The sequence below is a fragment of the Dermacentor silvarum genome, chromosome 5 (genome assembly GCF_013339745.2).
Source record: "Dermacentor silvarum isolate Dsil-2018 chromosome 5, BIME_Dsil_1.4, whole genome shotgun sequence".
In the NCBI taxonomy this organism is placed as follows: Eukaryota; Metazoa; Arthropoda; class Arachnida; order Ixodida; family Ixodidae; genus Dermacentor; species Dermacentor silvarum.
In genome coordinates this window covers 148,747,767-148,819,855 of record NC_051158.1, presented here as the reverse complement: position 1 = coordinate 148,819,855, position 72,089 = coordinate 148,747,767, and the positions used below count along the sequence as shown (strand labels likewise).

General features: G+C 49.5%; 1 long non-coding RNA gene across 2 annotated transcripts; it reads left to right on the top strand.

The window, feature by feature from the left end:
• The first annotated feature begins 53,212 nt into the window (after window positions 1–53,212).
• On the top strand, window positions 53,213–65,182 carry LOC125946061 (uncharacterized). 2 transcript variants are annotated; one of them, XR_007467369.1, is made up of 4 exons: window positions 53,213–53,638; window positions 54,774–54,875; window positions 57,850–57,985; window positions 64,428–65,182. It is a non-coding gene; the product is annotated as an uncharacterized LOC125946061 (long non-coding RNA). The 2 variants fall into 2 exon arrangements; XR_007467368.1 differs by having other exon boundaries at window positions 53,218–53,638; window positions 57,850–57,972.
• Window positions 65,183–72,089: the final 6,907 nt, after the last annotated feature.

Genomic DNA, 72,089 nt, shown 5'->3' with positions numbered 1-72,089 from the left:
TCGTACTGGGAATGTCTGGGAAGCACGTTGTGTTTGTTACGTTGTTGTGTTTGTACATTATTACGGAAAATTATGAACGAACAATAAGTCATAAGGCAAGATTGTATGAAACAATTCCCGGCAGAAGTTCTTAAGATCATCCTTAAAAGTTGGTTCTATTTTTCTCTCCCGAGAATGGCTTCTGATGCCGTGGCTGGTTTCTTAGTTATGAGTAAAAACGATAGACAGCTAATCCGTTCAGTCCATCGTACTGTGAGTATCTAGGAAGGACGTTGTGTTTGCTTGGTTGTTGTGTTGGTACATTATTACCAATAAATATAAAACAGACGTAAAACCAAACTCGTTTGCTACCTCATGAGAACTGCCGAAACATGCGTGTTCTGAATAAAACAGACGTAAAGAACCTCTTGCAGTAAAAAGTAACCGAGAGTCGTCCACATCTTCATCGCTCACGTTTACAGAAAGCTGCAAGACCTTCTATTCCCTGATTCCATCAATTAAAAGCCAATACTTGTTGATCTATACTCTTGCTTTCTGTTTCATATTGCAATCAAATTTTAGTAAGATGACACATAGTTGGGTGTTGTTTTACCGGAGGAGGTGCCTGGTTGAAATAACATGTGTCTTATATATTTTCCGTAAAAATCTCGAAACTCAGTTCGTAATTTGAGGAATTGACGTAGTAACACACCACAGAAAGTTTGCATTTAGCAGTGGGACTTAGCAGATTCTGCGTAATTCCACAAGTACGCTGTAATTATGACACTACTAGCAACGCCGAGTGTGACAATGAACTGCCACGCCATTCATGCAACACGCTGAATACGATGCCTGGCTCTTCAATGTAATATGAATTAACCACTGCTTTCCCGCCAATGTTTTCGGTTCATTCTCTAAAGACATTTCCTGATGAAAACTTCAGATGAGCACTCACCTTCTTCGATTTCTTCATAATTCACTTTTACATAGTTGTCTCTGTCATAGCGCTGATGTTCATAAAAAAGTCCCGCAATGGCATGCAGAAGTTTTCTGAGTATTTCAATAAGAGTGTCGTTTCGTTGTAAAAAGATCTCCCGCTGGGGTTTTCTGTAGCACCGACCGGCGAAATACCTCAAAAAAGAAATATGAGAGCAAGTGCTGAACACAGTAGTTATTTTTCATCTAGGCTGGTATATGTGGCACAATAAAATATTTTCCCAAAGCTTTTTGCTGCGGCACAGTAGGTGTTCAATGACAACAGTTAGCTCGTGCGAAGAAGCCACACATGTACACGCTACGGGTATATTACTAGGGTCGTATCACGGCACCGTTATCAACATATTAGATAGTATACCAACATATTCTCTAGACAAAGTTGCAGGGTTACAAAGAAGTTCTTGCGCATCATAGACGGCGTGACCATACCACTCTTATTGTTCTGTCTTGTTTCGTTAAGGTGCGACGCAGAGTACAATGGAGTAGGTCTTGCCAAAAAAAATATTTAGCTTTTGCTCACTCAAGGTGCTGCCTTACCCAGAGGTCACGTCAAAATATTGCATGCGCATACAGAAGTACTGCTCACAAACTCCAGCAAGGAACGACGACACATTGTTAAAGGAGAAGCAGTCTCTGCGCGTATTACCGAAGGTTTATCGCCAATTTTTCACAGAAAGCTTCGCCATTAACGTGCCTTACAACAGAAAACGTCTCCTTCGTATCGGGCGAAGAACAACAAGCAGCATTGAATGATCTCCGGCAGTGCCTGCGAAGGACAACTGTGCACGCTCGCTTTTACGAGGACGCTCCTGTCATGATTCATGCAAGCGCTAGCAACTTAGATCTAGGTGATGTGATCGTGCAATGGAAGGACTCAGCCGAGAGAGTCATTGCATAACCAAGCAAGACACTCTCACGTGCTCCGTCGACGCTGATGCTTGTGACTACGGCTCATTTCTTTTGGTGGTCAGTAACAGGCAGCTGGTAGCTGCTGTTGCAGATCGAGAGTGGTCATGCATACGACAAGCGAAGCGAAGCGTTGGTTGAGGACTACAGCTGCAACAACAAAGACAGCTAAACGTGGCTCTTTCTTTCAGCCACTTTTTTGGCGTCGTAACACGGCTGCAGAGCTAGTTCACGAGCTTTGGACGTCGTCAAAGCCACAATCTGTGCTTCAGAAAATGCGCAGCCTTTTTCATTCACTGGTGTCGATCAGCTGTTGGGGAAAATGTAAGTATAGCCTTCCGTCAGTCCCTTGGAAACTGCTGCCACTGTCTGGATAGTACTGCAAGCTACCTCAATCTCGCTTTATTGGTGTTGATGGCTGCTGTTTTTATTGTACCTGATGGCTGGCGTTATCCTCGCGCATTCGGGAACGTAGTCTGAACTGATTACATACTTGAGGTAGAAGATGTCAATATTGCTCGCGGAGTGCCTGAGTATTCTATACTCTTTGATATTTACCATAAATGTGTCATGTACGGCTTCAGGAGATCGATGTTACGCGGAAGATTGCTATGCAAAGGAACACTGGCCATTGCGTGCTTTCGCGAGAAAAAAAAAACGATCCCCCCCCTTACTGTCATAGTATGTGCTCTGCACTCTCTAAGCGAGCTCTCCAGAGTGATTTCCGGGCTCACATCTGCAACTTTCAAGTGCTTTCGTTGTGCCTTCATGACGCGCACAGCCGCCACTAGTGCCTTAGCGTCCAGTTATTGTGTTCGGGTGCCCTCGATGGTAATATTGCCGTGGGGAATGTTTTCTATAGTACCGTAAACTACTGTTTAGTGGCCATGGTTTGCAACATAATTATTGGCAACTGTCCGGTACTTTTTACATACACGCCTTCCTGCCTGTACTTCAAGGCGCACGTCATACGGCCGCGTGTCCGGAAATTGCTCTCAGAAGAATATACATCCAAGTTGACTGACGTCATCAGCCCTTGCTCCTTTCGCCCTCTAAGAAAAATTGTCCTCCAGGCTACGCTACAAACCAAACAGAGGTTCCTTTACTCTTCTTTTTTTTCTGCCTCGCCAGCGCTCAATCGCACCACAGTCTATTTGCCTTCTCTCGGTTGCAACACAAGTAACCGTTGCGGCCCTGTGTCCTAGTGAAATGACTGCTCCTGAAAAATTCGTTGAAAATTATTCATGTAGAGACGGATCTCATTTCCCTTTTTTTATGGCTGAAGCGAATTCGTCATTTTTAACCTTTCAAATTGTCGTGGGGACGCATCCGCTCTCAGCCATAGTCTCGCTTGCTCTAGATTTTTTTTCGCGACTGGAATTTCGCCCTGCCTTTGTTACATCTCTTCAGCAGTTTATTTTTCTTGTTTATCCTTTTCTTGAGCCCTTTCTTTCCTCTCAGGACACGTATGCATCCGTGAGCTCCTCCTTCTCGAAAGCCACTTCACCAATCGCGGATTGAGTGTTGGGATTCCTCCTCCTTTGGTTACTATCCATACCAAGCTCGGCTGCAAGCTGCAGCAGGTGCTCTCTGTTTAACACTGTGATAGCCGGGCTTTAGCGAAAGCAGACTATAACTTTGCCGGCATTGAACGCACCCCCGGTGGCGGTAAATAAAGATAATTGCCCCATAGAACCATGTCCATAGTGTACGGCGAAAGGTAGTCGCTCCAACACTAAGACAACAACGAGCTTGCGAACATCGTGTCCATCGGAGACATGTTCTCAGCTCCGCTAGTCCCAGATCATGAACACTGCCTGCTGTTGCACTTCGTCCACGTTTCCACGACATGCTTTCATGTTTACTGCGACGGCTGTGCCCCCTTGAGTCGCGCAAAGGAGATCGGTTGATCCGGGATTAGGAATTTCGTCTGCCACGTTTCACAAGACTTTTCAATCCTCCGCTGCCAAACAGCATATTGGGGAAATGACCGGGCAGCGGACATGAATGCACCTCCTTTTAGGAAGTATATATAGCGTATAACAATAAAATTTTCCCAGCAGGTATTCAAGGCGCATGCTACTTTCTTCTTGAACATAACAGGATTTCCACTATGCTGAAATAGCGGGAATGGAACAAGTGCACACACAGAAACAAGCACTAAAGAACAAGCACTGACTGCCAAAGAAATTTTTCGTTTAAGAAAATGTGTTATGTTGAAATATAGTAAAGTGTTTATTTCCCAGTGTCTTCTTGAAACAGTCCCACTATTTCAGCATAGCTCTAAAGGTAGCCCAACTGTTTCTCATCAGGATGTTATCAAAAGCATTAGTTCCTTTCAATGCTTTATAGTAAATCGAGGCAAAGTAGACCAAGCAGTTTCACGCGAAAGGCGAAGCATCGATTGCGATAGCAGAATAGTGGGCAGCTACATGAATTAAGGGCAGTGGTTTTTTACAGCCGTTTAATTTTGTGAACATAGGCATACCAACTTAACTAACAAGCATGGTGTCACGCGCGCCCAAACAAACATGAACGCATCTCACTCAGTGACCGCGGAAACAAGCTGTCAAAACGCCGGAGTGAGTAAGCGCAGCAGTAGCAGCAATCGAATTGGCCTTCGTGCTCCCGCTAGCACCAACGCAACTAAGCCGCGAAAATAGAGCGCAGAGAGGACTGTAACCGCTGCAGATGGCTTTCAAGATACAGAGTCCCGGCGGGAGCGCGCGGCATAGAACCCCCCCCCCCCCCCCTCCCGGCCCGTTTCCCGGAGCTTGCAAACCTTGCGGCCCAAGCGGGCGCGCGCGGCCTCACAGGCCGCTCGGAATAGATCGCACCCACCCTCCTTACCCTCCCTCGGATCGTTGCGCGCGACTGCAAGACGTAGCGCTTCCTCCTCTCTTCACTCTCTTGTGTGCGCGAGATTGAGCCGCCATCGCCGACTCACTCTCGAACACTTTCACTCGCACATACTAGAGTGTGCTAGATTGGGGGAGTGGGTCCAATGAAGGCTCTGCGCTGAGGCAGTTTTTATGGAAAATGCAGGTGGCGCCACCGTCACTTTCTTCCGAATGAGCGGCCACGCTCGCCAGCCCGACGCTTGTCGCGTCGGAGACCCTACCGCACCTGCATGGAGCTTTGACAGGCGGATACTCGGTGGCGGTAACACTGAGATTATTCCCCACCGATCTACTGTAAATAAAATGAAAAAAAAAATTACACCATCTCACCGTAGGGAAACCCTGAGTAGTATGCGAAGCAGCCATTGGGTCGACTCAAGGTAGTTTTATCAGCTGTATAAACTTGGATATGGAGCAACGCGCAGAACTGTTGTCGACGCCGTCGGCGTTTTGCCCGCGCTCGCACCGAACGCACGTGGCGTTGGTGATTGTTGCCGGTGCCTCTGGGGCGCCTACCGTCGCGCCTCTAACCTAAGCTGCTTGGCATTATCGCGCGCGGAGCCGCAGGTGTTGCCATTCGTTCCGCAATCCGGAGAGGAGAGGAGCGTCGGAGAGGAGGAATGCCGAGAGGAGAAGAATGAGACAAGGAGAGGAGAGGAGGAGGGAGGAGAGGAGATAAGACAAGGAGAGGGGGGGAGGACGATGTGCATGCGCAGTAGGGGTGTGAACCCAGCACGGCGGAGGGAGTGAGGGAGAGAGGTAGTGACATAGCCCCGACCATAAGCTCCTTCGCATCTAAAAAGAGCGGCAGAAAGAACGCAAACGACGCAACAACGACGGTGCGTTGAGCAGACGACAGCTACTCAGCCCGCGAGCTCGCCTCAGCCGATGAGCGCTGCCGAAACCACCGGAGCCAACTTTTATTGGCCGGAGATTCAGAAGAAGGCACCGGCAGCGCCGCCACGTTTTCCGTGGTTTTCGCTTCACCCTCGTCGCTTGCTAAGGCGTCCGCTGGACCCACTCCCCCATTCTAGTACACTCTACACATACGTAGAGCACAGGGCGCACGGCGACAATTTTATCTCCGTCGGACTTTACACGGAACCTCACCGCGACGGCAGGAATGAACCTGGAGTGTCTATATAAGTGATATTGTAATAATATGATTAAATTTTAACCTTTCAGAAGCCCCCGAAAACGTGCTCTAGAATAACAAAATGCGAAGAAACCCCTGCAATGGGCTCCTGTTCGCAGTCTTCCTTTATTGCGATAGCAATAAAATGGACACTTCAACGGGATTTCTGCCATCGGCGTCGCCGTCACCGTGAGGTTCCGTATAGATTCCAAGTGCGATAAAATCGTCACCGCGCGCCGTATGCGCGAGTAAAAGCGCGCGGGGGACGCGCGCTATCACAGAGAGCCAACGCACGGCGGAAAGCAAACGCGATTGTCGCGCGAAAGGCTGGGGGGAGGAGGCGGGGCGACGCTGTGCTACGGCACCAAATGGTTATCTTGAAACCCAGCGCAAGGGGAACTGGCAACGCAATCTCCCACGCGAAAGCAAAAAAAAAGCGGGGAGGCAGCGCGGGAGGGAGGGGAGGAGTAGCTTCTAATCTGCCAACAAATACGCTTGCACTGGCTGTGGTGGCCGTCGCCCGCACCGTCTCTTATCTCCACACGGCTCTGACCTTTGTATGCGCTGTGCATTCGCCGCTCAGTTTCCGTTGAAGCGATAGACCGCGCGCTTCTTCGCCCGCTGGCTGCAGCGGCTGCGCTTGCTGCCAGCGTCTTGACAGTCGATGTCTGCGGTCATTCAGTGTGATCTATTCATGTTTGCTTGTGCGCGATGACACTACGCTTGTAAATTCAGTTAGAAAGCGAATGTGTCCAAGTTTATGCGGCCGATAAAACTACTCTACTATCCCTACTCCGAATAGCTCTCTACCAATTTGCTATCGCAATTGATGCTTCGCCTTTCAAACTGCGGCATTTTTTTTTCTTCTGTGTCTGACTTACAATCCGTAGAATTCTTCAGCAACATTGGGTATAATTTTCACGCATAAGCAGTCCATGGAATGAACTATTGTTGCGTTGATATATCGAATACATGTGCCACTGGTAAGCACGTCCATAGCCTTGTAAAACAAATAACGAAGAGGGTGGCTTTCGTCTGAAAGAAAAGAAAAACAAACTACAAATTATTTTCTGGGTCAGTGTGGTATTAAATGTATTTTAAGATAAAACATCATAACACCAAGAAAGTCATTTTGGATAAGACAGCGATTTCATTACACACCTGTTCTGTAGTTCGCGAGGGGTTTTGAGACTATGCTCTTGTTTCAGTTAGTACGGTAACGAGACGCATAATTTTATTGTGCCCTTCGGAAGTCCTTTTGTATATTTACTAACCGCGCATTATGTTGGCACATGAAACTTAAAAAGCGCGTCTAATGCACAACTCCGAACGCAACTGCACCACAACAGTTGACTTGCAACATATTTTCATGATGCTTGATTGTCACAACATTGCTTATTTTATGGGACAATGCTCTATATCTAAGAAAGGTGTAGCGCAAAAAGAAATATGTTGCGTGGCCTTATAATTGTAAATTTAGGGTGGCATAGAAAAATAGGTATAACGTGAGATTGTAGTAAAGACTTCGACGAAAGTTTATCCAGTCAGGTAACATGAGGATGAAACTGTGGTCACTGACGAGGTCAAGATGAAAATAACACACAGACGTTTCAGGACACAGAGACGTACGGTTCGCGACGCGTCCCAGTGCTATTTTGACCTCGACTTAATCAGTCACCACAGTTGCTTCATCCGCATGACATTACACGTTCCTTAATATGACAAAAAAGACTGTTTGCCTAGCACTGAGCTTTGCTGCATTTAATAAGCGGTTCTTTTTATATAGGTTTCTTTCTCTCTGAACGTGGTGCCTTCTGTTGCTTAGGTGTTGCGCCATATTAAAATGGCCTGACGAATAGCCCAGTTTCAAGCATTTGACGTCACACCTCCTGTGAGTCCTCCGCTCCCAATCTCAAAGAGGAAGCCCACCGCGTCGTGCGATGTCTCATTTACGCGCTCGAGCAGAAGCTTGCCCCAAAGGAACGGGAGAGAAGTCCTGGAAGGATAGGGACAGAATGTTCAAATTGTGTGACATCACCCGCTTCTACCAAAAGTCGAGGTGCATATTCCCACCTCGTAGCTCCAAATTCGACAGATCTCAGGCGGATGACTGGAGGCGACTTCAAACTAGAAACTTCCCCAACCCGGTGTACCTACATCGCATCTACCCCGAACTATACCGAGATGATTTGCGCAAATTATGCAGGTCAGAACACGCCACCCTAGAACACATTCTATGGGATTGCGCACATGTACAAGATAAAAATGCAGTCTCCCCAAAGAGCTCGGGGCGCAGTGGAAAGCCGTACTCTTCAGCTCAGATCTTCAAGATCAACTATGCGCCATCCAGCGAGCTCGAGAGGCGGCCGGGTGACAGAGTCTCTCTACCACCCCTGGCGCGGCCTAGGCCCAGGCCTCAATCCGCTGGTCTCAATAAATTTGTTTCACTGACTCACTGACTCACTCGTTTGTGATGCACGCTTGTTTGTTTATTACAGGTCACAACGTTGATGTCATTATTCTTAATGACGTGACCTCACATTCACGCTTCTTATAACCAGTAAAAAAGCTTTCACCCAAACAAGGCTACATTCTTATCCTTTCTAAATTTCTTAAAAGCTCTCTAGGAAAAGTTAGGAACGGGTCTTCTCGATGCCTGGCTACAAGCGTATTTGTGCTGGCCCCCTTTCAAATGTGAAACATTTCTTAGCGAACAATTGCCACTTTGATAGTATCTATCTATCTAGCCGCCTACGTCTTGGTGCTCTCATGGTCATATCGTAAATTTCGTGTTTACCAATATTGGCATACTATGACAAGAGTGTATACCCAACGTAAACGATAGGTCATGAAATGAATATCATGACATGTGTATTATGTAGGTCATGAAACAGCGGTCTAAGTCTTGGTGCTCTCATGGTCGTTGATTTAACTTGGTAGGTATCAAAATTTGCAAAGTAAGACAACAGTGTATGAAAAACATGTATGATAGGGCATGACATGAATGTCGGTACATGCGTGTCATGTATGTCATGAAACAGCCGCCTAAAATGACAATGACCCAGCGAAAAAACATTCACACTCAAAAACCACTCAAATGGGTTTTGACGTGGGTCCTAAGTAAAGGAAACACTAAAGGATAATGGTAGAAGTTGTATTCATGAGCATGACTCAGCAAAAATGACAATTACTCTGCAACAAAAGATTAACACTCGGAAACCACTGAAATTGGCTATGACGTGTTTACTAAGTTAAGGAAACATTAACGGATGGTGGTAGAATTCATAGTCATGAGCATAACTCAGCAAAAATGACAATGACTCTGCAACAAAAGATTAACACTCAGAAACCACTGAAATTGCTTATGACGTGGGTACTAAGTGAAGGAAACACTAACGGATGGTGGTAGAATTCATAGTCATGGGCATAATTCAGCAAAAATGACAATGACTCTGCAACAAAAGATTAACACTCAGAAACAACTGAGATTGGTTATGACGTATGTACTAAGTGGAAGAAACACCAACGGATGGTGGTAGAATTCATAGTCAAGAGCATAACTAAGCAAAAATGACAATGACTCTGCAACAAAATATTAACACTCAGAAACCACTGAAATTGGTTATGACGTGGGTACTAAGTGAAGGAAACACAAATGGATGGTGGTAGAATTCATAGTCATAAGCATAACTCAGCAAAAATGACAATGACTATGTAACAAAAGATGAACACTCAGAAACCACTGGAATTGGTTATGACGTGGGTACTAAGTGAAGGAAACACTAACAGATCGTGGTAGAATTCATATTCATGAGCATGACTCAGCTAAAATGACAGTGACTCAGCAAAAAAAGATTAACACTCAGAAACCACTGAAATTGGTTATGACGTTGGTATTAAGTGAAGGAAACACTAACAGATGGTGGCAGAATTCATAGTCATGAGCATGACTCAGTAAATATGACAATGACTCAGCAAAAAAAGATTTACACTCAAAAACCTCTGAAATTGGTTATGACGTGGGTACTAAGTGAAGGAAACAGTAACGGATGGTGGTAGAATTCATAGTCATGAGCATGACTCAGCAAAAATGACAATGACTCAGCAAAAAAAGATTAACACTCAAAAACCTCTGAAATGTGTTCAGACGTGGGTACTAAGTGAAGGAAACAGTAAAGGATGGTGGTATAAGCCGTAGCCATGACCATGTGTGATGGAATAGATGTAACGATAGATGTAACGATAGAGCTTTGTCCTTGCCGTCGACGCCAGAAATTGTGATGGAATAGTTTGGCAAGTATTTCTGTGTGCAGTCAGGCAGTAATGAACGTCAGAGACGCAGGAATCGATGTAAACGAACATTTATCTAACATGACAGGACTGAGACAAGACTAGCACTAAACACAGAATACAGAGCAAAGATTCATGAAACACACACTGCACTAAGTCCTACACGCAGCGTTCAAGGAAAGAGCACGTACGTCTCACGGGTTCAGTCCTGATGATCTCGTCGATCGGCGGTAGGTCGTCTGAGCGGTCGCGGCGATTCCCGTTGGAGATGAAACAACCCACGATGACCCTCGTGGGAGGCGAGCCAAGGCAGGATGACGGCACTGGCCATCAGATGAGTCAGGCGACGGCCCACGGCTGCATTACCGTGGCCAGAGCACTCGAACGGGTGACAGGCGGGTGGCTTCCACCGCCTCAACTTCGCGTGCCAGCTCGAGCAAGAGGCGGCCTCAAAGCAAAGGCCTCGGTTAGGCCTCGAGCAAAGACCTCTGTTAGGTCTCGAGCAAAGGCCTCGGTTAGGCCTCGCCCCGGACACAGCCTAAAACTGCTCCAATAGGCGGCAACGAGACCTTCTCCAAACGGCGTCACACCAGGCGCCACTCCGCATCTGCACCGACAGGCAGGCGCGTTGTCCTCAGGACCGCCTCAGTTACCGTGGCAGGAGCTCCCGGAACAGCGCACTGGTCCTGCGTCTTCGAAGTCACGAGCCCCCTCTGCCCGTTCGACACCCGCCTCTCTTCTTCTTCCCTTTTCTCTTGTTTTCTTGACGCTGTTTAGCGCGCAAGCTGCCCCTGGCTCACCTTCTTCTGTTTCTTCTTTCTTCACGCACAATCTAGAGAGCTCTCACAAACAGTCCACGCACATAAATAACACTAATATTGTCCCTGCACTACAATTATCCGCCACTTAAGAAAGTTGTTTGGGGTACAACTTGTCCACAGTGCACACAATTAGATAACATACACAAGCATGATTTGCATGCTGCTGTACACATCTGTCCGAAAGGAACTTGCCGTCAAAACAAGGACAAATTAGTTAAGCAAAACAGCCCGGAGGTTGTCACACACGGCTAAGATAGTCAGCACCTATGTTGTCTGCCCCTTTGATATAGCCAACCGCGAAACCATATTCAGTAAGGACCTTTGATACTCTTCCAAAAGTTTATTAACCTGGTCTATCTGCTGAACGCTCAAGTCTTTCACTACGGCAACATTTTTATGCGTCTCTCTCTGGTGTAGAGCCACAGAAGATATTTATTGTTCTTCTGAAATACCCAACTCGACGGCAACTGCGGCGTACTGCTGGTTGGGTGGTTCCGTTTTCCTTTCCTCATATCTTTTAAGGAGGTTGATGTGAAATAGGCTCACTCGCGAACCGAGGTCGATAAGGTAGTCATAATCGTTGCGTCTTTCGACCACCGTGAAGGAACCCTTCCATGTCAAGTTTAGCTTGTTATTCTCTGATGGAAGGAGCAGTAACACTTTATCACTTGCAAAGAGCTGTTTGACTCATGACTTTCGTTCATAGTACTTCTTTTGGGAAGCTTTTGCCTTCTGGAGCTTTCATGAGCTATCTTTCAGGTCTCCTGTAATCTCTCCTGGAGCTTTACGACAGCTCTACGACATCCGTACGTCGTCTTGGTCTCGGCGTCGAGATTATCGCCTGCCCATAATTCCTTAAGGATGGACATCGGTCCCCGCACAAATCTTCCTTACAGGAGGTCAAATGGCGAAAACCCCAGGCTTGCTTGTGACACCTCTCGGTAGGCGCACAGCAATGGGGCCAAGTATCTATCTCACTTTTTAGGGCATTCTTGACACATGCGTCGGATCATTTGCTTAAGTGTCTAATTAAACTTTTCTACGAGACCATTTGCCATGGGATGGTACGGCGTTGTGGGCAGTTGTCTAAATGACAGTAGTCGTCTCAGTTACTACATTAGGCTGGAGGTTAAAGACTTGCCACGGTCACTCACTATCTCACGTGCAACACCAACACGGGAGAACATTTCTAGTAGGCCTTCTGCTACCCGCTTTGTTTCAATACTTGGTAATGCTACCGCATCGTGGTAGCATGAGGCAAAGTCAATCATGGTCACTACATATTTATTCCCTTTATCGGACGTTGGTGACAAAGGACCAATAATGTCGACTGCGATTCGTTGGAATGGCGTCCCGATGATGGGCGTATTTCCCAACGGCACGCGACCTACAAGGTGCTTAGGCACAGTTCTTTGGCATATGGCACACGATTTGACGAAACGTGTAACATCCGCCTGTACTCCCGGCCAATAAAATTTCTCAAGGACACGGTCACTATCCTCTTTTGTCCCTGATGGCCTGCAAGCAACCCTTCATGCGCCATCTTCATTACTGTATCCCGGAGCTTTTCCGGAAGCACAAGTTGTTCCAAGTCCCGTCGTTCTGCAGTCTGCATGGTAGCGGCGGAAAAGGATGCCTCGAGCCAACACAAACTCGGTTACAGCTTGCTTCTTGGACGTGCTTCTTTTGTCCAATGCTGCGAAACAAGCTTCTAGCATGATATCCGTGCTTTGTAACTTCCGTATTTCCTCCGGGCTGATGTTTAACGGGTTGACGTGTGGTGCGGGTAGTAGTTGCTGTTCTTTCTTTGTCCCTGCAGCAGCCGTCATTCCGTCTTCGCGTGAATCTTTCGCACTGCGGATTGACAATTCTGAACATGCTTGCTTGCACTTAGCATCGGCAATCGGGTAGACGCCTTCAACTTGCCTAGTACAACGTCGTACAAAGGATTCTCCATGCAAACTGCACGAACGTGTCCCTTGAAAATCGGCGAGTCAATATACACCTCCGCCTCTGGCAAATTCTTTGCGGACCGGTCTAATAGCCGTATTATGCGGGTACTACCCGTCAGTTTGGAGTTCAGAACCAGGGACTGTTTCACTACGACTGTATCACAGCCGGTATCTCGCAGGATGGTCACCCTTTTCCCTTCAAGCTGACCCATTACCGTCGGCATTGGTTTCGACACACCTGCACACGTTGTACCACTCTGAGCAACGTAAAGTACGTTGTGATCGTCTTCCGCACTTAGTTGGGCACGTTCCTGTTGTTTTTTCTCGTCACTTTCGACTCGCTCCGGTCTTAAGACAGAACATGACGCTTCACCAGGCCTGTTAGAGCTAGCAGGGTATGCATCTGCCCTATGACCTGCCTTCTTACATATCCAGCATGGTGATGCCTTTGGAGCTCTGGATCTTTTCCAGCAGTCGGAAGCTCGGTGACCCTGTTTGTTACAAAGAAAGCAGAGCGGTTTTCTTTTTGCTTTCGTTTGTAGCCACTGCTTTATTGTGAGCTAGAAGCTTCCCCTCACCTTCTTTTCTTCCTTGCCTCTAGTACGATTTCTAATACCTTGCGCTTCCAGGTACTGGTCGGCTGTCTTTGCGAGTGTGTCAAGGTCACGGCACCCTCTTTCCTTGAGAAAGATGACCAACTTTGCCTCCCAGCGTCGTAAAAAACTGTTCCGACACGATGCTGTCTCTCAGCGCTTCATACGTCTTCGGTGTCTGGGCTGTTAGAGCTAGCAGCTTAAGCATCTGCCCTATGACCTGCCTTCTTACATATCCAGCATGGTGATGCCTTTGGAGCTCTGGATCTTGTCCAGCAGTCCGAAGCTCGGTGACCCTGTCTGTTACAAAGAAAGCAGAGCGGTTTTCTTTTTGCTTTCATTTGTAGCCACTGCTTTATTGTGGGCTAGAACCTCCTGCCAGTCGTCAAAGTAGCCGAGAAGACGTCCTTCAAACTGTCTTGCCGTCTCTGCTTTTTCAGGCTTCGCGTCTCGAAACTTCACGCGATACCCTTCTTCCGTGTAGCGGAACCGTTGCAGAAGAGTCTGTTTTAACTTCACATAATCCGTGGCGTCTTCCGCGGACATCCGACCTGCTGCCGTTAGCGCTTCACCGGTCAGACACGACAACGCCCTCTTCTCTCGTGGCCAACCTTGACTAGCAGCCACTCTCTCTCAAACCTTTGAATGTAGGCGTCTAGTTCATCCCTACCCTCGTTGTAGGGCGGGAACATCTTATGAGGACTGCGAAAACCATGGCCACCACCAGTTTCATCGCTTACGACACTCGCCTGTGACACTCGCCTATTATCGGCCGTCGCTCCTCGAGGAGCACTCGTTCAGCCTCCATGAGGCTAACTCTTGTACATGTTGTTCCTGGGACGTTATCTTTGTTTCTTCTCGTTCCTTTGCTCACTGATCTCACATGTCCTTCTGTTCTGAGCTCACCCATGCCTTCAAAGCCTGTCCACTCAGCCCCATCTCGTTACCTAACTCAACTAGCATTCTCTTTTCGTCCATTATCGCCTACCACACACAAACTGCGTGCGGCTCTAAGATGTAACGGTAGAGCTTTTTCCTGTCGCGGACGCCAGAAATTGTGATGGAATAGTTCGGCACGTATGTCTGTGTGCAGTCAGGCGGTAATGAACGCCAGGGAAGCACGAACGGATGTAAACGAACATTTATCTAACATGATAGGACTGAGACAAGACAAGCACTAAACACAGAATACAGAGCAAAGGTTCATAAAACACACACCTCTATACTAAGTCCTACTCGCAGCGTTCAAGGAAAGAGCAAGTACGTCTGACGGGTTCAGTCCTGATGATGTCGTCGATCGGCGGTAGGTCGTCTGAGCGATCGCGACGATTCTCGTTGGAGATGAACCAACGCACGATGACCGTCGTGGGAGGCGAGCCAAGGCAGGATGACGGCACTGGTAATCAGATGAGTCAGTCAGTTATGCAGCCCACGGCTGCATAATCGTGGCCAAAGCACTCAAACGGGTGCCGGGCAGGTGGCTTCCACCGCCGCAACTTCACGTGCCACCTCGAGCAAGAGGCGGCCTCGAGCAAAGGCCTCGGTTAGGCCTCGCCCCGGACACAGCCTGAAGCTGCTCTAACAGGCGGCAATGAGCAGGCAACAGCCAGGCCTGCTCCAAACGGCGTCACACCAGGTGCCACTCCGCGTCTGCAACGACAGGCAGGCGCATTGTCCTCAGGGCCGCCTCAGTTACCGTGTCAGGCGCTCCCGCAACAGCGCACTGGTCCTGCGCCTTCCAAGTCACGAGCCCCCTTTGCCCGTTCGGCACCCGCCTCACTTCTTTTTTCTCTTGTTTCCTTTTCTTGACGCTGTCAAGCGCGAAAGCTGCCCCTGGCTTGCTTTCTTCTGTTTCTTCTTTCTTTATGCACAATCTAGAGAGTTCTCACAAACAGTCCACGCACTACACCATGACATAGCGAAAATGACAATGACTCAGCGAAAAAAGATTAACACGCAAAAACCAATGGAATGCCATTGGTTCGGATGTGATACTAGGTGAAGGAAAAGGAGAATGTCAATGGTTGAAGTGATAGTCATGAGCATGGCTAAGGCTTTAGCCTTAAGGTCTCCTAGTCGTTGCTGAAGGGACATGTCATGTCATGACATGCGTGTCATGTAGGTCATGAAAAAGGCGCCTACGTCTTGAGGCTCTCATGGTCGTTTCGTTAACTTGGTAGGCTCCCCGCACACTGCTTCGTATAACATGGATTCCCACAGGTCGTGGGATCTGCCAGCTTTTTTTTATATTACAACAGGGCTCTCCGTTTGTTATTTTTACCTTCCCCAATACATCCTTACCTAGCATAGGTCAGCGTATGGAGGTTGCATGCTTGTTCTCTCCCTAAGTATTTTGGCTATACCATGGATACCAACAGAGAGGAAGCGCGCTGGGGGGAGGGTGACCAATGAGAGGCCGCGCTGGGCCCGAGAAGGATAGCCGATGCGTAGGGGAAATACACTTCATTTTACATAATAATGACAACATGAGCGCACTCTGCGCGGCACAGTGCTTCCGCGCTTCAAGTAAAGAGGACTGCGCAACAAAACGCGCCAGCGCCGCGTATTCTTATCAACGTATTATTGCAATTTAGCGATACCGTCGCTGTACCGCTGTCTATCTGCATACTTGCCGTGAGCCGCTTGCCACGCCGTTCTCGGGCGGGTCAAGGGCGTGCCTCCTCTTTCGGGCATTATCTTTTTATCATCCGTCGAAAGCGAACAGGGCACATCCGGTGAATTCTTGCACCTACACTTTCCCTCAATCGAATACTTTGAAATACAACAAATAAAATACCGAACATTTTATTTCTTAATGTTTCGGCTTTTTGTTTTGAATGCTATAAATGTGTGATGGCAAATGGACATCGAGTGAATTATTAAATTTTGCACTTTTTTGCCGTGAGTGGCGACAGTGAGGCGAAAGCTTGCAAGCGAATACATTCTTGAGGTTCGGACGCACGAGGGAGTTAATACGGTGAGCAGTAGCCAGAGGTGCTGCAGTACTATGTTCGATAAAGTCAGTCATGACAATGATCTGTCCATTCCCTGCGGCATGGCTCTTCGCCACAGGGGCTTCACTGAGGCGGCTATTAAGACCGCTGCTTTACCAACTGAAACGACACTCTAGCCATGGATACGGGAGCAACGGCTGTCACTGCAAACTGACTGCGCAGTATTCTAGGGTACGTAGTGATGGAGCACAGTGAAAATGCACCAGTTTATCTGCGTGCGCGAAACCTCCGCGATGCATTGGGAAGAAGAGCGTGCTGCCCAGCGATGCAATTCGTCGCTTGTCACCGCTTGTCCAGTGAAGGTGCCTCTGTGCGCATGTACGCTAAATTTGAGTGTGTTGTTCACTCCAATGTGATTGCCAATTGCCTCTGCTGCTGAGCTAACAGCGATCGCAGATGGATATCGTAATGACAGCGCTGCAATCACATTTTGGTGGGTGAGTGCTCTTGTTTGCAGTTAAGAAATTAGACTTCGAACGCAGGAAGGTGTTGCAATTGTTTAGCGTGCCGTGCCTGTGATGAAAAAATGCCATCGCACTGGGTGTGTTTGCGTTGACCGCTGACCGTGTTTGCGACACTGCGCCTCCGACACATCACCGATGACAAAGTAGCCATCTCAAGCGACAGCTGCGATACGTTGTCGTTGGAAAACACTACGCACTGCTCAGGATCATCGTCTGCCACGGCGCATCGATGCCTAGCGAGCAGCTACAGTGACGTGCCGATAATTATTTTCTGTGCGCTACGTCGCCAAAAATTAGGCAATAAACCGTGCTGTGGGGCCATGACAGCCCAAGAAGATTATGCATAAGCCAGTGAAAGTCGACGCTTTTTTTTAGAGTGGTGCTCAGTACATCAACGATGACAGTGCGCTGTCCGTGTTTTATTTCAGCGGTCAACATTGTTGATGCCTCTCAGTTCCGCACCACGTCGCTGTTGCCGAAAATAAGTTGGGCGTGGCCCAACCGTGGTGGGCGCGCACAAGAGTTACATGCATAGCGCGGGGCGTGACCTATGGTTTTCATTGACAGGTGAACTCGTGCCAAACTCGTACATCGCTAAGCCCCCCTCGAGTTGAACTCGTGAACATGGCGGCGGCAGCGGCAGCATGTGTCATCGCATCCAGCGGCAGTAATGTTCAATATGACCGTTTGGACCCGTTCACCTACATGACGACGTGGAGTTTCAGCGTCATTTTTGCCTTTCCAAAACGTCAGTGCGCTGGCTGTGTGACGAGTTAGGCGGATGCCCTCGTCTGCGGAGACCGCGTGGTGGGCAAATTATGATTTCAGAGCACGGAGTGGTGTGACTAGGCTGCGGAGGAAAAGTTCGTGCGATCGCTTAGGCTCTCCCTGGCTTCAAACGCTGTTCGTCCACCACGCCCCAGCGCCAGGCCAGGTACGGCAGCATCACCGGAGTACGGAAGCACCTGAAAGCACCTGGGGTTCAAACCGGACCACCCAACCTGCGAAGGCAAAGTGGTCACATTGAACAGGAAGACTCAGAATGGAAGCCGGGCTGCCTTCCGGTGCAACAGGTGCCGGATGCAGTTGTCGCAAATATACGGTACCACTGCACTGCATGGGCGGAGAGCCGAAGGAAGTTACTTCGCCAACACGGACCGCCTCAGCCGTCCGAACGTCCACCTCTCGAGACGGCAAGTAATTTGGCTCACGTACTGCGTGAGCAAAAGCGTATACGTGTGACTGTTGAAGGAGATGACCGGCGCCTTGTTTCCTCTATCGGAGCACGCCATCACCGACTGGACGAACTACGCCCGTGGGGTCGTGAGGGGCGAGCTGCTGGCGCGAGCTCCACTCGATGGCCCCGGGAAGATAGCGCAAATTAACGAGTGCCTTCTTCGCGGCGACCAAATGTACAATCGAGGCCGCCTAACGACGGGCGACAACGTTCCACCGAGCGGTGTTAAAGATGGTGGCCCATGGGTCTTCGGCATGGTCTGCGCGACCAGAGGGGTGCTGCGACTTTTCAATGTCGGCTTACGAAAGGCGGTGACGCTACGTGCCATTATTGCAGCCAATGTTCAACTGGGGACCGTTATTCATACTGATGAATTGGCCGCATACAACTGTGTCCCAGATTTAGTGGATGCTAATGGGGCTATGCCTCAATCTGCATTGGTAGGCAGTCAACCACCACGTGAACTTTGTGGACCCAATCACGGGCGTTCACACGCAAAAAATAGAAAGTTATTGTCAAAAAGTGAAGCGCCACCTCATCAGCGGTGAGTACAGAGTAACTGCACCGATGCCGGAGTCTCACCTGGGATAGATGTGGTGGCAGTAAACGACCACGTGCGCTGCAAAGACCCTTTCTTGTGTTTGTTGAAAGCCACGAATCGCACCGGCTACTCAGTATAAAGACTACTTCCTGCGGTTGTTGGAAGCCACCGCTCGGCGCTAGCCATTATGAAGGTGCATCACAAAGTAAAAAAAAATGAAATGCAGTTTTCTGAACCTTTGCTTTCAGCCATTGCGTCGTGCGACGTGCAGGAATGCTCCACGTCACTCACTTTAGATGAAAAGCGCAGGAAGCTTCAGGCGCCCAGGCGCTGCTTCCGCTGCGCCAAGCGCAACTTATCGCAACATAGAGGGCAACTTATTGAAGATTTCGTTTTAACAAATAAAATTTGTCGTTTGAACTCAGGTGCGCCAACATATTTTTCAACGAACTCCAGAAACTTTAGTTGCCTTGATTTAGCCTTGTGCTCACCACCTCTTGTTACTGATTTTAAATGGGAAATACTAGACACCTCATATGGCAGTGATCATTTACCTTCCATAATGAAATTCTCACCAACACTGCCCATTATACTTCATAAATCGCGCCGTTGGAAATTATAACTGGCAGACTGGTTTGTTTTCAAAGAAAGAGCCAGGCTGGAGGAGCTTACTACGACAGACCTAAGCACTGATAAAATTAATGAAAAATTTACTGAATGTATAATTGCCGCAGCTGAAAAGGCTATTCCTCAATCTTCTGTCATTGTTAGAAAAAAGCTGAATCCTTGGTGGACACATGAATGCACAGAAGCAAAAAAAAAAGCAAAATAAGCCCTGGGGAATCTTGCGTACATACCCAACGCATAGCAACTTCCTCAATTTCAAACAAGCCAAAGCGAAAGCTTCTTATATTCGAAGACAAGCTGAGAAATTGTCTTCGCAGAAATACATATCTGCAATTATTGGCACCATCACATCCAAAAGGATGTGGGAACAGGTCAGGAAGTTTAGAGGGGACTACTCATCATGCACGATACCCTTACTTACACAATCAGGCACTCAGACAACACAGCAAGAACAAGCGAATATACTTGGGGAGCACTTCTATAATGTCTCTAGCTTGGCAAATTATTCCAACAGGTTCTTAAAATACAAACTGTCACCAGAAAAAAAAGAAATTGCCAACTGCTTGTGCGTCAAAGAAAGAATACAATGCTCCATTCACTTTACAGGAACCTAACAGGGTACTCTGTGTTGGTAAAAAAAAACGCAGTAGGTCCTGACCGCATCTATTATTTCATGCTTGCACACCTGTCTAAAGCTTCGGTAGATGCTCTCCTAAAGTTTTTAATAAAGTATTTGCATGTGAAATTAGGCCAAAATATTTTGGATAAACGCAGTAGTTGTGCCTTTTTTTAAAGCAGGTGAACCCCCACATCCCCAAGCTAGTTTCGACTCATTGCCTTCACAAGCTCTTTAGGTAAATTGTACGAAAGTGTCGCAAACGCGAGATTGACATTCATTCTTGAAACGCAGAGCCTAGTTGATTTTCATCAATGTGGGTATAAAAAAGGCTGTTCAACGACTGACTACCTCGTCCGACTTGAACATGAAAAACGTGAAGCATTCTCACAGAAACAATACTGCCTGAGAGTTCTCCTCGACCTAGAAAAAGCGTATGACACTACTTGGACATTTGGAATCTGACGTGACCTCGCTGTTTTAGGAATTCATGGCAAAGTGCTGAACTCTCTCACTGATTTCATGTCCAACAGAACATTCCAAATCTGTCTAGGTACTGTGCTCTCGGGCAAATTTGTCCAGGAAAACGGCGTGCCATAAGGCTGTATACTTAGCACAACGCTCTTTATAGTAAAAAGGAACTTCATTAACAAAGTCATTCCTCCATCTGTTATGCACTCCATATACGTCGACGATGTGCAAATAGCGTGCCGCGCCTCAAATCTACCAACATGCGAAAGGCATCTACAGATCACAATAAGCTAATACAACGGGCTGACACAAATGGCTACCGCTTCTCTCCTCAAAAAACTGTTACAGTGATATTCTCGCAAAAACGAGGATCGCACTCAGACCCCGCTCTAAAGTTGAATGACTTGACGCTGCCGGTAAAACAAGAATTTAAATTCTTGGGAGTAATGTTTCATAAAAAACTAAACTTCGTGACTCATGTAAAGAAAACAAAAGTTAAGGCAAATAAAGCGTTAAATATTCTAAATGTCTCGTCCTATACACACTGTGGTTCCGAGCGAACGTGCCTCTTACGTATTTACCTGTCTGTTGTGCGTAGCCTTCTGGATTACGGCTGCGGAGTTAATGGCTCAGCTAGGCAGTCTTACATTCGACGACTTGATCCAGTACATAACCTTGGTCTGCGACTGGCAAGAAGTCCATAAAGAACATCACCTATCCATAGTTTATACGTTGACTGCAATGAGCTCCCATTACAGCAGCCTAGAGCGTTGCTTATATTCTCTTACATACTCATAATACAGTCATCACCACAACACATATGCTACAACATCGTCACACAGTGTAATTCACGGTTACATTATAAAAATAAACCGAACATGATTAGGCCGCTTATCCTGCGATATGAAGAATATTGTCAAGATTATCACATTCCTCATGATATCCTCCAGGTTTCGAAAAAGCCACAACGATTGCCCCCATGGCACAACTTCACGCAGTTATGTGACTGGACATTAACACACCTAAAGAAAAGAGAGAGACACCACACGAACACATTCTACAAGAATTCTGCGCTCTTCAGGATAAATATCAAGATTACATGGACTTTTACACTGATGGCTCCAAAACAAATAAACATGTGGGTGTGGGGGCCTCAGTAAAAAATTCGGCAGCAAGTATTCGATTACCAAAACATGCCTTTGTTTTCAGTGCTGAAGTTTATGCTATATGGGTTGTAGTCAAAAAGATTATCACTGGCAAGCACAAAAATACAGTCATCTACACTGATTCCTTAAGTACACGAAATGCTCTTCATCTGAAATCTGAGTGTGAACACCTGCTAGGGGATATCTTAAACATAGTGGCTCTTAACAAATACGAGAGATCAATTCGTTTCTGCTGGGTCCCAAGCCATGTTGGAATACCGGGTAATAAAGCAGCTCATAGACGTGCATCAATGGCAGCATACAAAGACATAACAAACACAACAGTCCCATTTAAAGATAGCATCAGCGCGATTCGGAAGGCCTTGAGGTCAAAATGGCAACACGAATGGGACCATTGTACAAACAACAAGTTACATCTCCCTAAACCCGTACTTGGCGAATGGATGTCATGTAGTCATCAGGAACGGTTCATTGAAGTAGTCTTATGCCGACTACGGATTGGGCACACACACGTCACACACAATTTTTTACTCACAAAAGAAGACCCACCAATATGCGAGAATTGCCAAGAACCGCTCACAGTGATGCACATTTTACTGACATGTAAACATATCGAAACATAGAGACGAAACATTTTGCATAACTTATACAAGTCACACATACCTTTACGTCCTGCCTTAGTTTGAGGAGACGATCCCCTAGTACCATTACATGACGTGCTTAAATTTTAGACGACACCAGCTTTTTACACAAACTGTAGATCAACACAGCTTTTGCTGTGTTGATCTACAGTTCGTAGATCAATAGTTCAACAGTTGATCAATAAATCAACAGTTCGTAGATCAATAGGCTGATGATAATGATGATATAATTTACCGAGTAATTGCTAGTACTGACGACCACGTAAAAATTCAAAATGATTTTGACCTTATTAGCAGTTGGTGTAGCTAGGTGAGGTGTCCTTTTGCACCCGCTGGGAGCAGCAGAGGCGGGTGTGGTGGCCAGAAAACAGCCGGTAGGTACTGAAAACCCAAATGTAGGGATCGAGAAGCTAGTGGGTGTTTTTCTTTCTCTGCAGCTTCAACTGCCTCAACGGTGCAGTAACATTCAGCGTTGCGAAATAGGCAATTCGTAAAAGTGTTGCTGAAATTTTTCTTAAAGAAGTCAGCCTCATAGTGGAAGTGCTGTCCGAGCAAGGGATCAATTCCTCTAATACCGCATTCCCCTTGAGCTAGGGTTTGAACTTAGCTAGAGTACTTCACCTGCATTATCCCACAGTTTTACACTGTATGCGGACTTGACTGTGAATTATTGTGAAATCGGTTCCGCTTTACTTAGCCGATTGGTATTGCTTTGAGCAATATGATTCGTCTCCTCTGAAGCAATTCACATTGAGGACGGCCTTCTTGGCCATCCTGCGTGCTACATTCCTTATCGCATAGAGCGCTCTTCTTTTGCTGAGCAGAACATCCTACCATTAAAAGTAATGCTGCGAGAGCACTGATATTTACCGTTTGCTGATTTGTAGCGAAATATCGAATGAACAGAATCACATAATGAGGACGGTAGGCCAATAATATCAGCAGACAAAGGATGGCGCACCACACAAAAACTATTATTGCTTTGTTTGCGTAAGATCTTAGACGGAGGGAACGTTTTCACGTGGCCATTTGTTTAATTCATACCCGCCGTGGTTGCTTAATGGCTATATTGTTGGGCAGCTAAGCAAGAGGTCGCGGGATCAAATCCCGGCCACGGCAGCTGCATTCTGATGAGGGCAAACGAGAAAACGCCTGTGCACTTTGATTTAGGTGTACGTCACCTAAGAACCCCAGGCGGTCCAAAATATATCTGCGTACCACACTACAGCGTGCCTCATAATCAGATCGTGGTTTTGGCACGTAAACCCCAAAATGTTATTTTCTTGTTCAATTCATAAGTGGTAACCTGGGGTGCTATGCAGGATGCCCCGAGTTTGGCGAAACTCGGGATCTTCACGAGCTCTAGCGACGCCCCAAGATGAAAGAACTAATGGTAACAAGACAAAGTTTGTCTGTCGGCACACCTCCAGTTTCATTGGTTTATCTAGATTCACTCTGGGTGGCCATCATCCCTTGGGCGTTGCCATATGGGCGGTCGACAAACTGGGGCTCACGTGATCATACGGTCGGTGCATGGTCGTGCATTCTTTCACTTGTTTGTCGTTCCACCGAGTGCATTAGAGGCACAAGCAAGTTATCAAATAAATGCATTTAGTACAATGATATTAGTCACATTGTCGTAGGGTATAGGTGTTTGAAAGTTTACAAATTGTACACTGAATGCGTATTAGACTAATTTGTAGTTTAATCGTTTCGCGTTATACCACGAGGGCACGCTCGCCCTGCTCTTCCTCTGGATTGGATTGGCGCGGCTCGCTACGTGCTTGCGCTAGCATTTCCGAGTACAGATTGGTGTGCGCTTGGTTTTCGCACTGGGCTTTGAACAGATCGCTCGTTGCTCTTTCTCTTTCCTCTGGATTTAATTGGCGCGGCTCCCTACGTGCTTGCGCTCCCATTTCCGAGCACAGATTGGTGTGCGCCTGATTTTTACACTGGGCTTTGAACAGATCGCTCGTTGCTCGCGTTAAAGTAAGGCTTCGAGACGAAGGGAGCGTCGGCTAGCGCAGAAGTGGCTTGCCGCGCGCTTACCGTGTAAGCACTCAGGAATGTCGGAAAACTCTCATGCAGAGATAAAAAAAGCTACGCTTTATTTTCTTTTACATTGTGGAGCACCTTCATACTGGCTAGCGCCGAACGATGGCTTCTAACAACCGCAGGAAATAGTCTTTATACTGGGTAGCCCCAGCGATCCGTGGCTTCTAACAAACGCAAGAAAGGGTCTTTGCAGCGCACGTGGCCGTTGAGTGCCACCACATTCATCCCAGGTGGGACTCCAGCATCAGTGCAGTTACTCTGTACCCACTGCTGACGAGGTGGCGCTTCACTTTTTGGCAATAACTTTCTATTTTTCGCGTGTGAACGCCCATGTTGGTTTCCACAAAGTGCACGCTGTGGTTAACTGTCTCCCAATGCAGATTAAGGCATAGCCCCGTTAGCATCCACTGAATTTGGGACACAGTTGTATGCGGCCAATTCGTCACTATGAATAATGGTCCCCGGTTGAACATTGGCTGCAATAATGGCGCCTAGCATCGCCGCCTCTCGTCGGTCGACCTTGAAAAGTAGCAGCACCCCTCAGGTCGCGCAGACCATGCCGAAGACCCATGGGCCACCATCTTTAACACCACCGTAGTTTTGGCGGCTCGGCGGAACGTTGTCGCCCGTCATTAGGCGGCCTCGATTGCACTTTTGCTCGCCGCGAACAAGGCACTCGTCAATTTGCGCTGTCTTCCCGGGGCCACCGAGTGGAGCTCGCGCTAGCAGCTCGTCCCTCGCGACCTTACGGGGGTAGCTCCTCCAGTCGGCGATGGCGTGCTCCGATAGAGGAAACAAGTCTACGGTCTCTTTCAACATTCATATGTCTACGCTTTTGCTCACGCAGTACGTGAGCCAAATCATTTGCCGCCTGGAGAGGTGGTCGTTCGGACGGCCGAGGCGGTCCGTGTTGGCGCAGTAACTTCCTTCGCCTCTCTGCCCGTGCCGTGCAGCGGTACCGTGGACCTGCCAAAACTGATTTCGGCACCAAAACTGATTTCGGCACCGGAAGGCATCCCGGCGTCCATTCTTAGTCTTGCAATATAATGTGACTACTTCGCCTGCGCAGGTTGGTTGGTCCGGGTTGAACCCCAGGTGCTCGCAGGTGCTCCAGTACTCCGATGACGACGCCGGACCTGGCCTGGGGCTGGGGCGCGGTGGACGAGCTTGCTTGAAACAGGAGAGAGCCGAAGCGATCGCACCAACTATTCCTCCGCAGCCTAGTCACACCAGTCTACGCTGGGAAAGCATAATTTGACCGCCACCCTATCTCCGCAAACGACGGCCTTCGCCTGACTCGTCACACAGCCAGCACACTTACGTTTTGGAAAGGCAAAAATGACACTGAAACTCTACGTCGGACATGTAGGTGAACGGGTCCAGATGGTCATATTGACGCTTGCTGCCGCTGGATGCGATTACACAGGCTGCTGCTGCCGCCACCATGTTCCCGAGTTCAACTCGAGGGGGGTTTCGCGATGTACGAGTTTGGCCCGAGTTCGCGTGTCAATCAAAACCATACGTCACGCCCCGCGCGAGGCATGTAACTCTTGTGCGCGCGCCCGCCACGGTTGGGTCACGCCCAACTTAATTTCCGGCAACAGCGACGTGGTGCGGAACTGAGAGGCATCAACAATCTTGACCGCCGACAGAAAATACGCACAGCACACTGTCATCGGTGATGCACTGTAACTGAGAACCACTATCAAAAACAAAGCGGCGACTTTCGCTGGCTCATGCATCTATCTTCTTAGGCTGTGATGGCCCACAACATGGTTCATTGTCTGCATTGTAGCGACGTAGCGCACAGCAAATAATTATCGGAACGACACTGTAGCTGCTTGCAAGGTGTCGATGCGTCGTGGTGGATGACGATGCTGAGCAGTGCGTAGTGTTTTCCAACGTAAAGGTATCGCAGCTGTTGTTTGAGATGGCTGCTCTGTCATCGGTGGTGTATCGGATCTGCAGTGTCGCAAACACGGTCAGCGCCGAGAAACGCTCGCTTTTTTAAACCCAGTTCGATGACATTTCTTCATCACAAGCACGGCACACTAAATAGTTGCAACCCCTTCCTGCGTTCGAAGTTTAATTTCCTAACTGCACACAGGAGCCATCACCCGCCAAAATGCGATTGCTGCGCTGTCGTTACTATATCTATCTGCGATCGCTGTTAGCTCAGCAGCAGAGACAATCGGCAAGCACACTGGAGAGAACAACTCTGCGTATACATGCGAACAGAGGCACCTTCACTGGGCAAGCGATGACAAGCGATGAATTGTGTCACTGGGCAGCGCGCTCTTCCTTGCAATGCATCGCGGAGGCTTCGCGCACGCAGATAAACTGGTGCACTTTCACTGTGCTGCGCCACTACGGACCCTAGAATACCGCACAGCCATTTTGCAGTGACAACCGTTGCTCCCGTCGTTTCAGTTGGTAAAGCGGCGGCCTTAATAGCCGCCTAAGTGAAGCACCTGCGCTGAACAACCATGCCGCAGCGCTGCGTGGCCATTCCCCTAATAGTCAGGAAATGGAAAGATCACTGTCATGACTGACTTTATCAATGATTAGAGTGCCTCGATGCGCGTGGGCATCAAGGCACCCTATCAAGGATAGCACTGCAGTGCCCCTGGCGACTGCTCACCGTATGAACTCCCTCGTGCGTGCGACGCTCTAAAATGTATCCGCTTGTAAGCTTTCGCCTCACTGTCGCCACTCGCGGCAAAAAAGTGCAATATTTTATAATTCGCTCGATCTCTCTTTGTCATCAAACATTTATGGCATTCCAAACGAAAAACAGATACTTCAAGAAATAAAGTGTTTCTTATTTTATTTGTTGTATTTCAACGTAATCGATTGAGGGAAAGTGTAGGCGCAACAATGCACCGCATGTGCCCTGTTCGCATTCGACGGAGGATAGAAAGATAATGCTCGAAAGAGGAGGCACGCCCTTTACTCGCCCTAGAAAGGCGTGGCAAGTGGCTCACGGCAAGTGTGCAGATAGACAGCGGTACAGTCACGGTATTGCTAAATGGTGATAATACGTTGATAACAATACGCGGCGCTGGCGCGTTTTGCTGCGCAGTCTTCTGTGCTTGAAGCACGGAATCACTGTGCCGCGCAGGGTGCGCTCAAGTTGTCATACGCGGCTTTATCTCGACATTTCTTTTTGCCTGCTGTTCTTGCACGTTCCTTGCTATCTCCGTTCACTGACTGCCATCGAGCAAACTCGGGTGAAGCTCGTATGAACGAGAAACTCGGCGCATCCTGCATAGCACCCCTGTATCGCACCTTCAAGCGCAACTGTGCGCTCACGTGATAATGCAGTGCTATTATCGCTATTTTTCTCGCTCTGCAGATGGGTTCCACGCTACCTGTGAAGCATTCGTTCCAGCGCCGGGACGACTGTCCACGCCTGGTGGGCGATGTCTTACTGAGGTCTTGGGCTGCTCCACAGAATGGAAGGAAGAATGAGGGCGTCAAGCTATAAACATATTTTGGAAACAGTGCTTCTTACGTTCTGGACGGGTCTTTTCCCGATGGTTTATTCCACTTCGAAGAGGACGGGGCACCTATCCACACCGCTAAATCTGTAAAAGCCCTAATGGAGGACCTGTGCATCATCACCCTAGATTGGCCAGCGCGCCGTCCCGATCTGAACATAACTCAGAACGCCTGGGGCATCATAAAAAAAGTATCTGTGCAAAAAGCCTGTATTCATCTTGGCAACAGGAGAGCAGTTGTGGCAAGCAATCGAGGGCGAGTGGAATAACCTGCGGGCTGTGCTCAATTTTGACGACGCCTTGTACGACTCCTTGCCGAGCAGAATTGCTGACGTTAAAGAGACCCTGGGTGGTCCGATCGCATACTGAGTTGAGCGCTCTGTGATCGCTTAGACACTAAGTAACAATTAGTGAGACTCCTTAACCGTTTCCTGTTCGTGCCCTGCATAATCCCTGTCCAGCACTCGTTTATTTTTCATGCAGTCAATACTTCACACGGTAATTCATTTAACCAGTCAAGCACAATTTCTGCGTTTCTCTTTAGCTGTTCCGTTAATGGCTCACTCTGCCACTTTGTCCCTGATCCACCTCATTGCGCTTCAATCAAACAGTGATGCATATTACCTGTATTTGCGGTTTGTTGTTTACTTTGTTGGTCAGTGTGCCACACATTTGTGTCGTTTGAATAAGTATGCTGTTTTCTAAGCATGTGTTCGCACTCTTTCCGCCGTTTCTAAAAAGGCGTTCAGACGGTACTCAAGCGATCTCACAACAGTCATTTAATTAATTACCTAAGCAATCAGTGACGTAACAAGCATCCGTGCCCATGTGCACTGACCCACAGAGCTGGCGAAGCTCACCGTTCTGTCTGGATACAGAATGCGCCATCCGTCGATGCTTAACACGCCGCGCAATGACTGCCTGAAGGACGACATGGCCGCTGAGCGTGGTGCGTATACAAAAACGCGCCGTCAGCCGCTATCACTCGCGCTTGCTTGGCCTACCGCCTGATTACACGCGCAAAGCACGATGGCACGGTGCTGCGCTGGCCGCCGTGGATCGTCATATTATAGCCCCCTGGCAGCGGGAAGTGAACGAACACGGTGGGAACTAGAAAAAGAAGTGATGAGCAGGTACCCGGCTCTTCTTGCCGCACATGCGCAGCCGACCCCTATCTCGAATGCAGCGGCTAACGGAGAGGGCGCTGCCTTGCTCCGCAGACCCCGGCGGCGCATTCTAGACAAAGCTGCTCACGGCTATATGTATGTATGTATGTATGTATGTATGTATGTATGTATGTATGTATGTATGTATGTATGTATGTATGTATGTATGTATGCATGTATGTATATATGTATGTGTGTATGTATGTATGTGTGTATGTGTGTATGTATGTATGTATGTATGTATGTATGTATGTATGTATGTATGTATGTATGTATGTATGTATGTCCTCCCGTCCTGCAGAAAGTCAGGTGGGACGGCAGAAAGTCAGGTGGGATGATGAGGTTAGGAAATTCGCAGGCGCAAGTTGGAATACGCTAGCGCAAGACAGGGGTAATTGGAGATCGCAGGGAGAGGCCTTCGTCCTGCAGTGGACATAAATATAGGCTGATGATGATGATGATGATGATGTATGTATGTATGTATGTATGTATGTATGTGTGTATGTATGTATGTATGTATGTATGTATGTATGTATGTATGTATGTATGTGTGTATGTATGTATGTATGTATGTATGTATGTATGTATGTATGTATGTATGTATGTATGTATGTATGTATGTCACAAAAGAGCACGTAATCCAAAAGCGCGCCGCGTGTCACGCAAGCCAGCGAAAGAACACGCCGGACTCGCGGCAAATTCAACAGAGCGGGAGAGCGCATACGCCTCAAACAATGACCCGAACAACGGCGCCTAGAAGTCTGGAAGAGCCTAGGCGAAGCGACGTTAACCAGAGAGAGAGAGAGCACACGCGCGCGCCGGGACACCTTCTCACCCGGCGACTCGAAAGAGATAACTACAGCCTGAGCGTCCACCCCAGCATGAGTCATCACCCCTCCGCCCCCCTCGACGACGGCGGCGGCCGAAGGTACGAGAAAAGGCTCGAAGCTTCCCAAGCTTTGGCCGTGCTATGGAATCACAACACCGATCGAATGTTCGAGAAGGACCGTCGACGGCTATATAAACGCCGTGCGAGCATCGTCAGTTCGGAGTCCAGTGTGGAATTCAAGGAATTCAAGGAGTTCAGGCGTTAGTCCGCACCGATGAAATGATGTAACGTGAAGACCGAGCGTCTGCGGAAGAAGAGGATTCCCCGGCAAGCTAGTCAACGAGTTCATCGAGCGTCTGCATTTCCGGAAGAAGTTCTTTCTTCGAGATTTGCCCGAGCTACGCCGAGATCGTCTGACTCCAAGACCAACCAGCACGGTGAATACGATTGGGCACTTAGTGTTCCTATTCATTTTCTACTTTACGTGTTGGACTCTTAGTGCTTGTCGTTAATTATTTTCTTGTGTTTTGGGCATACCCATCTTATTTGTATTGTGTTGCGTCTAGCCTAAGTGTGCAAGTGTGTGTGTAACTGCCTTGTGTGAAGAATACATTTTGTTGTGTTTTGAGAACTCTGGGCTCTGACTCGGTCTTTGGACAGCAGCCGGCGTTCGCTCGCGCACCAGAGGGCCCACTTTTAATTGTCCTTGCTTTCGTGGGATTATTTTCGGAAGCTGATAAGTCGGCTTTGAAATTTGCTCAGGCGTTTGCGCCTCGTTCGCGGGGTCTGTGACAATGTATGTATGTATGTATGTATGTATGTATGTATGTATGTATGTATGTATGTATGTATGTATGTATGTATGTACGTACGTACGTACGTCTCTATGTACCACTGCGCTCATCCATTCTTATTTGGAGGTGGGTGAATGTGTCGTTTTTCGAGCTCATATCTGACACCAACAGTAAGTGGGGGGATATCACACAAAATATGCAATTGTAAAGCACAGCCGTGCCTACGAAATAGCTCTAGAATATTCTTTAACCAGATACCATGCCTGCACTAACTAGTACAAAATAGAAAGCTTAATATCCTGGACAAGCGATATGTTTGACACATAAGATCCCTAATTTTGTTCATAAAAAGCACGAATAGCCTCTCAACAATTTTAGAGCTTTCTTAGCTTGGTTGCAAAAGAAAAAAGAAATTCAAGAGTAAATGGCTGCTGTACGGTATGGAGCTTTATCAGAATGCTAAATAATTTATCGTCGTAAACAATCCCAATCTACGGAATAACAAGCTGCTGAAATACGTGTGCGGCGTAAACACACGTAAGAGGGGTCTTTTGAAGGAAAATATTACTGGTCGTAGCGTAAAAGATGAAAATGCTCAGATCAAATGTATGGCTTATTATTATATGAGTTCCTTTAAGTGCATTGTTTTGACGAAGTTATATTAACGCACTACTTCAATTTTCATAGGTCCATAGAGACTGCACAATCACCAAATATTCCCGAAAATTGTCGCTAAAATTATTCACTCACATCTAACGACGACGACTACACATATCTACAACGACAGAAAAAAAAGCGTTTTTTATCTGCCAAGAACACACTACAGCAGGAAAAGTCATACTATTGTGGATAACAGGGGGTGCACTGTTCATATATCGTGATCTTGATATGCGCAGTCAGTAAACTCATAACAGCTTACGAGCCATGTAGGTCGAATGAGCTATATAGAGTACTGCATTCCAATGCCATTGGCACTGGGATACCGCACCAGAGGCTCATAATCCTTGTAAACGTGAAAAGAACGATGGTCACGTAATGCAGTATCTGAAAAGTTGAAAAGCACGCGGCCTTGATAATAAAGGTACTGGTGCGTTTCGAGCGACCTAATACTTACTTGCAAATTCCGGCGATTCGCAAATAGGCACCACAGCTGCAGGCCACAGACCCAGCATTTCGGCTAATACTCTGCTTGGGTCCTGAAAAAAAATTAATAAGGATCGGCTAAAGAAAAAAACTGTCAGCCTTTCAACTGGGGTGGAGATTGAAGACAAGCGAAGCTGTACTATGGTGGGAATTAGGTATTTACAAATATGACTATTAAGATGTGATGGTGTAATTGGATATTGGAACTATAAAAGAATGAGAAATATATGTGATCCGGGGGTTTTTATTTATTTAGTGACCATAGGGCCATGGCCTTATGGTCACTACGGTACACCGCTATAGGGTGTACGGCAAAGGTTGGCACGTTCTTGATAAAGACGTCACCAACGCCGCGCGCGTACGGTGCGAACGCGGGCAAAACGCCGCCGCCGTCGACAACAGTTGTACGCGTTGTTTGTGTGACCACACACAACCGCTGTCAAAAGGCTGGCTACGTGACAGAACGGATAAACGCCGTTGTCGACACTGACAGGGGAGAGGCGCGCGAGTTTCTCTTCAACCTCGCCCTGGCCCGGTTGCCTGCTGCACTGCCGACCGACCCTCACTACAAGGTGGAGTGCTCCATCTACGCGGATGACATCGCCCTGTGGGTGCGGGGACCGCCGCAGTCAAGCCGCCACGTGTGCCTGGCCCTCCAGAGAGCCCTGGACACCACGGCCGCCTACCTGGGAAGCATCGGACTCTCGGTTTCGACGGGGAAGACGGTGGCCCTCCTCGTCCACCCGAGAGCAGCGGCGCGGCGCTCAGCTCCCCGGCTGCAGCTGGAAGGCATGCGCATCCCATGGAGTACGACTGTGTCGTACCTTGGGCTGCGCATCGACCACCGGCTAACCTGGCTACCGGCAGTCGGGGCCATGCAGACCCAGACCATCAGGGTCCGCAAGGCCGTGTCGCAGCTCCTTGCCCATGGAGAGGTCTGCTCGGTGAAGTGGGCCCTGCGGCTCTACGAGGCGGCGGCCACATCACGCCTGCGGTACGCCCTCCCGCTGGTGGCGCTGCCGCCACGCCGCCTCTAGAGTCACTGGAAAAACAGAGTACCGCAAAGGTACGCGGCATGCCGGCAACATTGGGTGGCGGCGGCCATGTTCCTTCCAGACCGCCGACGCGCTGTAGCGGTGCCAGCGTGCATTGAGTAGCGTTGACTTAACTGACGGATTTCCCCCCTAGATTTCGAGTCCCGTTTCGCGAAACTGGATTATTTTTGTGTTTTTCTTCAAGTGGATGCCACAAGTGTCAAGATATCGACGGAAATTAACGTACTGCGCGGTAAGCGACGGAACGTATAAAATGTGCGGCGATGGTTCCGATGCTCTACGTGTCGCTTTTGGACTTCGTCTTGCGTCAAGTGCTATGTGCAGAGCTGCTGCATACATACATGTATGTGCCCAGTGAATTCGCTTGAAACGTATTTTACATGAAAACTGGGCCTTGAGGTTGTGTTTGCGCTAAAAAACGCAGCTTGACAGCCGATGGAATCTGCAGTGGGTGTTCAGGTTGCCTTCATAGTGCTAGTTCGCGTCCTTTAGAAGTACAAAAGCAAGCAAATGTACACAGCTAACTGCTGCGCTTGTTTATCTGTATAATCGTAGCGAAGTGTAAGCAGTAATTTTTATGTAGATTTATAAAGTTGCCTGTCACGTGTCAGTGATAAAACGCCAGGAGCCTCTGCAAGCAAACTTCGCGTCTTGCGGCTACTGGCGTGTTTGCGAATGCGTGCTTGTAATGTTCTCGTCGATTTGTGAAATAAGCTCTCTGAAGGTAACGTCGTAAACGACTGGTTAACAGCTTTTAATTCACGCGAAACTCAAGCAGGTATCCGCATACGGCTATAAAGAATGTGTACGAATGTTTTTTTTTTTTTTTTGTACCTTTGATAACGTCAACCTTTCAGTGCACTTATTTCCAATCTGTTACTGTGTTCTGGAGAACACAAAAAGACATTTTCGAAAAAAAAAAGTTGCGAAGGCACGGTAAAAACTGTTTCTGAAACGGAATTGTAACATTGAGCACTTCTATATTCTAAATGATGTTCTTGTCACTGCACTCACGGCATAAAAATATGTATGAGGCTGTTTATAGAGATGCTGTGCCAGTTGACATGCATTCGTAATCATGCTGCAGCAGGTTTGCAATAAAAATTACTATTTTACAGCCTCCCTGTATAAGGGACACCATACCATTTGTCCCCGAATTGCTTCATGCTGTCAGCAAAATTCGTGTTTTCAGAACAGCATGCAGTCACAAAGTAAGATGTGGAGGCAAGCAACATATTTATTTCACAATAGTCACAACAACAATTTATTTCGTCAAGCATGACAACAGCATACCGGCCTTCCGATTAGACTCTTGGTTTCTCAAAATCACCAGGAATGAAATGGTCCTATAGTTTGTCCATGGAGCAAACAAAGAAAAATAGGAATGTTAATAACCCTACCCTGTGACAGTGCTTAAAATATCTAAAGTGTAAGTAGTCGCAAGAAAACAGTCAGGAAATCTACAGAAGGCATTTTTGAAGCAACATTTTCTGTATAGACCTGGTGCTTGTTCAAAACACGTTATTCGTGGGAACCGCCTCCTTTTACTCTGTAGCACAACACGCTCACTTGAAATGCATGTTGTTTCCATCGAGCCGCGCGAATCAAGCACTGCAGCTTGCTTGACATGTATGTACGTTTTCTTCAAACGCGGCGCGCAAACCGAATGAAACATTGGAGAGCTTGCTAGAAAGTTCGTACTGCGATGTTTTCAACAGCACTAAGTAGAGGAGCTTACTTGAAACATAGTTACTGGGCGATTTTCAATAGCGCAAAACAAAGCGTGCCGCGCGAACCGAACAGTTTACTGGAAAACAATAGCGCAAAGCAGAGCGGGCCGCGCGAACCGGAGAGAGCTTACTTGAAAGATAGGTACTGGGCGATTTTCAATAGCGTGAAACAAAGCGAGTCACGCGAACAGAACAGCTCACTCAAAACCACGTGTGCTAGCTACATAGTGTTCAATAGCCGCACCCAGAGCGATGAGCGTGAACTGGACAGGTAAAGTTTAGCGGTCACACGCAAGTACAGTCACTTGAAAGCAATAACTGCCCAGCAAACTAGTTATTCAAGAAACTTACCTCGCACAAGCGGGTGTTCTTCGAGGGCGCGAAGTTTTTGCGGCCAATTCTGTGGAGCCACGCAGAACGTCGTTCACCGTCGTCCTTCCCGCACGGAATAGAGAAAAATGCCTTCCCGGACTCCGTTCGGTTGCTACACCGGAAGGCGCAGCAACCAGGCATGATGATGGGTTATTTCTGACGCCTGTGTTCGCAAGCGCAACGCAAGCGTTGAACGAAACGGCCAAGTGCTCGCCGTGCGCGGTGCGTACGCTACGGGTTCGACGTGCCAACTGAAAGGGCTTGGAAGAAATATGGCGGCAAAAGGTCACGTGACACGAGCGCCCCAATCACCGGTGGTCGCGGCAGGCGGCGGCGCGCGGAAAACAAATGCGATACTCTAAAATTTTTCCAGTGACTCTAGCCGCCTCGAAAAGTTGGAGCTGCAGCACCGGGCGGCCATCCGACTCTGCCTGGGCGTCCCCCGGAGCTCCCAGATTGCCGCTACCCTTGCGGAGGCTGGAGCATGGCCCCTGTCGCTCCTCTTCCTGCAGCAGGGGCTGAGGCACGTCGACCGCCTCCACCAACCTCCTGATGGCAGAGGCCTGCTGCGTCGCCTCCAGTCCCGGCCTTCTTCAAGGATGGGTCAGCTGTGCCGCCTCTACGAGGAGGTGGTTGGCAACCCACCGCCGAATGCGGTACAGCTGCCCCCACCGCAGAGGCCTCCTGTCCCCATCGCCACGGAGCTGCCCGGGATTTCGAAGAGGCGCTCGCCCGCTTGCGCCCTGCAGCAGACGGCCGCCTGCCTCCTGGACGAGACCCTCGGAGACCACCTCCTGGTGTACGTCGACGGTTCGGTGGTACCGGACACCGGCTCTGCCACGGCGGCCTGCAGGGCACCAGCCCTGCAGAAGAGCAGGCAGTGTCGACTGCCCAGACACGCCAGCTCGACTGCAGCGGAGGTGGCAGGCCTCCACCTGGCCGTCGACCTACTCTCCGAGGAGCTTCCTGGGGTACCAGCGGCCATCCTCTGCGACTCCAAGGCAGCCCTCCTCGGCCTGCAGAGGCCAGAAAGCGCCAGCCTTGGAGTCGCACTGCTGTCTACCCGGCTGACAGCGCTGCAGGACGCAGGCCACCCGGTGTCCCTGCACTGGATCCCCGCCCACGTAGGGATCCCGGGCAACGAGGCAGCCGACACCCTGGCGAAGGACGCCCACCACACCACTGTGCCCCTCAGTCGGGCCGTGACGGAGGGCGACTTCACAGGACTGAGGCTGCGGCGACACCTGGCGACCCACCACCCAGACAAACGGGTGGCACTGGGATGCCCCCCACGACCACTCCCCCAGCGAGGCCTGGCTCGCAGGGAGACCTCGCTTCTTCTCCGGCTCCGCATCGGCTGCAGCTGGACGGCAGCACGCAGCTATCGACTGGGACGAGCGACGTCCCCGGCTTGCAGCTCCTGCGGGGAGCCGGAGACGATCGAACATCTCCTGCTGGCCTGCCCGGCGTACCTCCAGCAGCGGGGCCCACTCCTGCAGGAGTTCCGCCGCCTGGGCCTCCCCTCTGGCAAGGAGGAAGATCTCCTCTTCCCCGGCCGACACCACCTTTCTGCACTTCGAGGCGTCGTGGAGTTCCTTGACTCGTCAGGGAGCTCGCGTTCCTCCCCCTCGCTCACTTTCACTCCCACATACAGCATACAGCCAATGACAGTTTTTAGGGGCGAAGCTCCTTAGGGTGTGGGTCGTTCCCTCCTCTGTAGTAGTAGTAGTAGTAGTAGTAGTAGTATGTAGCCACCTGTAGTTTTATGAAGTGTTTACTAGATGGCGTTCCGGTTCCGGTTCCACTTCCGGTTCCACTTCCGGTTCCGGTTCCAGTTTGCGCGCGTTCGGTGCGAACGCGGGCAAAACGCCGACGGCGTCGACAACAGTTCTGCGCGTTGCTGGTGCTGCTGCATGTCCAAGATTATACAGCTGATAAAACTACCTTGAGTCGACCCCATGACTGCTTCGCATACTACTCAGGGTTCCCCTACGGGAAGATGGTGTAATTTTCTCTCTCGTTCCCGACGCGCGCTCTCTTTATCTCTCGTCCTTAGCTGTGGTTTACCCGAATGATCCCCCGGTGCTTCGCCCACTCATCATCATTCACTTCGTGGATATGCTGTGATTTATTTATTGCGATAGCAATTATAAGCAATTATCATCATCATCATCATCATCATCATCAGCCTATATTTATGTCCACTGCAGGACGAAGGCCTCTCCCTGCGATCTCCAATTACCCCTGTCTTGCGCTAGCGTATTCCAACTTGCGCCTGCGAATTTCCTAACCTCATCATCCCACCTGACTTTCTGCCGTCCTCGACTGCGCTTCCCTTCTCTTGGTATCCATTCTGTAACCCTAATGGTCCACCGGTTATCCATCCTACGCATTACATGGCCTGCCCAGCTCCATTTCTTCCGCTTAATGTCAACTAGAATGTCGTCTACCCCCGTTTGTTCTCTGATCCACACCGCTCTCTTCCTGTCTCTTAACGTTACTCCTAAGATTTTTCGTTCCATTGCTCTTTGTGCGGTCCTTAACTTGTTCTCGAGCTTCTTTGTTAACCTCCAAGTTTCTGCCCCGTATGTTAGCACCGGTAGAATGCAATGATTGTACACTTTTCTTTTCAACGACAGTGGTAAGCTCCCAGTCAGGATTTGGCAATGCCTGCCGTATGCACTCCAACCTAATTTTATTCTTCTGTAAATTTCTTTCTCATGATCAGGGTCCCCTGTGAGTAATTGACCTAGATAAACATATTCCTTTACAGATTCTAGAGGCTGACTGGCGATCCTGAATTCTTGTTCCCCTGCCAGGCTATTGAACATTATCTTTGTCTTCTGCATATTCATCTTCAACCCAATTCTCGCACTTTCTCGATGAAGGTCCTCAATCATTTGTTGTAATTCCTCTCCCTTGTTGCTCAATATATGGCAACATATATATATATATATATATATATATATATATATAATATATATATAAGCAAATATATGGACACTCAAAGAGGATTTCTGCCGTCGGTGTCGTTGTCGCCGTCGCCGTGAAGTTCCGTATGACGTCAATGGCGATGAAATCGTCGCCGCGCGCCGGACGGTGTATGTGCGAGTGAAAGGGGGCGAGGGACGCGCGCTGTCACGGGGAGCGAACACACGGCGGATAACAAACGCGCGTTCTTCGCCATGCTCCCTGAAGGGCTGCAGAATGAAGTCTTTACCACCTTCTCGCCTTGCAACGTTTTATTGCGATAGCAATTATATGGACACTCAAAAGCAGATTTCTGCCGTCGGCGTCGCCGTTGCCGTCGCCGTCGCCGTGAGGTTCCGTATGACGTCAATTGGAGATGAAATCGTCGACGGCGGGTAAGTGGTTCTTGAGGGAAAGGGAAAGGTTGGCGCTATCTTCTGCAGCCCTTGAGGGAGCACGGCTCAGCGCCAACGGGGAGGGGTAAGTGGGAGCGAAAGAAGGGATAGAGTGGAGACGCCATGGCTGGGCGAAGCAAAACCGGCAGGCATAGGCGGCACGTATCAGGCCGAGATGGAAGGCCTTGGTGTGCTGCAGAGTCTGCAGGGGTGTTGTGCCAGGCCGGTCAGGCCCGGGGTGGAGTGGGAGGCCGTGAGGCCTTCCCGCTTGTAGAAATGTCCTTAGAGGCGTGCGGAGAGCCCTGACGAGTAAAGGAACTCCACGACGCCTCGAAGTGCAGAAAGGTGGTGTCGGCCGGGGAAGAGGAGATCTTCCTCCTTGCCACAGGGGAGGCCCAGGCGGCGGAACTCCTGCAGGAGTGGGCCCCGCTGCTGGAGGTACGCCGGGCAGGCCAGCAGGAGATGTTCGATCGTCTCCGGCTCCCCGCAGGAGCTGCAGGCCGGGGACGTCGCTCGTCCCAGTCGGTAGCTGCGTGCTGCCGTCCAGCTGCAGCCGATGCGGAGCCGGAGAAGGAGCGAGGTCTCCCTGCGAGCCAGGCCTCGCTGGGGGAGTGGTCGTGGGGGGCATCCCAGTGCCACCCGTTTGTCTGGGTGGTGGGTCGCCAGGTGTCGCCGCAGCCTCAGTCCAGTGAAGTCGCCCTCCGTCACGGCCCGACTGAGGGGCACAGTGGTGTGGTGGGCGTCCTTCGCCAGGGTGTCGGCTGCCTCGTTGCCCGGGATCCCTACGTGGGCGGGGATCCAGTGCAGGGACACCGGGTGGCCTGCGTCCTGCAGCGCTGTCAGCCGGGTAGACAGCAGTGCGACTCCAAGGCTGGCGCTTTCTGGCCTCTGCAGGCCGAGGAGGGCTGCCTTGGAGTCGCAGAGGATGGCCGCTGGTACCCCAGGAAGCTCCTCGGAGAGTAGGTCGACGGCCAGGTGGAGGCCTGCCACCTCCGCTGCAGTCGAGCTGGCGTGTCTGGGCAGTCGACACTGCCTGCTCTTCTGCAGGGCTGGTGCCGTGCAGGCCGCCGTGGCAGAGCCGGTGTCCGGTACCACCGAACCGTCGACGTACACCAGGAGGTGGTCTCCGAGGGTCTCGTCCAGGAGGCAGGCGGCCGTCTGCTGCAGGGCGCAAGCGGGCGAGCGCCTCTTCGAAATCCCGGGCAGCTCCGTGGCGATGGGGACAGGAGGCCTCTGCGGTGGGGGCAGCTGTACCGCATTCGGCGGTGGGTTGCCAACCACCTCCTCGTAGAGGTGGCACAGCTGACCCATCCTTGAAGAAGGCCGGGACTGGAGGCGACGCAGCAGGCCTCTGCCATCAGGAGCATGGTGGAGGCGGTCGACGTGCCTCAGCCCCTGCTGCAGGAAGAGGAGCGACAGGGGCCATGCTCCAGCCTCCGCAAGGGTAGCGGCAATCTGGGAGCTCCGGGGGACACCCAGGCAGAGTCGGATGGCCGCCCGGTGCTGCAGCTCCAACTTTTCGAGGCGGCGTGGCGGCAGCGCCACCAGCGGGAGGGCGTACCGCAGGCGTGATGTGGCCGCCGCCTCGTAGAGCCGCAGGGCCCACTTCACCGAGCAGCCCTCTCCATGAGCAAGGAGCTGCGACACGGCCTTGCGGACCCTGATGGTCTGGGTCTGCATGGCCCCGACTGCCGGTCGCCAGGTTAGCCGGTGGTCGATGCGCAGCCCAAGATACGACACAGTCGTACTCCATGGGATGCGCACGCCTTCCAGCTGCAGCCGGGGAGCTGAGCGCCGTGCCGCTGCTCTCGGGTGGACGAGGAGGGCCACCGTCTTCCCCGTCGAAACCGAGAGTCCGATGCTTCCCAGGTAGGCGGCCGTGGTGTCCAGGGCTCTCTGGAGGGCCAGGCACACGTGGCGGCTTGACTGTGGCGGTCCCCGCACCCACAGGGTGATGTCATCCGCGTAGATGGAGCACTCCACCTTGTAGTGAGGGTCGGTCGGCAGTGCAGCAGGCAACCGGGCCAGGGCGAGGTTGAAGAGAAACGGGCTCACCACTGACCCTTGTGGTACGCCTGCTGCGACCGGACGGGGAGTGCTCCTTGCATGGCCCACGCGGACCCTGAGGGTGCGGTCGTTCAGGAACGATGACAGGAACCGCCGCAGGTTGCCGCCAATGCCCAGGAGGTCCAGAGCCTGCTGGACGACCGCATGTGGGAGGCCATCGAACGCCCCCTTGACGTCGATGAGGAGGAGCATGGCGAGGTCTCCGCTGGCCCTGGCGTCCTCCAGGGTGGAGACGACGTCTGCGATGGAGTCCGCAGTGCACCTTCGGCGCCGGAAGCCTGTCTGCTGGTCCGCGAGGAACCCGCAGGCGCGGGCCACCCATTCGAGCCGTGCCAGAGCAATGGCCTCCATCACCTTGCAGGCAGCGGAGGTGAGAGAGACCGGTCGGTATGAGGACAGCTCGTTAGCCGGCTTATTGCTCTTCAGAATGGGGGCCACGATGGCTGTGCGCCAGGCCTCCGGCACCTGTCCTGACCACCAGATGTTGTTGTAGCAGTCGAGCAGGCGTCGTTGCTCACTGGTGGCCAGGTTGCGGAGCATCTGGAGTGTCACTCCGTCTGCTCCCGGTGCACTGCGACGCTTGCCCCTCCTCAGGGCCATCTGCAGCTCGTGGAGAGTCAGTGGGTCCTGGCAGATGGCCGCGATCTGGCTGGTCGCCCACTCCGGATGCAGCTCCAGCAGGCAGGTAGGCGGGTTGGCAGGGGGAAGTCCGACCGGCAGGATGGCCGCAGCGAGGGCAGCCGGGGGGGCGAAGTGGTCCGCTAGCAACTCCGCCAGGGCCGCCTCGCTGATGCCCAGCGAGATAGCCACCGCGAGGACGGGGTGGCGGTTGACCTTCCTGCCGGTCAGGGACTTTAGGAGGCGCCAGGCCAGGGGGCCCTTGGAGCGGTTCTCGATGGTGGCGCAGAGGCTCCCCCAGCTCTGGCTCCTTCTGCGCCTGGCCTGTCGTCTGCAGCGGGCATCCGCTCTCCTGTATTCGGTCCAGTGCTCTGCATTGCCCGTCCGGATTGCTCGGCGCTCCACGCGTCGCCTGGACGCACGGAGGTTGAGCAGGAGCAGATCCGGGGCAGGAGTATCGGGCAGAGCAGAGCACTGGACTGTGGCTGCCTGGGCGCACTCCATGATGGCACTCAGGAGGTCACAGCCATCTTCCAACTCACTGCAGCGCTTCCTGAACAGGGACCAGTCTGTGACGTGGTATGTTCGTGACCTCGGCCTTCTCCCACACCCGGGGGTGATCAAGATGGGGAAGTGATCAGATCCCCAAGTGTCGGGAGTTGTAGCCCAGTCATAGGAGCGCTGCTCGGTGGTGAGGGAGAGGTCGATGGCTGTGCTCACCCCACGGCGGACGTACGTGGGTCCTCCTTTGTTGAGTACCACCAGGCCTGCTCGGCTGATGGCGTTGCAGAGGTCCCTGCCTCGGCGGGTGCACCTGCGGCTGCCCCAGTCGGTGTGGTGGGCGTTGAAGTCACCGCACAGGACTGCATGTCCGCCGAGGCGTGCTGCAAGCCGCACCAGGCTGGAGGGGTCCCACTGTTGTCCAGGACGAACGTAGACGCTCGCCACAGTCGTGTCCTGTCTGTCAAGGCGTACCGTGACAGCACAGCACTCCATGGCGCCGCCTACGACGTCCGAGACTGGGGTCACCGAGTGGGCCAGGCTGCTGCGGACGTAGATGGCAGTCCTCGGCTTCCCCTTCTTGTGGGCACCCTGCAGGCAGGGAGCGTCCGTGCAGCTCTGCGTCGAGCAGGTGGTAGCGCCAGAGTAGCCCGTGTATCCCGGCAGCCGCAGGTCCTCGGCCACAGTGTACACCTCCTGCAGTGCGAGGACGTCGAAATCACACCGCAGGAGGTGCGCGCACAGCTCTGCATGCCGCCGCCGCAGTGAGTTGGTGTTCCATTGGAGAACACTCGGGCGGCGACGGCATTTCCCAGCTGTGGCTGGTGAGGGATCAGCCATGCTGGTTGACTGTGGTCGGGACTGCCACTGCCTGCAGGCAGATGGCTCGGAGGGGGCTCTCGGCAGGCAGCATCTCCCCGATGGCCTTCAGGGCGAGCTGCAGGCTGGCAATGATCTGGTCCCGAGGGTCCGGGCCAGGCATTGCCAGTGATGCTGGGGCTGTGGTGGGCTCGCTCCCAGGGGTGGCTGGCGGCTGGCGTCGCTGCTTCCGTGGGGCCGGTGTGGGTGGCCGTCCGGGGGGGGCTGCCTTCTGCTGGGGCGCCTGTGGGAGGCCGGCCAGTGCCTGTGCAAAAGACAGGCCCTGCACAGGCGTTGAGGTGGCCTTGGCCTGCAGGTTCTCCTCCCGGACACCAGCGCGGACTGCCCGGCGGGAGAGGGGAGCAGGCGCTGTTGCCAAGATGGTGGCCACCCTGCGTTCCTCCTGCCACCTGGGGCAGGCAGGAGTATTTGCGGGGTGGTGGCCACCGCAGTTGCGGCAGTGGGCCGCGTTGGGGCAGCTGTCACCCTGCTCGTGAGACCTCCCACAATGACGGCAGCTGGATGGCGAGTCGCAGGAGGCAGCCACGTGCCCAAAGCGTCCACACTGCTGGCACTGCAGTGGACGCGGTCTGGACGGTCGCACCCTGAACCGGAGCTTGTAGAGGCTCACATGCTCAGGGGGGACCGGCCCCGCGAACCGGATGGTGATGGTGTTGGCCTCCCTGGTAGCAGCCAGCACTGGGACTCCCGACTCGATGGCCCCCAGCAGGTCCGCGTCTGCGGGGATGCCGTCGGCGCCGTGGACAAAACCAGTGCTCCTGCCTCGCTCGGCAGGCTGCCGGGCAGTCACCGGTATTCCCCGGAGCTCCGTGGTGGCCAGCAGCTCCTCCAAGCACCTCTGGGTGGTGGCGTCGGCGGCCACGATGTTGCGCCTGTGATTGACTCTCACAGCGGCAACACCTGGCCGCGCTGAGAGCACCGCCGCAAGAGAGAGGCGTGGTGCTCCTCTGAAAGTGCCACCCACCACAGATGGGCGGAAGAGGGCCGTGCCAATGACCGCGGGGTTCACCGGGATGGCAGCACTCACTGGTGCCCTTGCGCGGCGGCGATCGGCCTTGGACAGCACCAGCTGGAAGCCCTCAGCTGGTGGTGCATGGGTGGTTGGGGCCTCCTGTGCAGCAGCCTTTGCTGTGGGTGTGCCGGAGCCCGCCAGAGTGGGCCTCGGGGCCGGAGGGGCAGCAGGGGGGGAAGCCTGTTTGGGTGCAGAGCTTTTCCCCGCCTTCTTCTGCTTCTTGTTTTTCCCCTCCTGCCTCGGTAGAGTGTGGTGGGGGGGATCCTTCAGGAACCTCGCCGCTGGGTGGGCGAGGCCGTGCTGCGTCGGACCGGCTGGGGCTCTGTCTGCTCGGGGATCGTGCGCGAGCCCCAACGGCACAGACTCGGGCGCGTCACGAGCATCCGCCGTAGCAGACGACGCAGGAGAGCTCGCGCCAGCCTCACCGGCAGCCGGAGGAGCGACCGTGTTGATGCGCGCGCCCTCCCTCGGGGAGAGCGCGAAGGAGGCAGCGGACGACTCGCCGGGCGTCCGAGGGGCGGCGCTGGTGCTCGAGGGGAGCAGGAGAGCCGGCGCAGGCGGCGGATCGGCGGGGGCGCCATCTCTTGCCGCGGGCGGTGACGAGGAGGCGGCTGAATCCCCCGGGCGCCGGGAGATGGCGCCGCCGTCGTCCCTGCTCTCCGGGCAAGGTGGGGCGGTCGGCGGCGGCAGCTTGCGGCGACCGGTTTGCTCCTCCTCCTCGCTCTCTGCTTCGCGCATGCGTTTGCGCGAGGAGGAGGAGTCCATGGCCTCCTCGTCGTCGGATGGGGGCAGCGGGGTGCTCGCCATGGCAGCAATGGCGGCGTCCTGCTCCTGAGGGGGGAAGGCTCGCTTGCGGGGAAGGTATAGCCGGCGCCACGTGTGTCTCGGTGACGGCGGGCGCGGCCGCGGCGGCAGCTGCTTGGGTGGTGGTGGCCTGTTTCTTTATCCACGCGTCCACGATCTCGGCGGCGCGCACCTCTAGTTCGCCTCGCTCACGCGACGCTTGTAGCGTCACGGGCACAAAGGTCGCGAGAGACGCGCTCGCACTTCGACGATGGCCCGCGCGCGGCGGGCGCTCTCCTGGCCTGCGGAAGCCCTCCATGCCGTTCGGCTCCGCAGTCAACACGCGAACCGCGCGTCACAGGGGGGCAAACACACTACACGCACGTCGCGCGCACAGCACCGACCACGCGATGCGCGCACGAGGCGGCACAGCCGGGGACGCGGCACAGATGTCGGGTTGGGAACGCCACTCGCGGAGCACAACACTGAAGCAAATCCACTCGTCGCACGATGCAATCCCGCAGGGAACACACGAGGTTGCGCGTTGGGACGCGCAAATCGTGCGCGGCTGCAGGTGACGTCGCCGACGATGGTGAGCCACGCGGCTCGTGCAGCACACGCCGGGGCGATGTGCAGGCACGACCGCACGGGAGAAGAGCTAGGCGCGACTGGCGAGGCGAGGTCGTCGGAGCGAGACGCAACACAACCTCTCTCTTCGACAGTCAGGGCGAACTCTCTCGCCGCGCGCCGCCGAACGCTGTATGTGCGAGTGAAAGGGCGCGAGGGACGCGCTCTTTCACGGGGAGTGAACGCACGGCGGAGAAGAAACGCGCGTTCTGCGCCGTGCTTCCTTAAGGGCTGCAGAAGTAGGCGTCTCTTTCCTCCTTTACAATCACCATATATGTAGAGCAAACGCGCCTTCTTCTCACGCACGAAAGGCCGCGGGGGGGGGGGGGGGGGTAAGGGAGGCGACGTTTAGCTGCGGCACCGAGTGCCTATTTATATCAGAGGCTCCGGCAACAGTCACCAGCGCCGCAGGCATTTTGAGCGAACGCGGGCAAAACGCCGACTGCGTCGACAACAGTTCTGCGCGTTGCCGGTGCTGCTGCATGTCCAAGTTTATACTGCTGATAAAGCTAATATCATTACTCCGTATAGCTCTCTACAAATTTGCTATCGCAATTGATGCTTCGCCTTTCAGGTGAAACTGCGACAACTTTTTTATATAAATACGCATTTGGTGCCGCAGCTAAACGTTGCCTCCCCTTCCTCCCTCCCTTCCTCCCGTCCCCTCGCGGCCTTTCGCGCGAGTTCTTCCGTGGGAAGATACGCTTAATTTGAAAATAAATTAGGCGTCTCTTCCCTCTTTTACAATCACCAGATATATATATATATATATATATATATATAGAGAGAGAGAGAGAGAGAGAGAGAGCAAACGCGACTTCTTCCGTCGCGCGAAAGGCCGGGGGGGGACGGGAGGGAGGGGAGGCGACGTTTAGCTGCTGCATCAAATGCGTATTTATATAAAAACGGTGGTAAAGGTGGTAAAGACTTCCGACGCTGCTCGACGAGTTTCCCGTTCCGATCTCGTCGAAAACCTCCGAGCCGCCCCAAGAGGCCCTGGAAACAGTCACCAACGCCGCGCGCGTTCGGTGCGAACGCGGGAAAAACGGCGACGGCGTCGACAACAGTTTTGCGCATTGCTGGTGCTGCTGCAAGTCAAAGTCTATACAGCTGATAAAACTACTATCCTTGCTCCGTATACTCTCGACTAAGTTGCTATCGCAATTGATGCTTCGCCTTTCGGGTGAAACTGCGACAATTGTTTTTTTTTTCTATTGCCGGACACGACGATCGACAGGTGAGCCCTTAACAGCTTCGCTGTAACGAGTATAAACAAGGGTGTATGATATTCACATCCTTGCAGAAATGGTGTTTACCGTACATGGCATCTGCAAGTCTGGTACTAAATCTAAACATTCTTCTAGTGATTGTATATAGGGAGTTTAAAGCTGTCATTCTAAAGCGCCAGGAGCATTCTGGAGAGTATAGTGACACTTCTAGTGATACACGCGATATCTTACCAAAGTGATAGCAACCGCGACAATGAACAAGCGATGTTACCGATCCTGTTTGCCACGGATTCGTGAAGTTGGAGGTTTCTTTGACGTACTGTCTCCAATTGCTGTTGTGCTTGCACAGCTAGCTGACTCACTGAATGTGGCAAAGTTACCTGTATCAAGATTTATGGTAATCAGGACCAGCGATACACATGCGCTAATGGTATCAGTAGCACGATACGAAGCACATTTCTAGTAGTTCTATGCAGCCAGCGAAACATTCACCACCACACAGCTTTTTTAACTTGCTCCTGACATATGAACTCAAATCAGCTTACAAACCCTCAATCGTGCTTCCAACCACCCAGAAACGGCACTTCTGCTGATCAGCAGCGCCAAAAACACCAATGAGATGTGTCGAAGCCTTCAGCGTCGTATCCCCCGACTCAGTTGTGGAGTTCTGGGTTCCTTGATTTAGTCCCGGTAAGTAGAGGTAATTTTTTTTCGAAGTACCACGGCCCGTACCCTGTTGTCAAGCAAACTTCGCCCGTGAACTGCCTCGTCGAGGCACTTGAGCCCTCGTCTAATCAAAGACGCCGAGGGCGTGAGATTGTGCATATAGATGGGCTAAATCATTAATATGACGCAGAAGGTGTGCGTTGCCCCTAAGTAGCCAGTGTAGCTCTTTTCCGGAGAGAAAGTGAATGTTGGGCAGAAGAATGGCAGTACTCCTAGAAGCAGAGTGTGGTGCTTACGAAGAGCGAAGAGGACGATTCAGAATTTCGCGCTGGTCGCACTGGTTTCTGGCGTTGTCGGTTCGCTTACTGTGACTGTGTGTGTTTTTATATAAAAGGTGATGATCACAAATCCTCCATTAGAGTTGCAATATGGTGTTGTGCGCGACGTAGCCTAGACATATTCATATTCACGGGCTACATGAAGACACATAGTAAAAAGCGTGCTCTCCGAAGCTTTCTACGTGTTGTAACAGAAAGTTGTAGTCGAATATAGGGGCCCATGGTCACCAACTGGGTTCCTTTCATTGCTGCTAATGTTAGCATGTACAATTCGCTCAATTTATTAGCGTGCTGTTCAAAACAATGGCCGCGTCATCCATGCACATCTAAGTATTAGAAATATACTTTTCTACACATATCCACCGTACCTCTTTTTTCATGCCTGGTACAGCATTGAAAATCTGAAACAAAGAGACACAAGCACACAACGTTTATTGTGTCCGACAAGATGTAAAAACAAACGAAAAATAAAAACACAATTTTATTTTGTTGCATTATTATGTTTCAACAAAATTGGCTCGTAGGTGTTGATTACAACGACGTCTTTCTGTGCTATGTCCTAAAGCTACTACAATCGTTTAGTTCACTGTTTCATATTTGAGAGGTTGGCTACAGCCGTTCGTAGAGTGACATGTTGCTAAACGAATACAAGAAAATTGTCTCCGTGTCTCCGTGTCACCAATAACCTTTTGCATGAAGCAAGTTGAGAACTTCAAACTGTTTAATATTTGCTCTCATATACTATAAAATGCCATGTTTTATTATCATGAAGGTAGTAGGTACCCTCTAGGTGACGCATACTGATTTTATCCTAAACGTGACTGTCGTCAGTTTTGATAATGGGCAGGCGAATTCTATTAACGCAAGGGCCGCGTGTCGGAGAAATCTGGCGTCAGCGTTGGTGTAGGCGTGGGCGCGGGCACGCCGTCGTCGTCGTCGGAAATAATCCTCCCGAACCAAATCATCTCGAACCACCCCAGCCAGGCAGGCCCTTCGCGTGACTGAAGGTGTAAGTGAACGAAATTGAATATCTCAAAGTACAATTCGTCAAAAAAAATGTTGCTGACTTCACCACAACTTACAGACGTAATAGCGTTTAATTTCGAGCGTGTCGTGTGACCAATATAAAAAATTTGCAGGACACTTAAACTTCGCATTGGAACCCGATAGCATTCAAAGGTTCCTGACTGCGTTTCGCGCTGCTCAGCAAGTGCAGCGCGACGCTGTATGAATGGTTGAAACGCTAGAAGTGGGGTATGCGTGTGATTTTCGGCGTAACAGAATTTAGTTTTTCTCTTATATTAAAATTACAACCCGACGCTAGCATGCCTGTAGGTTGTGTTTTGGGCTGAACTTTAGGATTTTTTGATCATTTTACCTTCAGAAATTCAGTTAATTGGGCATCGCCTCTGCACCACACGGAGGCCTGCGTGGTTCTGGTTGTGAATGATTTTTCGCCAAATGACGGTGTTTGCCAACACCGAATTTTGGCGACGTGGGACATTTAACGCTAATGCCTTAATACCCTTTCGCACGGTGTTTCAACAACCATTTTCCAAAATATTTCAAGGTTGCCTGTCGAAGATAGGACAATTCTAGTGTATCAGCTGGTTTACTTGAAGAGTCACAATTACTTGCGCAAAAAATTGAAATGCAAAAACGACTAATGAACAAATATTCAATATTTTGGTTTGGAACTAATTACCTTATGGGCCATATTGCAATTTACAAGTTCTAGCCGTGGAGTTAGTGTGAGTGATGTGTGCTTGGCCCAGTTGGTCTGGGCGGCTACAGATGGCGCCACGTGTCCTGCGCAGCAAGTAACCGCGCCGACATCGTTGCCTGCCCTGCCTGCTTCTGTTTCCGGCAGCCTCATCCTTTGTTCGTTTGGCCGCCATGGACGAGTCAGTGAAGCCATTGCCGCTGTAGTGCTCAGTCGGTGTGATGTGTGTGTAACATTAAGCCAGCATTAAACCGTTCCCTACTATGGGAGTCTTCCTGTGTCCAGCCCAAGCCTGACATCTGGCGCAGTCGACCCCGAACCTCTGCCAAGCCATTCGGCCACGGCAGCGCAAGAACGCCTTTTGGTCAACGCTTGCGTCGAACGCCAATCAGTACGCCTTTTCAAGCGCATTCGTCATTGTACTCACGCACTCACGCCGCCGAAGATTCACGCCTGAAGATACTCCAGCCATTTTACCGCTCGTCTGTGTTTACTCCGCATCAAAAGAAAAGCGCGGCCGTCATATGAAGAGTGCCATGAATGTTGACAACTAACCCTAGTTCACAACTAGGCTTAGCGCTCACTCGCCTAGTCTCCCGTGCGTCCAGCCTCGTTTCGCGGTGCATCATGCCCGGGATTATTTTGGGAAGAGCTTGACTCGACGACCATGTCGCGGCTCGGAGTCAACCTTATCCGCGAACAACTGGCCCTACGTGAGTTAGAGAGCACCGGCTCTAAGGAAGAGCTCATTCAGCGTCTCGAAGTCGACATTCACCAACGTCATGAGGCAACGCCGCGGTCAAGCATGGAGAGGGCGGATACCGCCGACAACTCGGGTTTGACCCTTGATCCCGCGACGCTTGAAAGTACACTTCCGTTGGAAGTCCGCTTCCGTTGAAAGTCCACTTCCGCTGTCCACTTCTGTTTCAACAGCTGCCACGCCCCTCGACTACAATTACCACACTGCCAGACCTGTCGTCATCGATTGCTTACATTGACCAGTCTCCAGCACAAAATGTTAATGTCTGGCTCAATGACGTTCGCCGGGTACAGCAGCTTGCCGCATGGGATGACGCCACCACCCGTCTCATTGCCACAAGTAAACTGAAAGGCACAGCTCGGAATTGGCACCTCGCTTTTGGAAATCAGCATTCAACCTCGGAAACGTGGAGCGCCGCCCTGAAGGAAACATTTTCGTCGGTGCTCACCCTCATCGAGTGGCAGGAACGCGTCATAAACATCAGACAGGGCCCAGGCGAGGGCCTGGAAGAGCATGCTTACGCAAAGCTGCGTGTGATTGAAAGCTGCCCCGTCACCCTTGCCGACGCCCAGAAGATTGATTATCTACTGCAAGGGCTTCAAGAGCCACATGGCATTGCAACCATCGCGGCTAATAGGCCGTCAACAGTGCGTGACTTCATGTCCACGTGCAAAAGCCTAGACAAGTGCGCTCAACATGCCCACGATAGGGCAAGCGTAAAGCAACCGGTGCTTCCACAGAAGCCACCGCCTCGTTCATTTCAAAGTGGCAATCCAGAATGTCAGCAGTATAGCTTCCAGCCACCAGCTCCGCAAACAGCTACAACAGCACAGCCAAGACCGCGCATTTCAGATTTCCCCAAGGAACAACAGGAGCGAAGATACGAGATATTTCTGCACAGTATGGGGCCCCAGCATTTCGGAGCGGCCACAACATCGCACAAGCGGTCTGTTACAAGTGTAAAGAGTTAGGACATTTGGCATCAGCATGTCCCTTGCGTAGAAACAGGGCACCACGAGCCCCATCGTCAACCATCCCTGATGCCCAACAGCCACGGGCCTTTCACAGTATGTCTGACCAGCGTGAAGGCTCCCAACATCAATGTCCATTTTTCACGGCGACTGTTCCAGGAGTCGAATATGAAGCAAATCCGGACTCTGGCTCAAACATGACATTGATTTCTAAAGCCATCCTACCTTCTGCAATGATCTTGCCATGGACTAATTTCCCTCTTGCCATCGTTGGACGTGGTACAGTGCTACCAGTTGGGTCCGCCCTCCTTAAGATAACTATTGGCCCTATCACTGGTGTGGTTGAGGAAGCAGTTTTGGAGAACAACGTCCTGCCCCTTATTCTGGGGGAAGACTGGTTTTTGGCAGCGCTAGCCCGTTTGATCTTCCAGCCACCAGAGCCCACTCAGCTGCAACATACAGCCACGGGTGTAACGCTTTTGGCCACTCAGCGTATTGTCCCGCGAATGGCCAATGCCGTCACTTTAGCCCGCTCAAAAATTTTGCGCCGGCAGAAGCAACGTCAAAAGACTGTCTACAACGAGAACCCTTATCTTCGCAAGAAGAGCCTCGCTGGCAAGCTTTGGCGGCGATGACAGTGCCGTTGGACAGCAGCGCTGCCACACTACAAGTCTGCACTACGGTGCCTGTAACCATCCACCCCGAACTTCCACCAGCCAACCTAGGCAGCCAGCTCTCTTCTGAACAGCAGTATGTCATTGCTGACATACTGGCCAAGAACAATGCAGTCTTTTCTCGCCATGAAGATGACATTGGTCATTTTACAGACATTCGACACCGCATTGATTTGCTGCATAATACTGCGCCGTACAGCCGCAGCCCTTACAGATATACGCTAGAAGACAAGCAATTCCTCGAAAGGCAAATCAAAAAGCTCCTTGCTCAAAATATCATCCTCCCTGGATCAGGCCTGTGGGCATTGCCAGTCGTTGTGGTGTCTCGCAGTGGAAAGAAGCGCTTCTGTGTGAATTAAATTCCACTCAATGAACGTACGATCAAGGTTGTACACCCCCTACCACTGGTAGATGACATCATTCAGGACATCGCTGGCTGTGCCTACTTTGCCACAATGGACATTAAGTGCGCCTACTGGCAAGTCAGCGTGAGACCCTAGGAGTAAGAGAAAACAGCATTCATCACCCACCACGGAAATTACATGTGGACCCGAATGCCATTCGGATTAAACAATGTACCGTCCACATTTCAGCGAGCCACGCATTTGGTATTCCAAGACCTTCGGCCTCACCCGGACAAAAGCGGCATACGAGTATATCTCGATGACATCCTTATCTACGCAGAGTCATTCGCCACATTCGCAGACCTTATGCAAGAAGCCCTCCAGTTGCTGCATGCCAGTGGACTTAAGGCCTCACTTGACAAATGTTCCTTCGGTCTCGCTGCATCAAATTTCTTGGGTTCATCATATCAAGCGAAGGCCATCGCCCGGATCCAGAAAGAGCAGCTGCCATGTGCCGTATCGCTACTCCCCAAAACTATAAAGAAGTCCTTTCCTGGATACTGACAGCCAGCTTTTACCTTCGATTCATCAAGGGCTTCGCTAAAGTGGTAGCCCCTCTCCAAGCCCTTGTCAAGTCTTCCACATTTCTGTGTCCAAGAACTGAGCAAAGTGGTCGCCCCTCTCCAAGCCAAGAACTGCATGATCGCAAGTTAAGTTGTATGTGCCTCCCTGATCTGTTGCACACCTTTCGTCCAGCCTTGAACGAAAGACATCCTCCACTACAGTCCCTGATGATGAAACTGCCATCGACCAGACACAGCCTCACCCTACTAAAAAATCCTATTTAAATTCAAACAGGGTTATACAGGTTTAAACTGGTTTTAACGGGGTCCTGTTTGGCAACATACAGGTGTAAACAGGACCCGTTTACACACAAACAGGTCTGAACGGGGTCCTGTTTGGCTTGCAAATAGGTTTAAACGGGACCCTCCCACACAGAAATAGGTCTAAACAGGGGCCCCGTTTAGCGAACAAACAGGTTCATACTGGGCACTGGCACCAAACAGGGGCCTATTTGGCCCGCAGGCAGGTTTTAACAGGAAACTCCGACACAGAAATGGGTCTAAACAGGGGACCCGTTTGGTAGTTAAACCAGTTAAACTGGCTCATAGTGGTCCCACTTGCACCAAAAAGGTCTACTTGTAGCTGTCATGCTCGATTTAATGCTTGAACTATTTACGGTAAAATTCGATTTGAAATTGGTACACACGAGCGAGCGCTCCGCAAACCCTAACGACAGCCGCTTCGCGTCGGCGCTGGGGCACAACCAACGGCGCTGCCAAACACAGAGAAAAAAAAAAGAAAGAAAAGGTTAATAAATAAGAAAAAAAAAACAAATAAGCCAAAACAGGATTTGAACCCGCGTACCGCAGATCCCAAGGCAAGCGTCGTAACCACTCGGCCACGCAGCCCCGCAGATCCGGCGGAAGCTGTCCTCACTATTGAAAGGAACGTGGCTGGAACCCGCCGTATAAGATGCATAATATCGAAATACTACCACAGAACACCCATACAAACTGCCACATACTACGCCGTCACGATACATGCGGTCACCAAAGGGCCGACAGTGGGCAAAAGCACGAAAGCATGGTCGCTTTCGGTGCCCTCAGGAGGCGCTGCCACTGCCCCAGGGGCTTGACCGTGCTGTTGCTGCCTGTTGCTGTGTGTGCGCGCTGCATTGAGGCAGGTCGATGTGGATGTTTAATCGTGTGTACGCTGTGCCGAGAGAAAATGTCGTGCCCCTTGTGTGCTTTGATGATCACCTAACCCCTGGGACCGCGTAACGTAGCTCGCAGTACCTTTCGCGTGGTTCGCCGATGTCGATTATCGTAGTTATGGCCCGCTTGCGCTTTCTTTGTTCCCGGCCTCTGATAATATCGCATCGGATCACAGTGCACGGAACAATTTGTTGAGCTATTACGTGCTGTAGTTCATCCGCAATTCAACAGTGTTTACGTCGGAAGGATCGTCGTGCAGTCGACGCCGCGACCTGACATGAAGGAGCGTTTGCCGACTACGCCTAGAAAGGTAAGTCCGGCGCTTGCGCGCAGTTTTGTAGTCAATGGTTCGTGAAGTGTGAATTGTTATACGGATCACGAGATGATTAGTAAAGCGACCACAATGATGAATGTGTTTTTCGAATGTTCGTTCATTTCGCAGTGCACATTTAGCGAACAGTCTCACAAAAAATGTTCTGAAACGTATTGGACGTTGCCAGGAGCTTTATCATGTATTTACTTTCTGCTATAACGTATGCTAAAGGTGATTGTTTGACCTGAATGGTAAAGAAAAAAATCAAGCAGGGAAAGTTACTGCTTGTGTACGTAATTTCTGTATAGGTATTTCTAGAAGTACAGCCTTCCGCATTTGTAACTATATTGCGCGAGCGTCGATCATGGGCCATTTTAGAGCCTTCAACGGCGATACTTAGCGAGACCGACAAAAGTAAACAGAGGCGCATAAAGCACTCTCCAGCGCAAGCGTCATCTGCTAAGCTGCTATTCTCGGGACGACGCACACCCATTTCATAGTATGCTGGTGCGATATAGTTAAAAATGCGGGAGGCTGTACGTCAGCTAACGGTTGCGCGAGATGGTACTAGATTGTTGTGTCTGACGCATGGCCAGATTTTAGCTTGTACGCGAATTCTACTACATATAGTGTCGCCAGACAGGCTGTATTTCTTGTGTTGGGTGTCCTGTGTGTTTTCGTGTGCTTGTAAATGTTTATTTCAGAGAAGCCGAGATTACAACAGCCGTGTTTCTTTTTCATCGAATTTTTTTTTCTGCTGAAAAATAGAGCGTTTGTTCTTGGGGTAATTTCCAGTGCATCGTCCTTCGAGACAATGCTTTGTTCCACCGCATAAAGAAATTCGATTTTGGAACACTTCATGTGCTAAGGAATTTTCTTCGTAGTACAATTCACATTTAACTTCCTACAGATGTGCATTTGTGTGAAGCTTTTGATAGATTTATGTTTGCTGCAGTTTCATTTCAGTTAAATAACCGCTTGTGATGTAACAATCAGATGTTTGCACAACCAGATGCAGCTTCGTGTAGTTTGGTTGTATGAGACTTTTCAGAATGTAACATGATCTTGTTAACTTGCAAGCTTGCAGTTTCAGCAGGGATTACAGTAAAATGGAACATTTCTTATTGTTTAGGGATGTCAAGATTTCGTGAACCAGAGGCACCGCATAGGAACCTAAGACATTTCTGCAGCCGGAACAGCACGGCAAAGCATCTGATCTGCATGCTGCGACAAGGTGTGTACAAAATGGTCCCTGCCACTTACTCAAGCTGTAGGTTTTGTTGGTATAATTCATACCTGTCAACTCTCCTGAATTTTTCGTATTTTTCGTGAAGATCTCTAACGAGCATACCAGAGGGGGCACTTGCGTTAGGCCAGTTTGTTCAGATAAATTTCTTAAACAGGCTAAATCGGCAGCAGCAAGAACACTGCAAATGTGCTCTGGTGATATAAACCAGTGTTGTAAGTTCTGGTGTTTCAGTTCGCTGCTGCTTTGTGTGCTGTTAAATAATGGTTAATTATGTGTGTATCAATGCAACAGTGTGGGTGCTGAGAGGAAGCTTTAAAAAAATGTGTGCTACTCGCCAATAAAAAATTTTTGTCTGCAGAATTTTTACAAAATATAAAGTTCACAGGTTGGCATGTATGACATAATGTACAGCACTGTTGCTATGAATATGCTATATTCATAACTTGCTGTTTCGGTCTACTTGAATTGCATATTTTGAATCTGGCCTACCTTCAGTTTAATCAGTTCATTTAAGTAGCCTCCTCTGAGTTAAATGTAATTGGAGGCTATTGTAGAAATTCATGGTGCTCCCTACTGACTGCATTGTGGCAATTTCTTTAGGGACCATCTTGTGAGGCATGCATATCCTTTCATGTCTTGCTATGATTTGCCCAACAAAAGCAGCAGGGCTTTGGTTACCTTTGTTATTATGCATTCTTGTAGACTTCTGTTTCTCTCTCTTCCAACATATGTGCATGCGCAAATTCTGTGTTCTTAATTATATTTCTGTAAGTTGACCTAATTGTGTATTACATTTTTAAAAAATTTGGCGGGAGCGAGGTTATTGATTCCCATAATACTAGAGAGAAGGGACCTCAGACCAAAAGGCCACAAAAGGTGGCTTAAAGTGTTCGAAGCTCAGAATTTAACATTCTGTCTCCTAAAGCACTACCAGTATGAAACTGTTTCTAATTGCTTTGTTTTTATAACCTAGCTGCCCGATTTGCAGCCACATTGTGAGAGAGTATGTTTTTTTCTTGTTTTGTTTGAGTTCTTTTGTTGAATGTTCTCCTTTTTAGTTCAGAAATTTTTTCCTACCACCTCATGCAATACTCCAACTGGAGCCTATGAGGTATGTTTATAAATAAATAAGCAAACAGGCATGCAACAAGCTGAGGCATGCAACAAACCATGCAAATCAGTCCCTAAAAAGCCATAAAGAGGATCTATTATTTTTAGCAGCTGCCTCAGTCGTACTGTGCTCACTGGCGCACTGACAAAAACCATTGCAGCAGCAAAGCACTACTCTAAACATTTTCCTTTCAACATTTTTAACTCTCATATGCTGTCTTCTCCAAATCGTGTTGAGTGCATCTGGAATGTTTCGGCAATTGTTTTTACCTGAACCATTATGCAAAGCAATCATGCAAAGGTTCAGCTTGTTGACTGTTGCTTATTTATACCTAGCCTGATCTGTGGAGTTGACTGTATGCTTTCTTTTTTTTTTTTGCATACCTGCCATGGTTGCTTAGTGGCTATGGCGTTGAGCTTCTAAGCACGAGGTCTCGGGATGAAATCGTGACCAAGGCGGCTGCCTTTCCAAGGGGGTGAAATGCGAAAACACCTGTGTACTTGGATTTAGGCGCACGTTAAAGAACCCCAGGGGGTCCAAATTATTCCGGAGTCCCTCACTACGGCGTGCTTCATGATCAGACTGTGGTTCTGGCATGTAAAACCCCATAATGTAATTTAATTTTTTTACACAAGAACTAAGGTTTCTTTTAATGATGCCACCTTTTCACATTACTGCATAACCACAAGTTTGTCGAAATAATTGAACAAATGTCATTAGTCTTCTGTAAAAGCAAACTTGTCTTGTACAGCAGCTCGAATAAGCCATTTTCAGTGCAATAGCAGGCTTAGGATGTTGCTAGAAAATTGTGTCGCATAAGGATGTGCTGCATCAGAAGGCACGCTTCTTGTTCATTGTATTCATTCTAGCATTATCTCATCTCTATGTTCCTTTCAATGGTATTCACTGTGCACACATACTAAAGAGATAAGGAACATCCACAGTGCACGCATACCAAGGAAGTCACAGTCAGACAGAGAGCGATAGAGCACAGCACGCTTTCACTCTCTGTCTGTCGCTTATTTCCCTCACGTGAGCACCACCAAAATGAAGTTACCGACTTGCCCAAGCTTCAACTCTTGTGCTTGGTGTTTTTTGTCTACAAAATGCCCATAAGCAAGTCATAGTGGTGGTGATTTTCGCATGTATGGAAAAGGCTTATTCAATTCCAGAACAGCTTCATTTGTTCTAGGCATAGTAAAGAACTTGCCAGTGTTTATTTTAAAGGCTGAATTGGTAGAAAACTATTGTGGTATTCCTAATGGCACCCTTTTGCATTAAGTTTGTGCAGATGCTTGAAGCTTGTACTATGTTGATGAAAATAGAGTTGAAGCTATAGAAGCATATTTGTCAAAATGTAGTGAATGCTTCCCAGTAGAAATCCGGAGTTATGCTTCTTGGGACACTTATTGGTTAGCCTTATTGGGTAATGCGATTAGCCTTATCGATGCTATAATGTTGCAGGATGGCCAGCGTTACAAAAAAATTAACATCATTGTAAGAATACATGTTCTGCAATAATATTAGGATTGGCCCCCCCAAGTGACAACGCTTGCTTACACTATATCCGGGATAAACCAGGTTTACTCAGCCAGACAGCCATCCGTGCATGAGGGGGAGGGGGGGGGGGCGGCAAAAAGGGGCTTTCGAGTAATCTTCAAGTAGATGGCTTATACATCAGATCTTTCTTACTGTGCATGCTATGTTGCTCAAAGTCAAGTTAGCTATGGGTACAATGTCTGCATTTTATTACTGTTTATGCCTAATGAAGGTTGCTTTGTTCATAGTGTCACTTTCTATATTGTTTCTCTTATGGCACTAAGCTCAATTGTTTTAATGCTGCTATAGATATGGCTGGGCCTGGTGATGAAGTGTAAGCAGAACATGCTATGCTGCGAATTGGTGCCAATCTTCACATCCGAGTTGTTCCCACGACAGTCAAGCACCACTGTGATTTGCTTCATTGGCAAGGTAATATACTATGGTGAGCTTGCACCTCAATATTGGTATTGAAAAATATGTCAAGTAAAAGACACAAGAGTTGGCCTTTATGAGAGATACACTCATGTTCTTTTTTTAAAGAGCTCTTTTAGCACTGTTCTTTATGGGCATGTTTTCAGAGAATGCTTATACTCCTTTATTACAAACTGCCATGGAGCTAGTTTGTGTGTTAAACTAACACTCTTTCACTAAGAAAAAGTCCAGTTTTTACTCGCACAGTGATGTGCCAAGGACGAAAGGGGTGGAATGGATCAATCTGAATGCATGTTGCTCACACAAATACAAAAAGGGAGCATGGTATGGCTAGCGCGATTTGTTTTACAGTGATGATAAGCAGTCTCAATGTCTAATAATTCTATTGATAGGGAGCTAACACACTGGTTCCCCGTCATTTGAATAAGGAAAGATTCACATATCTCTGAAGCACTCTGGTCCTTATATTTTGCCACATTCAAGTGGTTTTTAAATATGGGTGCACATTGCACTGAGAGCAGTGCAATACTAATGCCAACTGACCCACACATCAAGTTTGCGTGGTTACGCAGCCTGTCATTTATACATTTGGCTTGTTTAGCCAATGTAGCATCTACTGCACAATAATGGTATGTGATAGACACTGCACCTGTGTACTCTATGCTTTTTTTGCATTCAATTTTTTTCACCGGTAGTGATGCATGCCTTTTCATTATTTATGTGCCTACACAACAAGCCAAGCTTGTTCTTGGCCGAGAAAGAATTCTAGGAAAAGCCTACGTGCTGCAACTTTTCTTGGAACGAAACTAGCTTGGCCCGTTGGGTTAGGTTAAATGGTTCGATGGGTTTTGGAGCCCATACGGGTTCCTTGCTCACACTAAGACACATAAGCTTGTAGACTGTGCTTCTGTAATTTGTACAGCTCACTGACAGTGCAGGTGCAGGCCTCATCTTCTCAAAGAAGCTGACTGACTGCACCTTCCACGGAGCAGGTGACTCGGGTTGAGTGAGGCACCAGTGTTGGTGTTTGTTCCCTTGTGCAAAACAGCAGCTTTAGGTTCATTGTAGTTGTAGGAAGACAAGTTACACATAACTTCCATGGTTTGAGTGGGCGCATTTCTCTTGGGGCATCAAGCTTTTTTTTTCCAACTGTCTGCATGGGTGCTTCAGTAGCATTGGTGTGAAGTTGGCATAGTTGTGCATTCAAGAACTTCTGAACAATGACCTGCTGTAGTTAGCGCTGTGAAGATTGCATCGTCTACCAAGCCTTTGGTTTTCTGTTGGTGTACTTGTAATCGTGCTGTCAGTAATTTCTCGGCTTGCCGAATTATCTTGAGGCCCCACACTGACACTATCTATGTCTTCAAGTGCAGACTTTTTAGGATAAGGTTCTTCGCTTTGCAAATGTGGTTGTAGGAAAGGTGGCACTTACAGGTGCCTATTCTGGGCATTATTAAAACAAGCCAGCGAATCTTGGTTACGTCTTGTCCATAGTGTATAGCAGTTAGTCAAGGGTTGAGAAAATTGCTCTCAGTGGTAGCATGCTGGCAGTAACTTGGTCATTGACCACATCCTCATCATTATGTTACCTGATTAGATTAATTTTCGTTGAAGCTTTGACAAAATTTTCCTACAGAAGTTATGGATAACACATTTTAGCCAAGGCACATTGGTTCGTCTTACTCGTGTCCCGATTAGAAATCTATAGGTGCCACCTTTCCTTCAACCAGACTTACAAAGCTAAGAACCTTGTCCTGAAAAGTTGGCACTTTAAGACATCAGTAGCGTCAGTGTGGAGCCTCCGGATAATTCGGCCAGCCGGGCAGAAATTACTAATAGCAAGAGTTCAAGAATGCTGACAGAAAATCAAGGGCTTGAAAACTGACACATTTGCAAGATGCCAACTAGAGCAGCTCTATGTCCACTTCATAGCGACGCTAACGGACCACCTGTGCAAACTGTCGCAAGAAAGCTTGACATATTAAAACAAAAAAAGCCTGTTTAAACCAAGAAGTTAACTTCAGCTTGTCTTCCTGCAAGCCCACTAAACCTGGAACTGCCATTTTGTGCAAAGGACTGAACTTCAACACTGCAGGATACTTCACGATATCCTGGCGAGAGTAACCTTCACCGTGGAACATGCCTGCAGTCAGCTCCTTCTGAAGTAAAAGAAAAGGTCCACGTGGCGTAGCTGCCATGGTGTAACCCTGGAATATGTTTCTGCTCCACAAATTGAGCTTCTTTTTTTCAGTGACCACAATTGCATTATTATGAAACGGAATGCATTGACAGGTTCAAACTCAGGGTAATGTTTTTATCTGCATGACTTTGTGGCCAAAAACTGATGAAAGGAGGTGCAATGCGACTATTGAACCTGTCCAGGGGACAGGGACGTCAAGAAGTTTTAAATCCATTTGCATAGGCTAACAATCGCAAGGCAAACTGCTGCTATTGCGTGAAAAAGTACCATGCACTTCTTACTTCAAGGAATAGTGCCAATCTTTTTCAGCTGTAGTTAGCACCATGTGTGTACACTGCACATATAATTTGAGTTAAATGTAAGGAAGGTATTGCAGAATAGGCCATTTATAACTAATGGCCATAATTTTGGCATTAGTAGATCTTTGCTCAGACCATCTGACAATTTCTTGAAAGTATGAAATTTTTGTTTATGTAGCTGCTGTCAGCATATTCTATATTATCATTTGGTCTTATGCATATACTGTTTGCTCTAAAAAAATTGAATTCTTGAGTTTCACATGCTAAAACCACGATATGATTATGAGGCATGCTGTAGTAGGGGACTCCGGAGTATCCCTTGAACCCTTGTTAACTCAAACTCTGATATCTGAACATATCAGTTAAGTCGAAAATTTTTTCGTGGCTCTGTATCGACTTTATGTATATTTGACCTCTTATCTAGCAATGCTTCTGTGCTGTGCTCCGGGTATCTCGAAATCTTGACTGCAACACTGTAGGGAAAATGTTATCACCCAAAGGTTTCCATACGTTGTACGCAGCTGCGATATCTCCAAAAGTTGCAAGATCGCAAGTTTGTAGCAAATTCTGCTTCATTCCATGCCACTCTTGTCATCCACTGTTCACGACCGGCAGAGATCTCATTGGTAATCCGGGCAGAGTGTTTCTCTGACCCCTGACAAAATGCAATGAGCATGATAAGGCCTCCCGCTTTTTAACTATATTACATGAGAACACTATAATATGGTTGTGCATCATCCTGAACGGGACATCGCATTAGACGACTTTTGCACAGGATAGTGCTTGGTGCACCTGAGAGTACTTCTACATGTCTCGCTGATTATTGCGCCTTAGAGGTGCTAAAATGATGCGGGGTGGACGCTCGCACAATATGGATAAAAATGCGGGAGGCTGTACACCTGAGCACCACAACATACATGCTCATGTGTACGCATAGAGTTGTCAGCTTGCTCATCTCCTGTGCTCTGTGTTTCTGTGTGGATCTGCGCGCTAGGCCATACCGTGTGCTGCGCCGAATGTTTGGCACGTTATTGGTATTTTTTTCATTAACAAGTTCAGGGCCATGATCTTGTAGCAATGCGTTGTCTGATGCAATTTCTAATCGTGCTTCGTCAGTTGTCATAGTGACACTGTGCCCACGTTATCTGTACGGGTTTGATGGAACATCGTATAACAGCGCTGTGTGAGAACGGATCACAGAAAGAATGCACAGAGGACAATCGCCGAACTTCAGCTGAGGTTTACAGCAGAAAAATTACACAAGCAGCAGTTTCTGCGCAGAAACATTGGACAAAATACCGCCATGGCGCACATTGTGTCGCCACGATCACAACAGATGGTCATGTCATACAACTCTATGGAACATCCTGATCTGCGCAAGATCAAAGACACATTTGTACTACACGTTATGCAATCAAGTTACGCTCTTCAAGCCCGCCAACTTGGAAACCTTTTGCAAATATATCTCTTCTCTTTTTGACAAATTAAGTGATGCGGTGCTAATGCAACCTTCTCCTTCCTTTTTTCATGTGAAATGCCTCAAGCAATTCACTCTCTTTTTGATCCTTAAAACTTCCTAGTATACAAGTGTCGTCGTACACTGGAGTGCAAGGACACCTTTTGCAATGGTCAGCCGAGTGACCCCCTGCTACGAAAGCCGGCACGGATGCTCGATGCTCCCTCAAATGGTCATTAAAACATCTACCAGTTTGGCTGACATAACACCTGCCACAAGAGAGCGGGTTGTGGTAAACCACCTCCGCCTGGCAGCGTACGAAGCCCTTAGCATGCTGTTTCGCACACTTATGTGAAGTGCGTGCACTGTTCACTGCACGGCAAATTCACCCCAGTTTTTCTGAGCGGAGAACACTATGGGAAGGCCGCACTTTCCGGCCACTTTCTTCAAGTGGTGGGAGAGGTTGTGCAAATAAGGCACCATTAACGGCTTCCTTGACCATTCTTTATCGGCTCCCCTGCTCCCCACACCAGACCTTACTTCACCAAATAGGCTTTCAACAACAGAAGCGATTGTTTCACCAGGGAAACCCGCCTGCTTGAGCCTCTTGGTTGTTTGCACTCCGAGCTTTCTGATGCTCACATCACCATTCGAGCGCGGATCTGATACTGTTCAATGCGATGTCTCTTAACAAGTTTTGAGTTCCAATAATCCCATAGTCTCCTCCGCTCGGAAAAACTGGCACGAATGTGCTATGCTGGGAACAGTACACGCACTTCACAAAAGAGTGCAAAACAGCATGTTAAGGGCTTCGTACGCTGCGAGACGGAGGTGGTTTACCACATCCCGCTGTCCTGTGGCAGTTATGTCAGCCAAACTGGTAGATGTGTTAATGACCATTTGAGGGAGCATCGAGCATCCGTGCAGGCTTTTGTAGCGGGGGGGTCGCTTGGCTGACCATTGTAAAGGTGTATTTGCACTCCAGTGTACGACGACACTTGTATACTTGGAAGTTTTAAGGATCAAAGAGAGAGAGAATTGTTTGGGGCATTTCATATAAAAAAGAATGGAGAAAGTTGCATTAACATCGCGTCATTTAATTTATCAAAAAGAAAAGACATATATTTGCAAGAAAAGGTTTTGAATTTCGCGGGTTTGAAGAGCGTAAATTGATGATGGGGTATAACGTGTAGTACAAATGTGTCTTTAATCTTGTGCAGATGAGAACGTTTGTAGTGCTGTATGACATGATGACTTTCTGTTATGATCGCGCTGACAATGTGCGCCATGGCGGTGTTTCGTCCAATGTTTCTGTGCAGGAACTGCTGCAGTAAACCTCAGTTGAAGCTCGGCGATTGTCCTCAGTGCACTCTTTCTATGTCCCGTCCTCACATGCACCGTTATAACATGTTCCATCAAATCCATACTGACAACATGGGCACAGTGTCACTATGACAACTGACGAAGCACTATTAGAAACGGCATCAGAAAATGCATTGCTACAAGATCGTGGCCCTGAACTTGTTAATGAAGAAAGTACCAATAACATACCAAACATTCGGCACAGCCCGTGGCATGGCCTAGCACGCAGGTCCACACAGAAACACAGAGCACAGGAAATAAGCAAGCTGACAACTCTATGCATACACATGAACATGCATGTTTTGGAGGCCAGGTGTACAGCCTCCCCCATTTCTAGCTATATCGTGCGAGCATCCATCACGCGTCATTTTAGTGCCTTTAAGGGACAATAATCAGTGAGACCGGCAGAAGTACTCAGGTGCACCAAGCACCCTCCTGTGCAAGAGTCATCTAAGGTGATGTTCCCTTCAGGACGACGCACGACCATATTATAGTGTTCTCGTGCAATATAGTTAAAAAGCAGGAGGCGGTACCTTCTCATGCTCATTGCACTTTGTCAGGGGTCAGAGGAACACTCTGTCCGGATTACCAATGAGATCGTGGCGTAGAAAGAAGCAGAATTTACTACAAACACCATCATAACATGTTCCATCAAGCCAGCAACCAACTAGCCCATCTAAGTCTCATAATTATCAGTATGGGATAAACCAGCCAAACACGTATGCTAAAGCCACTATTCCACAACGGTATTTACTTTGCTGGCAGAAAGGTAGCTTCCAAGTAATTTATTAGCGTGACGTGTCCATGCTGCTTTTTAAATGTGTATTTTATGCTTGTACTACTTCTGTTGCTTCAATACTATTAACCGAATGAGTGATGTCTTTTTGATTATAACACTTGTTTCAGTGGCCCGCTAATTGTGACAGTTTATTCTACCACAGTAATGCATGTTCGCTTAGAATCATAGCCATATTGCCTGAAACCAGTTACCTTTGAATGAGATTTGTTAGTATCTCCTATATTCTAAATGCTTACCCATTCTTATCTGTGTGAACATACGCAAAACTGCTTTTGCCTTTGTGTGAACCTGTTGCACAAGTGAAAAGAAATTGTTGGCTTTTCTTTACTTTTTCAGGTGCCCTGCAAGCTCTCACCAAAGCAACACATTCCACTGGTTTTCTGTCAGAGTACCATTATAGAATTTCGAATAAACTATGCTTGTCAGATGTGTGACATGCCCCGTCTTAAAATCAGAGCGCTTCAGTAATAATGTTTGAATGGGTGTACATAAAAACACACGTAAAGTATACTTATGTATTTCTTTTACAAGTCCTCTTCACCCGACGTTTTTCCAACTTAAAATTACGCTTTGCTGTACATTTGTTTTATGCACAAACCATTACAGCAACACAACACTGCAGTAAAATGAGTACAAATGATAAAGCATGCAGTACACCTGCAAGAATTACATTTGCATACTTGTAGTACATATGAAAATGAGCTACCGATCTTTTTCAGGTTGCATACTCTTATAGGTCATACATGTCAAGCGCACTCATAGGTCACACAAAACTCGTTCAAGGCTGATCTCAAATCTCAGTGACTTATGTTAAGTGACATCGGACCAGTCTAAAGAAACCTGGCTCAAATAGGGAAATAAGTAGGTTCGAACAGGGTCAAATGGGAGTGGACTAAACGGGGACAAACAGGTCTGGGCTAAATGGGTTCAAACGGGGGCAAACAGGTCTGGGCTAAATGGGTTCAAACGGGGACAAACAGGTCTGGGCTAAATGGGTTCAAACGGGGACAAACAGGTCTGGGCTAAATGGGTTCAAACGGGGTCCCGTTCCATAATCCTATTTGATGAAACCCGTTTGAAATCAAATAGGATTTTTTAGTAGGGCAGCGCCAACAGCGTGTGCGCCACCTTCCCCGTCACTAGCGAGACTTCGTGCTTGAGTGACTGTGGACGCTAAGTTCGATCAAGGGACTTGGTCACCTGGACGGGGGTGGATTGTGAGTGATGTGTGCTTGGCCCAGTTGGTCTGGGCGGCTACAGATGGCGCCACGTGTCCTGCGCAGCAAGTAACCGCGCCGACATCGTCGCCTACCCTGCCTGCTTCCGTTTCCGGCAGCCTCATCCTTTGTTCGTTTGGCCGCCATGGACGAGTCAGTGAAGCCATTGCCGCTGTAGTGTTCAGTCGGCATGATGTGTGTGACATTAAGCCAGCATTAAACCGTTCCCTACTATGTGAGTCTTCCTGTGTCCAGCCCAAGCCTCACATTAGCAAGGCCGTGTCACGGTTCGTTTATGGAAAGCGACTTTAGGTAATATCGCTGGCCATGTTTTCTATTCAAATGAAGGATGAGAGCATTTGATCTCAGAAGTGAAAGAAGAATGTATATTTACATATAGAAAGCGGAAACGAACAAAACACACATAAACAAAGGATAAAAAATAAAGAGCACTCTACACTGTTTATAACAAACACGTTTCTCACTAATAAAGGTCACCGCAATTTTAATACTACAGTTATTAGGTGTGTCCGACTACACAAGGACAGTGGACAGAGAGCGGGGTGCGGCTCACCAACAGTTTGGGCACATGGTCGCGTAGGTGAAGAGCGCCGAGCCGTCGTCGAAGGAAGACACTGGTTGCTCCTTGAGCGAACTCTTGGTTGTCACGCATGGTACCTTTTGCTGGCTGTGGAGGTTAGGCAGTCCAGGTTCTGCCTCTAGGAATCTGGAATCTCGAGCCCGTGGTCCGACAGCTCACTCCTGTCACGCGGTTGGACCTTGTCCTAGCTGTGGAGGCTAGGCAGACCAGATTCTGCCGGTCGGAGTCTGGAAGCTCAGGCCCACGGCCTGACGGCCTACTCCCTCTCCCGGTGGACGCTGACTTCTTCGGCGCTCACTCATGTCCGAACACCACCATGCCGCTCCAGGGTCTCTCTCACATCCCTTCTTCTTTCTTCCTTTTCTTTTACGTCACCCATCGTGTACGGCCCTTAATGGTCGCTTGCTTCTTAATATTTTGTTTTGACGGCGCGTCAGATTTCACGCGCGTCACTTCTTCGTCGTCGCCTTCGTGCGCTCCCCCATTCGCTCTCAATGTCAAGTTGTCTTTGCCGCTCCACTCCCTTTATCTACGACCCCGGTTTTGGGCACTGTCACTCCCTAACACACAGCAAAGAGTTCCCCTTTTGAAAAAAAAATCACAGCATATCCACGGGGTGAATGATGATGAGTGGGTGAAGCTCCGGAGGGAATCATCGGATCTCCCGCTTAAGGGGACGCTAGCACAAACGCGTTAGAGACGTGCAGTTCTCTCTAGTAAGGGGGAGCGGCCACAGCGTCTTACGCAGCCATTTACACATGCCGGAACGTGCACCGCGTTTGCCGACGCCATCACATGACTGCTGAGAGAGTATACCCCCCGTATTCATAAACGCTCCTCGACTTGAACTTGACTTGCCACCGCCTTGGGCAGCGCGTTCGAAACGCGTTGAAGGTAAGGCGGAGAGGCCACAGCGTCTTACACCAGCTTCTTACACGGGCCGTAACGCGCTAGCACAAACGCGTTAGAAACGCGCTAGAAACGCGGTCTTTCGTTAATGTTGGGTATTTATTGCCATCGTGGTGCTTGTGTCTATGTGTGCTTCGTGGCGTAGTGGGCTAACGCCGCGCGCTCGGAAGCGAGGGGTCCCTGGTTCGATTCCGCGCTACGGACACAACTTCGGAATTTTTTTTCTCATTTTTCTCAGACTGGTTACACACTACTACTACGACGAGGGACGAACGGGTGCCGCTTTAAGAAGCTTCGCCCCTAAAAGCTTCTTTTTCGGAGAAAAATAAACTGGAGTTCAGTGCGCGACAAGACACTACTTTGTTAACAAGACCACACACACACGCACATACTCCACAGTCAAGTGGTCACGAGGCAATTATTATAGATGGCATGTTCATAGCCGGACTCATATAATCCGCACCAATATTTTCTGAACCTTTATTGTGCTCTACCCTAAACGAATATTCTTGTAATGCAAGGCTCCACCACAACACTCTGCTGTTCAAGTGATTCGCTTTTAAGAGGTACTGTAAGAGCTGGTGATCGGTTTGTGCCACGAATGAGGTTCCATAACGGAAGACGTGAAGATTTCTTGATCGCCCAAACTAACGCCAAACATTTCCGCTTGATTGCGGAGTATCTCTTTTGGCGAGGCTGAACTTGACGGCTGGCATACGACACAGGGTGGAGGAAACCATCATGGTCTTGCATGATAAGAGCGGCTATACAGGAGTGCGAGGCTTCTGAGTGGAGCACAAATTTCTTTTCAAGGTCAGGTGCCCTTCCAATTGGTCCAGAAGCTAGCGCGTTCTGGAACGATTCAAATGCTTCTTCTCTTTCCCTGTTCCATGTCGTTTTATTCCTCTTTATCTTATTCGTCATCTCGGTGAGGGCCTGTGTCTTTTTGGCATGCTGATTGTCCTCGATACCATATCCGATCGTTACGGACTCAATGCCACAGCTGTCATGGACATTGAACGCAGGTAATGGCTTCTCAGACTCCATTTCGTCGACCACCACAAAAGATGATGTTTGAGGAAGCTCTTCCAGCTGACGTTCTTCGTATTTTTCTAGCATGTTGATGTGAAAAAGCATTTTGCTGTGTTTCCGGTCCAGCCAATAATCGCAGTCATTCTTCTTTCCTGTGACAAGAAGCGACCATTTCCACTGCATTAGTAGTTTGTTGTTTTTTGTGGGCAGCAGATTCGGGGTGCGGCCGCCAACTTTGAGTTCTCGTTGTTTGGTGCGGCCGTTGTAATACTTCTTTTGCGACTTCTGCGCTCGGCTCAAGTTTTGTTGTGCCAGCTGCAACGTCTTCTTCAGGCGTTCTCTTAAATCTAGGACATATCCGTGTGCCGTCTTGATTTCTTCATTTTCTTGCTCCTGAGTCCAGAGCTCTTTCCGTATGCTCAGAGACCCTCGAATATGTCGGCCATAAATGAGTTCAAAAGGCGAAAACCCGGAACTCGCTTGCTTGGTTTCACGATATGCAAACAGAAGAGGTGCAAGCAAGCGATCCCAATATTTTGGCTGTTCTCGTACAAGCTTTCGCAACATCTGTTTCAAAGTTCCATTAAACCTCTCGACCATCCCGTTACACATAGGATGATACGGAGTGCAACAAAGATGCTTGATTGCCAACAATTCTTTGATTTCCTTCATGAGGTCCGATGTAAAACATGAAGCTTGGTCGACTTAAGGTAATAGCGCTATCTATGTTTTCTATTCAAATGAAGAATGAGAGCGTTTGATCTCAGAAGTGAAAGAAGAATGTATATATCTACATACAGAAAGCGGAAACAAACAAAACACAGAAAAACAAAGGATAAAAAGTACAGAGCACTCTACACTGCTTATAACAAACACGGTGCTCACTAATGAGTCACCGCAATACTAATACTGCAGTTGATGGATATATATATATATATATATATATATATATATATATATATATACCGAAGCACACAAGGACGGTGCGGTGCATTATTGAGGAAAGGAGGACGACGAAGAATAAAGGCAGTGTTCGGGCGAACATATTTGTCTCCGTCCGCAACCTCCTGCTCGCGTTACACAAGTCGACAGGATGAAGACCTGGTAGCCACCTCACCAGCCGCACACCATTGTGGAAATCTTCCACGCCACACTGTGAACCTCAGCGCACAGATCCACCACCGACACAGACCAGCATCATGATCGCATCATCGGAACCCTTGGACATACCCAAGTACACCGGATCATTGGACGATGGGCCCGTGGAAGATCGGTTACACCTTTTCGAGCTCCACGCAACCGCTGCATCATGGCCGGAATGCATATGGTCGCCAACTTCAACAAATACGTCACCGGTGAGGCATTTCGCTTCCACCTTACGCACATCTTTGAAAACAACGAATCGTGGGAGAAAATCACAGAAGAGATTATCAGTCGATTTAAAGCATACGCTGCAGACCCCCTCATTATCCAACAGCGGCAAAAATCGCAACTGGGTCGCCGTAGTCACCCGCAGTCTCCACGTAGCTATCATCATCAATGCCAACCAAAGCCACGCATGACTCGATAATCGACAATTTCCTCAAGTAGTGGTCCTCCCGAAAAGACGAAAGAAAATCGCAAGCCTACCATGATTTCACCACTCACAGTAGACAAAGTAAAGCCTCCGTTCGCTGAGCGATATCCAAGTCGTTTCGCTTCAAGACCAAACCTTCCACCAGGTTTCAGTGCCGTGCAGGAGTCGCGAATATGTGCGTCTTCACTACGCTATCATACTCCTGCCATCGCGAATGCACCAGATGCATTTACTGCGTCTTATATCTGCGACCCGCCGCCTTGTTTCAAGTCACGCCAGTCTTCTATGACGCTCATTCCGCAGCCCATGCTTCATAGAACTGCTTCGTTTGCGCATGGCACCTCGAATTTGCCGGAGTCGGACCTATAACTTGAAGCGCATGTTGAAGTCATGTCTACAGCGACTTCATCCAATGATAGAGCATCCAGGATTCCAAGCTGCATTAATTCAGATGATGATGATTATTGTGGTTTATTGGCGCAAAGGCCAGATGTGGCCAAAGAGCGCCAAGGCTAAGCAATAATTCAGACTACGGTACCGTTCACACCAGTCAAGCAAAGAGCGCTGCTATTACTTCCAGCGATGACATGAAGCAGACTGCTTTCCCGCCAAGAGTACAGAAGGATACCACCACGAGCGTGTGCTCTTTTCACAAGGAAGACAATTCACTTTCAACAGCCGCCGATAGGCCACGTTCGTTAGGAGATCAAGCCACTTCGCTACACAGAATCTTTCTGCCGCGCACAACACCACAACAAACCACTGACATTGCAGAAGCATCGGGGGCACCAGATGCCACACATTGCCAACAAACAAAAATTTCTGCTCAGCAGGACGTCACATGCATGGCAGCCTTAGAAATGGCTCCTCAAGAAACTCGGACGTTCTCTTCACCATCGGCCAATCCAAAGCTGAAGGCGTGGTCGCAGCAACTCCAAGAACAAGTTCGGTTAACGCAAGGACGAACCCGACACAGACGACGACGACGTCGGACGCAATAAAGAGAAAGACATCTAAGGACTAACCAACTGAATCTAACAAGAACTCGACCAGTATGTCGTTTTGTTTGGAATGTACATCTTCAAGGAAGTGTTCAACGCCAGCAATCAAGACAGCACCCAATACGACAAATGCCAAAACAGCGCAAGCAACGTCTAAGAGGGCAAGTCCGACCTTCTGGCAAAAAAAAAACGCAACAGAAACAACGCCTGAAAAACTTCGTGCAACGAGTAATCGTTTCAGAAAACGCCCACGTCCAACCACCAGAAACGAGCCGACTTCATGCAGATGGTGGCTCTCTCGTCAGAGTAATCTGCCAAAGACAGCTCCGAGCATACAATCTTCGGTCCACATGCGCTAGCTTCAAGCTCAACTACAGATCTTGCTAATTTATGACGCTTGAACTTAACTCAGTTGTGCTAAATGCTCAACTTGTAATCGCATCCATGATCACGTGCTACGGCGCATGTGGATGTCCGCAGCGCAACAGTCAGGCTCGTCCACCAGAGCTATGCAAGAAGTTATCGGATAGCTACACTTTTCTACGAAGTTGGCAAGGGTTACAGAATCATCTTGAGACATTGGACTAACTGTGCATTCTTATGCTTTTCATTCATCCGCACCTGCACCTACGCCTCTATGGGAGGGGGGGGGGGAGGGAAGTGTGTAACGAACCACGCGAGGACGGTGCGGTGCATTAGTGAGGAAAGGAGGAAGACGAAGAATAAAGACAGTGCTTGGGCGACCATGTTTGTCGGCGTCCGCAACCACCCGCTCGCGTCACATAATATATATATATTGTAATGAAGAAGAACGCATCGCGTGACGCAGAAGCTCGAGCTTAGAGATTGTGCTCGATGAAACGCTCGACCCGTCATCGAACTTTCGTCAAATAACCCTCCTTTACAATTGGTGGAGGTATCGTATGAGGTATTGGTGGAGGTGGAGTGTATCGTTCCGGGCGGAAGCATTCCGACGCTGACGCTCTTTCGCGCTCACCGGTTTCGCCAGATGTCACTCGTGAGTCCCCTGTGAGCGCACGTTCTCATCTTTTGACTTCGGAACTATTGCTGCCGAACAACACAATGACCCCTGGACTGCATCACTTTTCGACCTTCTCTCGGATACGTCAACAGCTCCGGCTTCTCGAGCATTTCGGCGCCAGGTTCCGCATTTTGCGATCCATGATCAGCTCCTGTACCGGCACAGCTATGCCCCTGAGGGACGTACGTGGCTGCTAGTCATCCCGAAAGCCTTGAGATGAGAGATCGGTTCCTCTTTCCACTCGGACCAGCAGTGTGGCCACGCCGGCGTTTTCAAGACGTACGAACGACTTCGGCATCGGTACTACTGGCGGGGTATGTGCACTTTCGTTCGAAACTTCGTCCGTTCTTGCCGTGAATGTCAGCAATGCAAATCTCCGCCGCATCTCTCAGACGGTGAACTCCAACCCCTGCCATGTCCTTCTCAACCTTTTGATCGCGTTGGTGTCGATCTATATGGGCCTCTTTCCTTGACTACGTCCGGCAACCGGTGGCTTATAGTTGCCGTTGACCACTTGACACGTTATGCAGAAGCTGCTGCCCTCCCAGCTGCTACTGCGCAGGAAATCGCCAATTTTGTACTGCGCCGTTTGTTTGCTTCGGCATGAAGGCCCTCGTGAA